At 28.5% G+C, this 70,732-nt stretch overlaps 11 protein-coding genes across 12 annotated transcripts; 4 read left to right on the forward strand and 7 right to left on the reverse strand.

The window, feature by feature from the left end:
* Positions 1 to 218: 218 nt before the first annotated feature.
* OCT59_013444 (uncharacterized protein) lies at positions 219 to 919 on the forward strand (the record flags this gene model as incomplete). The annotated part of the gene is made up of 6 exons (XM_066141519.1): positions 219 to 225; positions 297 to 338; positions 411 to 452; positions 524 to 565; positions 668 to 687; positions 773 to 919. 6 exons carry the CDS (start codon positions 219 to 221, stop codon positions 917 to 919), a joined length of 300 nt encoding a protein of 99 aa, XP_066001653.1.
* A 14,277-nt stretch (positions 920 to 15,196) lies between these two features.
* OCT59_013445 (uncharacterized protein) lies at positions 15,197 to 15,640 on the reverse strand (the record flags this gene model as incomplete). Its single annotated transcript, XM_025326693.2, has 1 exon — positions 15,197 to 15,640. One exon carries the CDS (start codon positions 15,638 to 15,640, stop codon positions 15,197 to 15,199), a length of 444 nt encoding a protein of 147 aa, XP_025174824.2.
* Positions 15,641 to 28,197: 12,557 nt separating this feature from the next.
* Positions 28,198 to 28,881, reverse strand: OCT59_013446 (uncharacterized protein; the record flags this gene model as incomplete). The annotated part of the gene is made up of 1 exon (XM_066141520.1): positions 28,198 to 28,881. The coding sequence occupies one exon, from the start codon at positions 28,879 to 28,881 to the stop codon at positions 28,198 to 28,200; it is 684 nt and encodes a 227-aa protein (XP_066001654.1).
* A 13,577-nt stretch (positions 28,882 to 42,458) lies between these two features.
* On the forward strand, positions 42,459 to 44,148 carry OCT59_013447 (uncharacterized protein). Its single transcript, XM_025323221.2, has one exon. The coding sequence runs from the start codon at positions 42,725 to 42,727 to the stop codon at positions 43,322 to 43,324; it is 600 nt and encodes a 199-aa protein (XP_025164058.1). The 5' UTR covers positions 42,459 to 42,724; the 3' UTR covers positions 43,325 to 44,148.
* An 8,000-nt stretch (positions 44,149 to 52,148) lies between these two features.
* On the reverse strand, positions 52,149 to 53,741 carry OCT59_013448 (uncharacterized protein; the record flags this gene model as incomplete). The annotated part of the gene is made up of 1 exon (XM_025326694.1): positions 52,149 to 53,741. One exon carries the CDS (start codon positions 53,739 to 53,741, stop codon positions 52,149 to 52,151), a length of 1,593 nt encoding a protein of 530 aa, XP_025174826.1.
* Positions 53,742 to 56,382: 2,641 nt separating this feature from the next.
* Positions 56,383 to 57,997, forward strand: OCT59_013449 (uncharacterized protein). The gene is made up of 7 exons (XM_025318982.2): positions 56,383 to 56,492; positions 56,573 to 56,668; positions 56,749 to 56,978; positions 57,065 to 57,197; positions 57,267 to 57,554; positions 57,633 to 57,797; positions 57,871 to 57,997. Exons 1-7 carry the CDS (start codon positions 56,424 to 56,426, stop codon positions 57,883 to 57,885), a joined length of 996 nt encoding a protein of 331 aa, XP_025174827.1. The 5' UTR covers positions 56,383 to 56,423; the 3' UTR covers positions 57,886 to 57,997.
* Positions 57,998 to 60,707: 2,710 nt separating this feature from the next.
* Positions 60,708 to 61,203, reverse strand: OCT59_013450 (uncharacterized protein; the record flags this gene model as incomplete). Its single annotated transcript, XM_066141522.1, has 4 exons — positions 60,708 to 60,724; positions 60,815 to 60,955; positions 61,019 to 61,035; positions 61,136 to 61,203. The coding sequence occupies 4 exons, from the start codon at positions 61,201 to 61,203 to the stop codon at positions 60,708 to 60,710; spliced, it is 243 nt and encodes an 80-aa protein (XP_066001655.1).
* A 367-nt stretch (positions 61,204 to 61,570) lies between these two features.
* OCT59_013451 (uncharacterized protein) lies at positions 61,571 to 64,099 on the reverse strand (the record flags this gene model as incomplete). The annotated part of the gene is made up of 7 exons (XM_066141523.1): positions 61,571 to 61,822; positions 61,907 to 62,121; positions 62,490 to 63,084; positions 63,144 to 63,337; positions 63,453 to 63,469; positions 63,536 to 63,885; positions 64,042 to 64,099. 7 exons carry the CDS (start codon positions 64,097 to 64,099, stop codon positions 61,674 to 61,676), a joined length of 1,578 nt encoding a protein of 525 aa, XP_066001656.1. The 3' UTR covers positions 61,571 to 61,673.
* A 260-nt stretch (positions 64,100 to 64,359) lies between these two features.
* Positions 64,360 to 64,961, reverse strand: OCT59_013452 (uncharacterized protein; the record flags this gene model as incomplete). Its single annotated transcript, XM_066141524.1, has 5 exons — positions 64,360 to 64,396; positions 64,544 to 64,578; positions 64,647 to 64,670; positions 64,779 to 64,821; positions 64,891 to 64,961. 5 exons carry the CDS (start codon positions 64,959 to 64,961, stop codon positions 64,360 to 64,362), a joined length of 210 nt encoding a protein of 69 aa, XP_066001657.1.
* Positions 64,962 to 65,007: 46 nt separating this feature from the next.
* Positions 65,008 to 67,978, reverse strand: OCT59_013453 (uncharacterized protein; the record flags this gene model as incomplete). 2 transcript variants are annotated; one of them, XM_066141525.1, is made up of 5 exons in its annotated part: positions 65,008 to 65,041; positions 65,133 to 65,196; positions 65,330 to 65,356; positions 65,603 to 67,450; positions 67,604 to 67,940. In XM_066141525.1, the coding sequence occupies 5 exons, from the start codon at positions 67,938 to 67,940 to the stop codon at positions 65,008 to 65,010; spliced, it is 2,310 nt and encodes a 769-aa protein (XP_066001658.1). The 2 variants fall into 2 exon arrangements, with proteins under 2 accessions (XP_066001658.1, XP_025174830.1); XM_025318983.2 differs by lacking the exons at positions 65,008 to 65,041; positions 65,133 to 65,196; positions 65,330 to 65,356 and having other exon boundaries at positions 65,546 to 67,450; positions 67,604 to 67,978.
* An 891-nt stretch (positions 67,979 to 68,869) lies between these two features.
* On the forward strand, positions 68,870 to 69,270 carry OCT59_013454 (uncharacterized protein; the record flags this gene model as incomplete). The annotated part of the gene is made up of 3 exons (XM_066141526.1): positions 68,870 to 68,909; positions 68,989 to 69,032; positions 69,103 to 69,270. 3 exons carry the CDS (start codon positions 68,870 to 68,872, stop codon positions 69,268 to 69,270), a joined length of 252 nt encoding a protein of 83 aa, XP_066001659.1.
* Between the last annotated feature and the right edge of the window lie 1,462 nt (positions 69,271 to 70,732).

Genomic DNA, 70,732 nt, shown 5'->3' on the forward strand with positions numbered 1-70,732 from the left:
CTTCTTGAACTTCTTCGATTGGATTTTTTGACGTTGGATGGCTGGCTTCGGTGGTTTCTTTTTTGTAGAACAGTACCTTGCTGTAGATTAGCGTCTTGAAATGAATTGTTAAGTTTTGAAGCAAATCTTTGCTTCAGAACTTTTTTAAAATTTATTTATTTTTTTTTTGATTTTTTTTTGCAGGTACTGGTAGATTGAGTTCCCGGATCTTAGACGATATGATTTGTAAGTTTCGAAAGTAAAGTTTACTTTCGAACTTTTTAATTTATTAATTTTTTTTTCTTTTTTTTTTGCAGGTACCGGTAGATTGAGCTTCCGGATCTTAGACGATATGATTGGTAAGTTTCGAAAGTTTAGTTTACTTTCAAAATTTTTTAATTTATTAATTTCTTTTTCTTTTTTTTTTGCAGGTACCGGTAAATTGAGCTTCCGGATCTCAGACGATATGATTGGTAAGTTTCGAAAGTTTAGTTTACTTTTGAAACTTATTAATTTATTAATTTCTTTTTCTTTTTTTTTGCAGGTACCGGTAGATTGAGCTTCCGGATCTTAGACGATATGATTGGTAAGTTTCAAAAGTTTAGTTTACTTTCAAAACTTTTTTCTTTAAATTTTTTCTGTTTTGTTTTGAAGAAACTAACCATTTCTTCTTTTGTCTATTTTGTAGGAATCATCTTCGAGTTTTGGGTCGGCTTCTCAAATAAGTTTTGAAGTTTCTCTTCGAAACTTTTTTTATTAAATTAATTTTTTTTATTTTATCTTTTTATTGTAGGTTGTAGACGACATTATAAGGACCATCCATAATGGGATTGGTGAAACATTCAGATCACGTGCCGGTAATGGCGACTCCAGTATGGACAGAGAAGGCACAGGAGCATGTGATGACAAGTACAAACATGAAATTGTCGTATTGTTATGACATAAAGAAGTCAAAGATAACCTGTCACGTGGCTGAATGTTTGTTAGTGTAGGATTGAATCTGCTAGCTCTTGTGGAACCAATTAATGGAGAATCAAAAATATGTTGTGCGTATTGTCATTGACGTTTGTGAATAAGCATAAATCACGAATGCTATTGGATGAATTTGAGGAGATTTTCAAATAAAATGTTTATTTTTAATAGAAACATTTAGCTAATATTTTTGGGTTAATTAGATTAGTATAGATTTAGTAGACTTTAGTATAGATTATTATAATGTAATTTAATAAATAATTTGTTATTCAATAACATTTAGCATTGTCATATTAACATAATTTATATAAATTTGATATGATGTTTATTATCTTTAAAATAATGTACATCGTTAATGGACATTAAAATTAGGTGATGCACATCAAATGTTGTGACATCAATTGTACATTGCAGGGTCCGATGTTCAGCGCTTCTTTATGATGTACATCAAATGACCGATGTACATTTGATGAACATTTTTCCTGTGACTTCCTGATGATCTTTTATATGATATTTTTATTATACTTTTATAAACATTTATAGCTACTAAGACTATATAAATTTTTATTTTACTTTATATTTTATTAAAATATACTTACTTTTTAATAATATATGTTGAAAATTTCATATATATGAGAAATGGGTTTTTTATTAGTGAAATGGATTTTTTTACATCTCTTTTACATTTAATGATTTAAGTTTCGCAAATGTAAATTTTTGTTCAACTTATTATTTAGTCAAGTGATTATCAATCAGATGATTTTTTGGTATTACAAAACAATTTTGAGTAATGAAAATTGTGAAAATCAATTCAATAACTCTTTTTAATGCAGAGTAGACAAATCAGCCCATATATATAGGGTTAATCACCCTATCTTAGTAGTTGGTTACTAAGACCCTAATTAAACCTGAGTATGGTGAGGTCGCAGGTTTGATTCCCATAATCACGGAAATAAAAAGAATTTTACTGCGAACGCTACTACCAATAGTGTGAAGATACAGGGATTAGGTAGTTGGACTGCACCATGGTAAATTAGTGTGTACGGTCAGGCTGCACATTTCAACAAAGGGTCATGGTGTCCTTCTAACGTTCCCTATGAGGTCATTGGGATGTTCAGAGTCCTGTCCGTAAGGTCGCTGCTTGTATACCTTGGTGGTAATTTCCTATCCAGGTGGTCACTCAAATGATACTTGGAGTCAATGTACTAGATGGTTATTATAGATGGTAAAATCCTGGGTGCAATGACTTTGTGGTAGTTTACCTTCTAATAGGTTTAGGCCAACTAGAATATTCCTGAACAGACAGGTGTACTAGGTGAGGTATGGGGTTCAACTCCCCACTAGACGGGTACCAGGTGGCAGCTTGGATGGTAAGGCATCACTGGAAATAATCCCAAATAAGCGAGTCTATACTATCTCATGTTCTCTCTGTCTCAGTGGTCACTACTATACCTTTAGGGGATTTACAACTGTACCTTGGGGCTAAGGAATCGTGGGGCTGTAGTGGCCTTGAATGAGCCTTAATTCAGTTCTGAAGTGTGAATGTTGGTACGGAAGGGTTTCTAGATGATTGCCATTACACCTGCACTGAAAGTTCTCCATTACTAAGACTGCCAGGGTGGCATATAAATTCAAGCTTGTCTTACCTCTAGGGGGTTATGACTAGCCAGTTAGTATTCCGTTGATGGATAAGGACTATTCTGAGGTCAAACTAAAATGGCAGTTGTAGTGATATTTGGTCAGGTTGCACATACCAGTTAGTTGGTATAGCATGGCGGACATGCTTATATCACCTTGCCGATCATTTGCCGATCACATAATTCCAATTTTAAAATTTATTGCAAAAGCTACAAATATTTTCAAAATAATGTGGCAAAAAATTATGGAAATATAAGCTAAGCATTGAATTATTATATAATTTTAATTATATAATTATTGGCATAATTTTTTAATATTTTTATAACACATTATTTATATGTGATCATTCATAATTTTTGCCGATCATCAGACAAAATTTGATGTGCGGAGATGAATATGCATGGGCGAAATTCAAAACTTTGCACAAATATTCTTTATATTATGTAGAATCTATAAAAAAATAATGCAGTGATCTGATTCATAATGCAGGTGTTTTATTAGTAACATATTTAGTGAATAATTTCGTAAAATGAATGAATATATACCAAATAATAATAAAAGCTAAAAAGTTTCTAATGAAATTTAATATACAATAAATTAGAACTAAATTTAAGTTATTTGTGAAATTTGAGCATATATTATTATGTAAATTTTTTTAGCAACGGTATTATATTATGTGATAATTGAATAAATGATCAGCAAATGATCGACAAATGATCAGTGATAAAATAGGGATGTCCGCTATGCTAGTTGGTATACGTTAGTCAACTAATTGTATTTATGGACTACCATGCTATAAATAGGTTCTTAAATGTGAACCTTTACCTTAAGTCAAATAATAAGACAAATCAGCCCATATGGGTTCTATAAATTTTAAGCAGTTTGTTCGTGATTTTTGGTGTATACATAATTCTTTATGTGAAAATATTTTTGAGCAAAGATTTCAAGCTTTATTGAAAAATTATCTTACTGTTAATGAATATTTGAATAATCCAATTTACTCAACATATCATTCTTAGGCATGTGCATTCATAAGTTGAAAATTTACAGCTGATATGCAATCAATACAATGAGTTGAATTAATTAATGCAATTATTCATAAAGCTATTTCTTCTAGTTCTACTATGGCTGATGTAGTTGAAGCCTTTGATTCTAGAATGCAGAAAAAAGAAATGAATAAAGACTTTTTAGCATAAAAATATAAATTAACAATATATCATCAATCATTTGTTATTGATAGTTTCTTTATTAGTATTATAATAGAACCATACAGAAATATTTTTCATCACGAATTGTCAATGAAATACAAAAACAAATGTGTGAATCAGTACTATATAGATGTGAAAAACAATCCATTGAAGATTTGAAGATATTTTTGAATTCATTGAAAACCAATTGGTAAGTATAAACAGGAATTAGGGTTAGTTTAGGATTAGAGTTAGGATTAGTTAGAATTAGTTAGGGTTAGGATTAGAGTTAAGATTGTTAATTAGATTTAGAATTGAAAATATTAATTTCAATTGTTTTATTTTTAGGATTAAACTGCTTATGAACGATAATGATCAAGGTGAAGATACTGTAAATGTTGGTCATTCTGAATGTTATTTGAAAGAAGTTGAAAATGTTGAAGATTATTATGACTATCGGCAGACATATTTGAAGTCATTATTAAATTCAGTGTCAAAAGAATTAATAAAAGAAGTATGGAAAATTGTTTCTTATATATTTTTAACTTTATATCAACATATTGTCATTCTTAATGATGAAACTCATTTGTGCACATGCTTATTATTAGTATTTCATGGAATTGTGTGTCGTCATTACTTCAAATTGATGATTGAAAATTCAGCTGCTTTATTTCATTTAATGTTAATACCAATGAAATGGCTTCAAGATGATTATTGGAACTGTATAGATTCTATTTCCAATGAACCATTTATTGGAGTGTCTTCAAAAACTTCAAACCAATTAGATTATTATCAACCAGCTGATTTTATTCTTAAACATCATGACAACATTCAGGAAATTTAGGTTCGACATTATATGCAAAAAAAAATTGAATATGGTCAGCTTATAGGACATTTTAAGTAAGCTTTAAATTATTCATTAGATGATAATGATCAAAATAATCTGGATGATATTCTTTTAGCATATATTTCTAAAAAGGAAGCAAAATTGAATGCCAAAGCACAATCTGAATTAGAAGGAAGAAATATTCTTAATGAAAATATAAATTTAAGTAATGAAATGAAATTATCTGATGGACAAGTTTATGATATAAATAATATTAAAGATCCAATAAAACGTCAAGGTAAAGGTAGACCCGCTGGTAAAAGATTTAAAGCTTATGATGAGGGAAAAAACAAAGCAAATAGTAGTAAGAATCAAAAAGAAAATGTATATGAAATAGATATTGAAAACATGAATGATAATAGTAATAACAGTCACTGGACATTTCCAGCGCAGCGCCAATCACTAATTAAAAATTTTGTACTACATAAATTAGCCTATCTTCATTTAGTTCAAACGGGACAAAGATTTAACAAAATATAACTTTTTTTATAATACATTAAAAGTATCATATATGAACTTTCAAATGACATTAATTTTATCAAAATACTTCACTTCCTTAAATATTTCACTATATAAGGTTTTTCTATGACTTGTTGACCTTTAAACTGAGATCCTTCTGCCAATATTAGTTCTTTCAAAAAGATTTTTATGTGACGAACCAACTATTAGTATAGTTTTATTGTTGTAAAATTTGGTTGAAAGTTTATATGTGCGTTATTGATAAATAGCCGAGAAGGTAAATTTCTTATTATACAGTAAGCGTCAGAATCAAAAAATGTTTAGTTTACAGATACTTCTAAACTTCACATTCAACTTTTTTATATAATTTTATTAAAAAAATATCAATAATTTAAATAAATTTCTAATTACATGTTTCAGAATAATATTCACTAATTAACAACTTTTTTCTATTATCCATTTCCACATCAGATTTATACAATTCACCCTCACTATAGTAAATCCTATGGGCTGGAGATTAAAATTCATTATAGTGAAAAATTCACTATACTGAGGGTCAATTTATTATATATAAAAAAAATCTGTACCTGAACTTTTCTTCATTATAGCGTTATTCACTATATAAAAATTCACTATGGAAAGGGTGAACTATATGACAGCCATCAATTAAAATAATATTAATTTCATTTAAAAATGAGATCTTAAATAGAAGTAGTATAATTTTGAAGGCTAAATTGGCTTTTATAGTTTGAAAAATATTCTATATGTTTGTAATTTTGTAGTATTTTAACGAAAAAATAGCTAACTTTAAGTAGAGATTCTTCTAACTTGTTATTAATAAACAACTCTTAGAAAATTATATCGACATGTCAGTTAAAACTTAGAGAGTAAGAAAAAAAATTTTTTACACATATTTATTGAATAAAAATTAAAGTTCACATGTGACGAAAAAACCAGAATTTTGAATATTTACTAATAAATCATAGTAAAAAAAGTGATCAACAATCTGCATATTTAATTAGTAAATCCATTTGACATCCCTGTTTCTGGAAATGTCCAGTGACTGATAATATAAGTAGGCGTAGATGTGGTTTATGTCATAAAACTAGACATTATACTCCTAAATATCCTAATAAAAAAAGTAGTTAAAGGGTAAAAAAAATGTATAAATCTTTAATATCTTTTTCATTTTATTTGGTTATAATATATAGTAATATAATATGTAATAAAATATAATAAATGCAATGTAAATAATAATATAACAACATATCACGTGATATACACTAGTCAAAAACCAATATATCAGGTAGCAGATATGTATCAGTTATGTACCTGATATGTGTAGTATTAATGCAGAAAATGGGGTACCTGATATGTGTAAAATATATGTAAATATATATATCGTCTACATATTGGTACCTGATATGTATATGATATGTAAATGATATGTAGACGATATATATATTTACATATATCTTACATATATCGGGTACCCAATTTTCTGCATTAATACTACACAATACACATATCGGGTATATATCTAATACATATCTGCTACCCGATATATTGGTTTTTGATCAGCTTATTTTTATATCTTTCTTTTTATTTTTGTAAATTGTAAAAGTTCGAATAATTTTAATAAAGATAAAGGCTACTATGCCACGTTTGCCTAGTTTTTGATCAGCAGTGATAATAAGTGTGATAAATAATTTTTTTCGCACATGCGATAAATAAATTTTTTCTTTTATAATTTTACATTATAATTTTTGTAATAATCAATAAAAGTTATTTTAATTTACTTAAAAAATTTTTAAAAATATTTTTTTTGATAAATTTTACAGTAAATTTTAAAAATAAAAATTCTGCATTACAAAAAATATGAATAAATTCATAAATATCTATTTAATTATAATAAAATTTTATATATAAATAAATTCAAATCTACTAAACAACTTTACTGAAGAAGATTTTTATGCTTTGAAATCACAGAATAGATATACAAAAATATTTATAAAAAATATTTATAGTTGTGATATTACAAAAAAATAATAATAGCTTTATCCATGCATTATTTCAAAAATTTTTGTTTTTTTTAGTTTTTTTTTTATATACATATTTTATAAAAAAATTATATATATATATATATGTTATAAAATAAGTTGCTTAACAGTGTAAAAAATTTATGGGTTAGATAAAAGTTTGCTTAGCAGACATAAAAAATATTTGCTTATTGATCTTAATAAATTTTGAATTTTTTATCTTGATTTATATATATTATTCAGAATTTTTTTACCATACAAATTATAATTGATTAGTTTAATTAACTAATCCTTTATCTTAATTAGTATATTGGTTGATTTTTATTTCACTATTAGACAAAAATATGATAATTTATATAATTGATCAGCAAAATTTGCTTAATGTTAAGGATTAAAAGTTTTGTTTAAATGTATAGATAAAAATATTATGATTATATTTGGTAATGTATATGTAAATAAAATAATATAGTTAATATAATATTATATTTAGTATAATATTTATGTAATATATTATATTTAAACAAATTTTATTATTATATATATTAAAATAATTATATTAAGAGAAAAAAACAATTATTGTATAATGCTTAATAATTATTATTTTGTAATAGTTTATTATATTATTATTATAATTTAAAAAACTGTCAATATTTGTATTAATATGTATAATAACATATATTTAATAGTTACTCAGCATGAAGTATCAAGTAACTGTTATATTTGCAATAAGCATTATAATTGATAGAATTTATTAAGTAAAGCTTAGCAAATTTCACTGATCATTCCAGTAAAAAGTTAATATTGATTTTTTGTATAAAAAAAATGTAAGTTACAAATTTAATAAATTTAATATGATTATGAGTATCCATTTGTACAGTATTTATAAACAATTTGTAGTAAACTTATAATGTTATATATAGAATTCAAAGTAAATTCATCATAAACTTGCAATGTTTTTATGTAATAAAAATAAATTTGTATATTATTTTTACATATTTGATTCATTATTCATATACAAATTACTGTGTATATATTAAATACATTCTATTAAAATTTGTAAAAAATTTATAAGGATTGATGTCTTTATTTAATAATCTAAATTAGTAAAAAAAATTAAAAATAATATAAGGTAGAATGGAATATAAAAAAAATTAAGTTAAAAAAAATGATAAATTATACAATATATGGATTTAAAGTAGCAGAATAAGATATGGTCTTATTACAATAAATTTTCTGCTTAAGAAATTTTTAATCATAAAATAAGCTATTAGGCCTCTTTCAAAATTGGATGATATTATGTATTTTATTATACTTGTCAAAAACTTATTATTGATCTATAGAATATCTTTAGTTTGCTGAGAATTTTTGGTTTGTCTTTAGCCACTTGGTTTAGAATTATAGTTTTTATAAATGTAAAAGTCAACTTCAAATTGTTTTTATATATTACTGTGAATATATCTCCCATTTTTTAAATTATGGCACCCTTCGATATTTTTAAGTCAAGAAATGGTATTTGTATATTTCATTTGTATTTAAAAAAAAAATAAAAAGTGAAATATTAATAAAATGTTTTGTTAAAAAAAATTATTTCATCAAAATTTTACTAAAAGAATTAAATTTAAAAAAAAAATATAGTTCTGATTTTCATCTAGACCTGTTTAAAAAAAAAAAGATAGAATTTGAAATATCAATATACATTTTATCATAATAAATAAATTAAGATGAAAAAAAAACTTACTATAATAGCATCTAAAGAGATTTGAAGAAATATCTATAAAAAAAAAAACTATTAATATTTGTTTGTTAATATTAAAGAAAAAATTTGAAAATTTATAAAATATCATGTTTAGATGACCAAAAAGCTGCCTAAAAAAGAAAAAGAAATAAGTAACTATCATTTTTAAAAGAAAATAATACGTTCACTAAAGTTTTTATCTAAAAAGCTGAAGAACTATTTAAAAGAAGAAAAATTAAAGTATTAGGAAATATTTCGTTAAATAAATATTTCATCAAAAAATAATTCAAAAAAAACTCTATTCTACCGAATTATTATGTATCTAAAGACTCAATCATTCAAAAAAAGATAAATCAAAATATTAATATACATTTTGTTGAAATATATAGCAGCATAGACACTGCATAGACACTTCTAATTTTTTTAGAGAAATACTTAGATGAAGAAAGTAAATGAACTGTTAGAAAATATTTATTAAAACAAAAACAATTAGAAAAAAAAATTTAAATAACTTACTAAAATTTTATATCTAAAAAGACCGAAAGAACTATTTAAGAAAAAAAAATTGAAATGTTAGAAAAAATTTCATTAAAATAAATAAGGAAAAAAAAAATTTTCATGTTTCAAAATAATCAAAGAATAAAGTTGTCTAAAAAAAATTAAAAAAATAAATTATTAGAAATTGTTTGTAAAATAAAAATAATTAAATAAGAAAAAAATAACAAACTTACCAAAATTTTATATTCAAGAAGATTGTAAAAAGCATTTAAAAAAAAAAAGAAAAAATTGTTAAAATAGATAATTAAAATTTAAAAAAAAAATTTCTAACCATATTTCCATATATTCAAATATTCAAAGTCTAAAAAAAAGTAAGAAAAACAACTATTAGAAATTGTTCATTAAAATTAAACAATTAAAAAAAAGATGAACTTATTGGAAATTTGCATCTAAAAAGAAAAATATTTAAAGTTTCTTCAACAAAAAGTGCAAGAAAAGTGGGAGAAGAGAAAAAAAAAGAAGAAAATGTAAAAGTAAAGAAAAAAGGGAGAAAAAGAAAAGGAAAGAATAAGGAATAAATGAAGGAATATACAAAGAGAAGTGAAAAGGTGAACAAATTAAAGGAAAAGGAAAGAATGTAAAAAAAAAGCAAAAAAAAGTTTTTTTAAAAAAAAGTTTAAAAGTTGATTGAAGTCATTAAATTGCAAATTATATTATATATTGACATATACGTGATACATATTTTTATAACATAAAAATTTTATAACTGAAAATTATTGTAAAAGTAGTCTGAAGATTAAGGTTGCTTGTCTAAACCTTTTCAAAATCCTACGATTAGTTTCGTTAAAATTTTACTATAGATTTATTATAGTTTTGGCAGAGTTTTGGCAGTTTCGGCATTTATAATAAGTTTCAGCAGTTTCGCCATTCTCTAAAGTTTTGCCAGTTTTTTAATATAACTTTAATATAGTTTCAGCAGAATTTCGCTTTTCGGCGAAACGCCATCTTGCCTAAACCCCTAGGTTTCGGCAAGCAACCTTACTGAAGATCAATATAATTATTTTTCAACTATACTAGGGAACGGGAACCGTTGTAAGTCCGGAGCGAAAAACTAAAATTTGTGATTTCATTGGGTGATCACGTGGCGGACAGAGAAATTCACGTGATCGATTTTTTTTTCATAGTGCGTAGACATATATTGTCCTTCGCTTCGCTCTGGACAACAAAAGTTAACAAAAAGTAAAATAATAGTAAAAGCGAAAAATAATTAATTACAGTTTTATACTACAAATTAGTACAAATTTATAAGTTTCATATGAATTTAAAAAATTAAAAAAATTGTACAAATTTTATTTAAATAAATATAATAAATAATAATTACAAATTTAAAATATAAAAATTGTATAATTTCTGTTTATTAAATGTAATAAATCTTATAATAATTGTACATTTAAATTTTACAAAAAAATAAAATTTGATTCAACTATATGAATACTGAATGAAAATAAGATAATAATTACAAAAACTAAACAAAAATTGTACAATTTCCATATGATGACTTTTTATTGGACATATTCTTATTGCAAATACATGTAAGGCATGACAGTGCTACAGTTATAAGGTCACATTATGCTAAGTAACTGTTTTATCAGGCTTATGTAATAAGTATTTTTTATATAACTTAGTAACTGGTTGTATTAACATAAATTACCAATTAATAAATACCTGATAAATATATATTAATATTATAATTAAATAGATAATAGGTAAAATAAAATAAAACTAAATAATTAATATATCTGGCTATCAGAAAATTACTTTCTTAGTTTTGCAATCTAATGGTATCTTATTTATACTTAAAGGTGATAAATTACTAGAATTAGAATAGCCATTTCTCTGGTATAATTTTATAGATGCTTGGTGAACACTTTGCAGTAATAAATCTTTAATTTTAATTATAATTTTAATTTTTTTAATTTTTTATTAGTGATTAAATTTGTAACGAACAAAACAAATATACAAAATTTTATAATAATAGCTGCAAATACCTGATTCTAAACTAACGAATACTAACCAACTAGTTTCTATATAAGTTTTAACCTGAATTTGAGATCTACTATAGTAACATACACTTAAGATGTTCTATCAACCTTGCTCTAAAAACCTGATTCCTAGGATAAAATTAATTTTTTATTTCATCACCTTAATATAAGGATGGTCATCAGTCCTACCAGTCCTACTCAGTCCTGGACCGGTCAGTCCCAGAACTTGTAGGACCAGATCTAGGAATGGGAAAATAATGGTTAATTATAAATTTATTTAATTAACTGGTTAATTAACAGTCAATTAACAGTTAATTAACCTATAGTTAAGGCCGGACCAATTAAAATATTTGTTTAACATAACATATGAAGTCATGAGAATGAGGGGGGGGAGAGGATATTAATAACAATAAGTTGAGTTGAACAATCACGTGATATTTCCATATCTAATAGTAAAAAACACGATGTACCATATATTATGAAATATAAATTTATTAAAATGATAAACTTTGATACAAATTTAACTTCTGGAATGAAGAAAATTAACTATTAGTATTTCTCTTTCTTTTTTGACCTTTTGTATTAGTTTTAATTTCAATTCGTGCAAAAAAATCCTTTCCTTTACTTTGGCATATACTACACAAGGGAAATACAAACTTGTACTTTGATGTCATATATGTTGGAAATTCTAATAGTTCTTGATCACATCCACACCAATAACATACAAGTGGATTATTTTTACGTGATGAATAATAAGATAACTCAATTGGTGACTCACATGAAATTTTTTCACGTACAAATAAAACATTGTAAAGTTCATGACTTTCAGGCACTAAAGAAGATCCACAGCTATAATCCCAATCATCAACAATACATTTAAATATAGACTGCTGTGTGTTGGTCAATGCTTTTTCACTATAGAGACATCGAAATTTTCCACATTAAAAGCATTGGATAATATTGTGAACTTTTGTATTTACAAAGATAGTAGATGGTGCCCGTTCAGAATTTAACATAGCCGCTATTAGTGTGGGATGATATTGTTCTGTTGTTTCTGTACCATATATACTCTTAAAATCAATATAACGATCATTGTCTACTATTAAGTATTAAGTGTATGTAAATAAAGAATATAAAACTTTTGTGATACTAAAAGGTTATAAATAAAATAAAATCTTACATTGTGCAAGTACTGGATCTGGAAGAAAGCTAATGCCGTTAAAAATATCTTGTGGAAGGCGAATTGTATCACATACATTGCAATCCGCATTTTCGCATTTCTTGATCTATGAAAAATTAATAGGCAATGATCATCATTTGGTACAATCAATGTGATAATTGTGACGTAAAATTCTTAACCATTAATAATACCTGAAAACTGTAATGACGAATTTGACAATGTGTTCGCATAAATTCCTGAAGATTAGTTTTTTTTGAAAGAATATCCATAGTTGTATCAGAAATCTTCAACGTTTTATCAATAGAAAGAATTATCTGCAAAAAATATATATAATTAATATCATTATTATTTTATTAACATACAAATTTACCTCAAATAATTCTTTGATAGTTTTTTCATCAGCGGGATTTTTGGTTTCAAAAGGTATATCATGCAAACCAGTCGTTCAGTTCGTGCACATAATAATTGTTGAACATTGCAAATGCAATTTTCCAGTTCAGTTTTAAGGTCTTGGTTTTTTTTTGCGGCCTCTCGAATTTGTTCTAATGTATCAGCCTTTTCAAAAATTTTCTCTAAATATGAACTCATCTCATCTCGCATAATTGCAACACCCTGAAGACCCAAATTAATTATTGACATAATTCGTTCAGCTGGATTTGCCCAACTGTGGTAAGGTGCAGTTTGCAATGCAATAAGAATATCAAAGTTACCACGAAGGAATAGACAAAGAAGGGATATTTGTACTGAACCAAAAGTTGTTCGATAGTCTGGACCACCATCTGTGTAAAGACAAAGAATGGGAGGTATGTTCGGTTCATAATAACTTTGTATTGCATTGTAAAATTCAGTTGAATGTCTAATAGCGGTACTAGGTTGAAAAAGTGTATCCTTATATGAAACAAATACTTTACCATTATAAAAGGAATGTTCAATTGATTCAGGAATATCAATAAAAAAAGTTACAGAAGGGGTAAGAGATAGTTTGGTAAAATCATGATCACTCGCTACAAGAACTGTATTTGTACTAACTATATTTTTCTTATTACGTACACCAGTTGATGTAGGTACACCTTCTCCGATCAGTATTTTATGTTTATCATCTGCAGCAATAAAACAAACATGACTGCGATAAAGAATAGCAAATTCACGTAGATACTGAAATAAACAAGCACAATAATGTGCATCTGGATGATCTTTGCGTAATTGTCTAGCTTGGACTTGATATTTAATATTAAATCGGCCAGTATAATGTATTGCCGCTGCTGTAGTTGGATTGGTTGGCCAAAATTGAAGACAGATCCATTCTTCACATGGAAGTGCGATATTTGTAGGTAATGGTGAATTATATTTGGCTTCCAATCATTTTACTATAGTTCCACACAGATCACGAATTGAAATAGCTAATGGCATATATAAAGTTAGTTCGTGTCATCAATCATCAACTGCTGGCATATTCTATATTGATAATTCAAATAAAAAATTAAATTGAATGAAACAATTTGATAATAATAATATGTTAATCAAAAATTACCTCATTAAAATAGGCTTCCATTTCATTCCAAAAGATGTCAAATTCCTTGCCTTTGAAACCACTATTAACTTGTAAATCAATAATTATTGACGGATCTTCAAGCATAAGCATCAATCGTAATCGATCTTCAATCTCTTTGCAAATAGGATTCGATGTTGTGGAAGCATCACCAGTTAAATCATAATACAATGTTCGAAGCATAACTGGAGTGACCTTTTTAATAAGAGAGTACTTTTTAAAGCAAATAATTTATTAATTTATTATATGTATGATTAAATAAAATATTCATAAAGTCATTATTCTATACCTATTTAATACATTTTTTCTCATTTGGTGAGTAAAATACTTTGGCAAGCTTTCTTGAATTATTGATATTACTCGTGCATTTTCTGTTTCTAATCTTTGATCTGCTAATAATGGAGCTTTCCATATATAATTAAGAGTACCTAGATAATTGCCCTGGTGATACCGGTAAATAGTGACAGGAAAGTCAAGTTGCAAATTTTGAATATAACAATATCTTTGCATTGGATTAGATGGAATATATTCCTCAAGATTAAAAAATTCGTAATTGTTTTTGTTAGATAAAAAATATGATAATTCTTGATATTTAGTATCGATTTCTGAGCATCTTTCAACGGTATATACTTGCAGATCTTGACTAACATTTCGTACTGCCATATTACTAGTATGACGAACATTTACTTTATTATTAACTCTTTGTAAATACTTCGCATATTGGTTGATCATATTTGCTAATTCAAATACTTCTAAAATAAAATCAGTCCATTTTGCTTCACTCGCCCATGGTTAACCAATTGAGAGCTCCAATGATTCTGCTAATTGCTTAAGTTTTTCTCTTTTAAGACTCTCTTTTTTATGATGTGAAGTATAATAAAATTTATTATAATTGCTGTCACATTGATATTGACTTAATTCTTTGAAAATATTTGGAAGATATAGTGAACAAGCAGCAAGTGTGTTATGATGCGGATCAATATACCAAAGAAGATCTACAAGTTGCTTGATAAATATTTTCGCAATTTTCTCCTAATCTACTCTCCAACCATTTTTTTGGTTTTCTTTTAATAATGCTATGACATCATTGTATAAAACATCTCGTTGAGTATCTTCTCTTTTAATTGATGGAAAGTATGGCTTATGGGAATGCTCCATCATAATGTCAAATGCATTTCTTTCAAATTGTTGATTTTGTTGTACTATATTATTTTCTTCAGTATGTACAATAAAACGTATATACTTTAATTCTAGCTCTGACATTAAAGATATATCATCATACAATCCTTCTCTTAGATTATTCCACTTGCCATCCCCTTTACCAACGTAAACCCTTACATTACATACACCAAATACGCCTTCAGTAATTGCTTCATATATTTCACTAAATGTACATATTTCTTCAACAATTTTAATAACTTGTTGACTGATTATATTTTTTTGCCCTTCGTCAACGCTAACAAAAAAATGGACCATGTTTGAAAAAATTTAATAATGTATCAAAATTATCTCTTAAAAATATTACAATATTTATAATATTTATTCAATTTGACACGCAGCATTTGTCCATAATCAAACATATTTAAACTTAATTTTATTTTGACACACAGTATTTTTCTATGGTTGAGCATATATCAATAAAGTTTTGATAGTAATTCGCAAAAGGGGAGAAAGAAACATGAAATTTTCCATGTTTTATATAAATTAATGTAACACTAAAACTTAAATATATTCTTTTGTGTAATTGATTAAATCATTCGTTAATATAGACAATATATAGTGTTGTTATTCAAGAACCGTTTTTGGAAAATGAGAGAAGGGGGGGTTATGTTAAACAAACATTTTAATTGGTCCGGCCTAACTAATATATTAATTTTTTATAAATAATAAAATAAAATCAAGTTCAAGTATAGTACTATTATCACTATCACTATGATTATAATTACTTTCAATTAGTATTTTCATTATCTTCAAAAGTTTTGGAGCAATAATTACAAGTTACAGAAGGATGTTTTTTATTATTACTTTCTGTTTCAGTAATTTTCCAATGCTTCCAAACTTTTCCTTTCTTTTTTTCCATAATTGCAAGAATTTTTTTTAAAAATTATGTAAAAAAAAATGTAATAAAGAAAAAGAAAAAAAAGATTATCAAGTTATACAAGATATAAATTATAAAATACAATAATTATCAAATTATAATTAAAATCACATGATTTAAATTCTGCATTTTTATTGGTTGATTTAAAGTAACAGTTAATTAACCATTTTAAACTAATTATAAGTAGCATAATTAACGGTTAATTAACTATGGTTAATTAACTATGGTTAATTAACGCCCATCCCAGTAGTATATAAATGCCAGTTCTGGCTCACTTTCCTCGGAGTCCAATCCTGGTTACCTTTTTCTTGCTATCCCCTTGTTGCTCTCCCACCGGCTGGGGTCCAACTCGACAACCTTTTTTTTGCTATCCCCGTTGCTCTCCCACCGGCTGTGGGTCCAATCCTGGTCATCTTTTTACATTTTTCACCTACTTATATCACCTTTTTTATATTTTTACCTACTTATATCCTACTTATCTCATAATCTAATTCACTTATATCCTACTTATTTCATAATCTAAATCGTTTATTAATATTTTCACCTACTTACCCCCAACCGAACAAGAAATAGGATTTCAAAGCCAACGGAGCCAAAAAAGGTAAGGAAATATTAACCCATCCAGGAAACCAGCCATGGAGTCAATAGAGCGGAATAGCAAGGCAAGCAATTACCCTTATACCGAGAAAAAATGTAATTGAATAAAAGGTAGGTACCAAGTAACTATACAGATAAACAGTACATAACATAGCATATACCGCGGAAAAGTTGGCATCAATCTTCGGCTGCACAGTCTCCGATCTTATGGCTATCAATAGGGAGATCCTAAAAAGTCACCAAACCCCGTACGCAGTATCAGTAATCTCTGAACTTGTGGGCTATATCCTGGAATACATTCCAAGTAGAAATTTCGGGACACATCTTCTAGAAGTCAGCCCAATCTGGAGAGCTGAAGCTGAATGAGTACTCTGAAAGCGGCATAAAAAAGCCGAGGAGGCATACGACAGGGCAGTAGAAAAGAAGGAAAAAGCAAATAATGCTCTTGGCCAATCATTGGAGGAGGAGGGTATCCTCCGTGAACTTGAATGGGAGGCATATCAAAAGGCTTGTAAAGAGAGAACAAATGCCGCAGTAGAGCATTTTATAGTAAAAGAAGCTATTCACCGTTGTAGCTTACAACTATAAGTTACTTAAAGATAGAGAATACATCGGGACGAGGATGTGCTCAGTGACTCGGATGACAATCCCGATGACTCAGATGGTGAGGAACAGTTTAGGAAGGCAATTGAAAATAATGCATGTCCATCCCAACTTTTTTTACCTTCATAGGGTAGGAGACAATTAATTTTATTTTCAGAAAAAATCTAATTGAATAAAAGAGGAGTATAAAAAGTTTACAAGATGTCAACACATCAAGCAAGAAGTGCTCAACACAGACAAGTCACCCGATCAGTTCTAGCTGAACTCAAGCAGGTACCTGTCAAGTCCATCCCATATCCCCGCTCAAATGCAAAATTGCAGGAATATAAGGATGAGATCCGCCAAATCCATGAAGCACAAGCGGCGGTAACCAATGAAGAGATAACCCGCATGATGCAAATTGACCCAGACCCACATTATGAGGTAGTCTTTGAACGTCATGATCAGGTACGTATAGGAAAGGAGTTAACAGACTCAAACTTTACGGCTGATATTGCTATAGGAACACCTGGAGAGCATGACTAGTATGCTTCATTTCTTACAGCACACAGTCAAACAATCCAGAATATTCTTCGGGATGAAAGAAATCGATTGGGATCAATAAAAGTAAGAATTGGAATATTTGCCACAATAAGACGTTTAGATTCTTACCTTGAGGGATTATTCGGAGATGGTAACTTTAGTGAAGATGATGGAGTAGAGTATATCTACAGATATAACATACCATTTAAAACTCGCAATATGCCAATCCTACCATCAACAGATATTAATGGTACATTTAACTTTGCATTAGCAAGAATCATGCAGAAAGTAGAAGACTATGTAAATTACGGATCAGGTTGGGAATTCTATCGTGTAGAAAAAATATTTATAGAAATCTCGCAATTCCAACCACCCACAGGAGCAGGACATATACCACTCCCAAAAGATCTTGCTACGAAAAAGGGAGTAGTAAATCCAGCTAATGATGATGACAAATGCTTCCAGTGGGCAATCCTAGCAGCATTACATCCAGTAGAAAAGAATGCAGAAAGAATTTCCAAGTATAAGGAGTATGTAAATGAGTTAAACTTTGAAGGTATCGAATTTCCAGTACAAGTTGATGAGGTAATTCTAAGAAGATTTGAGCGACAGAACCCAACTATTGCCCTCTGCATCTGTGAATGGCGTGACCACCGCCTATATCCAATATATGTTACCGATAGGGATGATGCAGAGGGCCGTAAAATAATAGATTTAGTACTTATCAGTAACAGGGAAAAGCAGCACTATTGCTGGATTAAGAATATGAGCCGTTTAGTAAATAAACGTACAAAAAATGGACATGCAATATTTGTCTGCCGATGGTGTATCTCCCACTTCACACATCAACAAGAAATCCATGACAAACATGTAGTAATATGTCGAGGATTAAAGAAAACCCACAAGCAGACCGAATGCCATCAGTAAAGAAAGGAAATGATATATATGAATTCAAGAACTGGAAACGCCGCATGCAAGTTCCATATTACTTTGTTGCAGACTTTGAAGCCCTAGTAATGGATATACCACCCACAGATGAAGACAAAGATAAGAAAACCAAGAAAGTACAAGAGCAAATCCCCTGCTCATACTCATATATTAAGGTAAGATATGATGGTGTAAGTGAATCACAGAAGATATTTACAGGAGAAAATGCAGCACAAAAATTTGTAATCGAAATGCTAAATGAGGCTGAAGCAATTCGCAATGAATTCAGAAACCCAATGGAAATGATGCCATTAACAACCCAAGAGCAAGTAAGTTATGATAATGCAATAAACTGCTGGATATGTCGCAACCCCTTAGATGGAAATAAAGTAAGAGATCACTGCCATATTACAGGAAGGTATCGAGGTGCAGCACATAGAGGATGTAATCTTGACTTATCCATAAAACCTCGTGAAATGCATATCCCAGTAATCTTTCACAATTTATCAGGATATGATGGACACATAATTATGCAAGGAATTGGTGCAATGGAATGTGAGGATGATATTGATCCTATCCCTTATAACATGGAAAAGTATATGGCATTCAAGTTAGGTTCCCTCCGATTTATAGACAGCCTACAATTCATGAAATCAAGTCTCGACAAATTAGCATCCAACCTAGGTGCAGAAAAATGTAGAGCACAAGAATGTAGTAATCCACAACACTTATGGCGAATTGATGCAGGTAGATGCTTTGCACATCCTGAAAACTTTAAGATAACACGAAGTCAAATACCACCTGAATTACTCGAGATTTATCTTAAGAAAAGTGTCTACCCGTATGAATATATGGATGACTGGAAAAAGTTTGAGAAAACTAGTTTACCACCTAAATGAGCATTCTATAGCAAACTTAATGAAACCCACATTAGTGATAAAGAATACGAATATGTACAGTATGTATGGGAAAAAGCAGGATGTAAAACAATGCAAGATTATCATGACATTTATCTCAAAACTGACGTCCTTCTACTAGCCGATATATTTCAGAATTTCTGAGAAATGGCCTTGAAAAAATATGGGTTAGATCCTCTCTGGTACTATTCAACACCAGGCTTCGCATAGGATGCACTATTCTTCATGACAGGGCAAAGATTGGATCTTATAACTGATCAGGACATGTACATGATAGTAGAACAAGGATTACGTGGTGGAATCTCTATGGTAAGTAAACGATATGCTCGTGCAAATAATCCAGGTATGGGAGAAGGTAAATGGACCGCAGATAAGCCCAAGTCATCTATCCTATACTTAGATGCAAATAACCTATATGGATGGGCCATGTTGCAATACTTACCTATAGGTAACTTCCACTGGGTAAAAGAGGAAAACGAGTTATCTAACATTCAAAGGTAAATAGAAAGTAATAAAATACCAGATGATTCTTCTGAGGGATATATCCTTAAAGTCAAACTAGAGTACCCTCAAGCCCTCCATTCACAACACACAGATTACCCCTTGCACCAGAACAAATGAAGGTTAAGAAGGAATGGCTTAGTAAAAAGCAGCAGGAAATAATAGCACACTCAGGACAACGATATACACCCACGGATAAGCTCATCCCTAACCTATTTGATAAGAATGAATATGTAGTTCATTATAGAAATCTCCAGTATTATGTTAGCCAGAGCTTAGTAATCAAGAAGGTCTATGAAGCCATAAAATTCGAGCAGGCTCCATGGATGAAACCATATATAGAATTTAACCCTGCCGAACGTGCTAAGGCTAAGAATGATTTTGAGAAGGACTTCTATAAACTTATGAATAATAGTGTATTTGGTAAAACTATGGAAAATCTCAGGAAACGTGTACATGTCTCAGTAGTACAACCCCAAACCCATCCCAAGAAATATAAAAAGCTTACCTCAGATCTTGCATTCAAGGGTCGTAAAATATTCTCAGAAAATCTTGTTGCAATCCACTGACGAAAAGTGGAGGTAATGCTTAACCGTCCAACATATGTGGGTATGAGTGTGCTTGACCTCTCGAAGCTCTGTATGTATCAATTCTACTATGATACTCTTAAAGTACGATATGGTGAAAAAATCCAGTTATGTTATACAGACACAGACTCACTTCTTGTACAAATCCAAACTGAGGATATCAATGCAGACCTTATAGATATGGCAGACCAATTTGACTTCAGTGATTATCCTAAAGATCATCCTGTACGAAAAGCATTAGGTGATAAGACTGACATAAATATGAAAATCCCAGGAAATTTAAGGATGAATGTAATGGAGCAGTTATAGCAGAATTTATTGGCCTCCGTCCCAAAATGTACTCCATTCTCAAGGTAGGGGATGAGACCACCAATCCAAAACATGGTATCCGTAAAGCTAAAGGTGTCCCCTCAAAGGTAGTTAAAAAAGAGTTCCACCATGAGCGGTATAATAAGGCACTCTTTGATCCTAAACATAATGATACAGTCACCTTTAGAGCAATCCGATCTGATAGACATGCTATAAATGTTATAGAAATGTCGAAGGTGGGGTTATCCCCTATGGATGATAAAAAATGGATTGCACAAGATAATATCACAATGTATGCACATGGAGATTATAGGATACCACAACTTGAAAATTAATATAATATATGAGTAGGAGGCAGCATAGTATCAGATGGCACAACTAATAATTCTTCTTGAGTAAATATTTTTTTAGGTCCATCAGATAACCTATATATAACCGGCTGCCCATCAACAACTGTGGAAGATTCAATTGTATAAACTTTAGTAGACCATATTGGATCAGTTGCACGTCTCCTACCTTGGTAATCTGAGTTATCAAGTAAGTATCTCACAAGAGAACCAGCTGGTAAACGTATTTCTTCTGCACCTACAGGTCTATCCTTCTGAATTTTTGAAGGTAGTGCATACACTTGATCTTTCTGGATTGCCTCAACTGGAGACATACCTAGCAGACGAGTATTAGAATTATTTAGCTCATTCACAATATCAGAAAGGTTCTTAACCCAGGCAGTATTTACACCTTCTGTAAGGAGTTCCTTTGCATCCTGTATTTTAAATAGCCTCTCTGCTAAAGTTCGATTATACCGTTCAATAATAGCCTGACTCTTATGAGTAGTATCCACCCGAATACGCACACCTTTTTCATCCATTAATCAGATAACTTCATCCTTAAATTCTGATCCCCCATCTACTTGTAAAACTCTTGGCCAAATAAGCGGGCAGTCTGCTTTACCATAAATCTTTTTAAATGCCTTAGCAACACGTGCAGAGCTGCGATCTTCTAGAGGTACTGAAGCTTTATATCGGCTAGCAACATCTACAATATTCAGACAGTATTTATACAGCTTTCTATCTACAGTATCATAGGGCATATATAAGATATCTGCTTGATGATACATATTTGGTCGAGTAATCTTATTAAAAGAAACCTGTGGAATATACTTGGGTATAGGTGAGTGTATTTGCCATATAGCCTGTTTATGCAACCACTCTGTAATATCAGATATGTTAAAATCATGGCCTTCAGCTTGCACTTTAGCCCAAAGTTTTTCAGGAGTACGATAATATCCACATGGATGGTAATAGATTTGTTGAAGGATATAATTTTGTTCGATTTGTTTATTAAATGTAGGGTCTATAAAAATCTGTGGAACTGGCAATGGAAGATACATCGTTAAAAACACAGATTACAAAGCTTGCACATACATTGCAATCACAAGAGCAATATATAAAATACCTGTATGGTGTAATCGAGGGTCATGAATCTGAGATAGAAGAACTTAGGCAAAAAAATGCTGAGTTGCGTGCAAAGCTTAAGAAAGCATTAGAAACGGCATCACTAAAGGAGGAAGGGCTTCAAGCATTAGAACGTCAGCTGATTGAAGTTTATACTCTAAATATTCAACTCAAAGATCGAATAAAAGAACTTGCTAATAGACAACGGAAAAACATGGCAGCAATTCTTCCTGACCCTATTACAGAAATCTTAAATAATCGGACAACTATAGCAAATAGTGTAGCTGGTATTCGTATTCACCTTGATCGTACAACTATAGCAGCACACCCTCATATAAATCATTTATTTAACACTGCAAATGATAGTCTTGATGCCATTATCCGATATGCTAATGAGTTGCGAAATATTATAGAAGATCAAGATAATATGGAGGATAGACTTGAAGGTTTGTTAGATGATGCACATAACCGTAAAGAATATCTTAGACTGAAGCTTAATAATACATGTGCTACTATACTGAGAACAAGACGTACCTATGAGGATGCATATGCAAATGAAGTGCGTCATCGCCAACATTGGGAAGTCCTTGCAGCCAAAATACCAGATCCAATTGGCTAACATCCAGGCTCAATATGCTAACAGTCAAATCCAACTAGCTAATGTCCAGAGAGAACGTGATGAGAGTAGAAGAAATGCTCATAGATTATTACAGCGCTATAATACTGAAACAGAACGAAGTAGAAGGCGGGCTAATGGTATCATTCAGCAAGCTCGAGCATGGAGAGGGCAATTTTTAAACTGTCGCAATCATGGTCAAAATTTGCAAAATCAGGTCAATAATTTGAATCAACAGATTCTAGCATTACAAAATAACCCTCCGGTAATACAACAACTGATAATGGCAGGATATGCACCTAAAAAATTTAGAGGAGTATCGGGTGAAGATCCAGAACTTTGGCTTCAAGAATTCAGGCAATGGTGTGAGTCTGCTGGACTTGATCCTGCTGCTAATGCTAGAACTCGTGTTAGGATTCATGGGGTCTTTGAGACTTTACTTGAAGATGATGCTAGAGATTGGTATGAAACACATATCAAAGGAAAAAATTGGGAATGTGTAAATCTTCTGAATAATCTTGGTGTAGCTAACCTTGGTGCTGTTAATGGTATGAATAATGGTGCTATAGTAGGTGTAGCTGCAAATCAATTTCGTGGAGGGGCTGGTGCATTACATGGACAAGCAGCTGCAGTTAATACTATTACTGGTGCTAATTTTATACCTGATCATGCTGTATGAGATGAAGATTGGTCAATAGCCGAGGGTCGTCCTACTGATTTAGCTGTTAATAATCCTAATGCTAATAATGGGGGTACAATTGTAGCTCCTGGGATACGTATTGGACAATTAATATATCGTTTTAAGCATTACTTCTCTACTATAACATCTGAAAAGTCTAAGCTTGCATTTAATGCTATTGTTCAGGGTAGTGATGCTGTAAGTCGATTCTATTCTAAATTACGAAGAATGGTTAGGCTTGCATATCCAATACTTCCAGAGATAAATCAGAATGAATTAGTATGGCAACAGTTTTTAAATGGTCTTTCCAGTGAAAATAAGTTGGAGGCACGACGTATTGGTTTGGAAAATTCGGTTGCATCTATCCTGAATAAATTGGAAGAAATTGAGAGATACAGTACCTACTCCTATAGTTGCATATCAGGGTCCAACTTTAGTTTAGCGGATATTGAGAATCTTATAAATTCTAAAATTCCTGTGACTATGGCTAGATCATCTGCAGTACCAGTACCATCTTCTAGCCCCTTTTCAAGTCCTCAAAATGATACATCATTTCAGAGATTACTCGCTTTAGCATATAAATTAGGCCTTCCAAGAGATGTCGATATAAGTAAAGTAACCCTTAGTGATCTTGAAATATTCATTGATACAGAACTTAATAAAAATTTACCACCTGATCATATTTACCGTGGCAACCAGGTATTTGGTATAAGTTCAGGTACACGCAAACCAAAGAAATCGAAGAAATGCTCAAGTTGTGGAAAATCTGGTCATACTAAGAGTTCCTGTCCGAAATCTAAGAAGGGGAAGAGGAAAACAAATTATGCACATGACTCTTCTGATCCCTCTGACTTGTCTAACTCTTCTGACTCCTTTGACTCCTCTGACAGTGATTCAGACTCTGGACATGCCTGCTATGGAATAAAAAAAAAGCCTACAGAAAGGAAACGTGTAGATAAAAAGACTACTGATAAGAAAAAATCACAACTTGAAAGGCAACGCATTATCTTTGAGGTTTTTATACAACTCTTAAAGCTTCTGGTTCAATCCTTCGTTAATGCTGTACCAAAAGAGACTGTTATATCTGCTTACAATGCTCTGAATGCTGAATTCATTAATTATAAAGAACCAGTACTCAGTCAGCTTAAAGGTGAACCTTCGATAAAGACACGTGAAAAAGTTTGGGATAATGTTAAGGACCTTTTCACATCTATCCTTCATCCTATGATTTCGGTTGTAACTAATAGTATGGCTGCAAATTTAATCCGTAAAAATGATGATGTTATATGTAATAATGACTTATGGTCTTCTATAGCAGGTATTGGAATTGTTAACCGCAAGTCTGCTAGTGATGTAGTCACTATTAAGACCAAAGTAGTCGCACCTGAGAGTGAAAAAGTCTTTAGTTATTCCTACGACAATTTTCGATACTGGTTCTGATAGTTCTCTGATATCTAACAATATTGTAAAGCGCCTAAATCTTGATGTTGATAGAAGTAATGCTCCTGACCTTAGTGGTGTTGCAACAAAATCTGATACTATTGGGACAGTATATGGTCTTGGTATTCTTGTATATGATGGGGAGAACTCTAAAAAAATCGAAGATGACTTCATGGTTGTTAAAAGTGATAAGGACTTTTTATTGCTAGGTGTACCTTGGATTGATCGTGCTAATGTCATTCTAGATTTCCAAAATCGGCAACTGACCATCCCTCTATCATCACGTAAAAAAATTACCATTCCAATTTCTCTACATAAACGGAAAACTAACGTGACTTCCTTGCAGATGGATACTATCGACTTAAAAAAAATTCACACTCTCGAGGAAGATTAACCTGTCATCTATGTGGAGCAAATTTTGATTTTCCCTCTAAATTAAAGCGTCATCTTGCTAGAAAAAGTCCATGTATTTCCCAAATTTCTGCGGCAGTGGCGGGCAGTGATGGGTAGTAACAGGTAGTGCCCAAATTTTTTCGGCAGTGACAGATAGTAACAGGACAGTGCCCAAATTTTTTTGGCAGTGACGGGCAGTAATAGGGCAGTGCCCAAATTTTTTGGCAGTGATTAGCCTTTACAAATATTACATTTGCCATGTTACTCTGATTTCTAGGTCTTTACGGGTTTCTATGAGTTTTTCAATGGCATTTCTATTTTTAAAATATCGACTATATCTGATATCTATCATTCGAAGGTTTGGTAATATATGCAGAATTTCACTTAGCAAATCTCTAACGTCACCTTTTCCACCATAGTATTGATAATCTATTATGCTAAGTTCCTGGATATTGGGGCAAGCTTGTAGCATTTTTACAATACAGATAGGCCATAATAATACTCCATCCATATTAAGCTTTCTGATATATTTTCCACATACTGTCCCTGGTTTTGTGAGATGTTTGTACATTTGGAACTCCTTAATATTATAGCGGTTATAAAGGTCTGTTTCACCCCATAGGAGAGAGTTTGCTACTACAGCCCATTTTTGACACACTAATGCATAATTGCAAAGATAATGCCAACGGTAGTAAGTACCTTCATATAAAGTTTTGAATATCTTTTCTAAAAGTTCGAAAGGTAAGCTATTGTTTGTCATGGTATCTCATATGAGATATTGATGAAGAAGTTTTATTTAATTAGATTTTTTTCTTAGGATAAAATAATTTGAACATTTCTTTTCTATCAATAGAAAAAACCAGACATGCTTACTTTTAGTGAACTTACTCCATCTCTTACTGTTACTGAATTTAAGATCAATGTTGAAGGGCTTGATTACACCGTGCTTGGTCATAAGCTTGAACCTACTAAGGATGTTATTGCCATTAATAGCAACTTTATTCATAAAGCTTTTGAGGGTTATGAACAGTACTTGTCTAAACCAAAAGGTGAGAGGCGATGCAGACGAAGTACACCTGACAATCCATTAAATAGACGGCGACGTACAGGGGATGGTAGTACTTTTAATGCATGCATTGAGTTTGTTATTATCTTAGCTGATACTTTACATACTATTCGTTATTTTCCTAAATCTGGTAGTATCTAGGGGATAGGTAAATATACGAGGGGCCAACTCAAGGTTACACAAGCCATGGTCATAAGACCAGAACTGAAGCCTATAGTAATTTTATAAGTAACTATATTAAAATTCAAAAATACCCCATGTTTAAAGCGAGAAATGGGCCGATAATCAATATGATCTATGAAAAAAAAATTAGCCCCCGAAAATGACAAAATCCAAAACTACACAAATATATAATTTTTGTCAAGGTTTCGCTTCTATATATTTCAAAAAACTTGATCGGCTATTTTAAATACCTCAATAATATATAAAAGTTTATTAAATACTTGAAAATAATGCACAACGAAAGAAGAAAACACTATTTTTAAATGTTTTAAGCGAAAAAAAAAATTATTTTTTTATTGAAATCTCAAAAAAAAAAAGTTTGTAATTTCTAACTTCCTATTGTCATGTAATAAAACATATAAAAATATGAAAGAAATTAACCAGTGGTCCAATTTGGATGAAAAAACTTCGTCTATATAAAGCTAATATGAACAAACTTAACTTCTGAGATCAGCTACTTTCTTATGTGTGCGTGTCGAAAAAAATAAAAAAAAGCGAAATTTTAATATGAAATTTCATTTGTGTAACCAATTTATGAAGGCTTCAGTTCAATCGGTAATTGATCAGCCTGTGTAACCTTGAGTTGGCCCCCCCCGTATATTTACCTATCCCCTAGGTAGTATACAAGTTTTCGGGTCTTTTGATCCTGTTGCTATCTTCTTACGTTACCTTTCTGAATGTTCCCTACCTGAATTTTCTTCTGTAGAACTTGTGGGTGAAAATAAGGCTCTCCTGCGCAATTATAAATTTGTGATTAATATTGGGGGTGATAAGTTTATTAATCTTTCTACCCTTAGCATATGCTTTAGAATCTATAGATGGTATTCGTGAGATTCTTCCCTTTCCGATAAAGTATATTAAGAATGATGCAGGTGATATTCATTCTAAAATTGCTATAATCTTTACTTCAAAGATTCGGGTACATATCTGGCCTAAATCTGGTAAGGTTAATACTGTATATTTGGCACTAAGACTGAATTGGATGCTGATATGGTTTATAAGTTCTTACAGACGTTGTTTTCTAATCCATATGATTTTGGAGATTTTATTTGTGATGCACCTATTCCAGATTGTGAGAGGTAAAAAATGGTTTCACTGAAAACTAGAAACCCTCTATTTGTAAAATCCAGCAATCGCATTCCTGACTTCTTGTTGGCATAAGACATTCGTCACATAGAGTTATAGCCAACTCATTTTTTAGCCTATCCAGTTGACTCTCAGTAGTCGGTGCAAGATTTTGGTAGTATTCATTGAATTCATTCTGCTCTTCTTCATTTATGTCTTCATCTATATCTTCATCTGTGTCTTCATCCATATCTTCATCTCCTTTAATATGATAGATGCTGAATTCATTTCTATATTCATCATTAGGATTTGTGAATATTCTTTGTATATTGTAATCTATAATGTTGAATGTTGTAGGTTTCTTTTTTGATAATATTTCTACTAAGTCTAATAATGCATATGCTAATTCTTTATCCTCTGAGAAGTTCTTAATGATATCTGAAAATCTTTCATATATTGCCATCTCATCTGGTAGAATAGAATATCTTATTCGTGATAAAAGTGATGGATGTATCCATATATCATCACCTTCTAACATCTCATCAAATATTTCTACTAGCTCTTCTAATCCAGATACTAACATACTTTCTTTGCTAAATTCGGAATCTAAAGCTTTTAAATATGCTATATCTAAATACCACATTATTTCCTTTACCCATTCTTCTATGTTGAGTTCAAACTGGCCTAGTATACGTCTTAGTGATGGTCTGTATTGTGACATCTTGTAAACCTTTTATATATGAATCTTTTATTCAATTACATTTTTTCTCGGTATAAGGGTAATTGCTTGCCTTGCTATTCCGCTCTATTGACTCCATGGCTGGTTTCCTGGATGGGTTAATATTTCTTTACCTTTTTTGGCTCCATTGGCTTTGAAATCCTATTTCTTGTTCGGTTGGGGGTAAGTAGGTGAAAATATTAATAAACGATTTAGATTATGAAATAAGTAGGATATAAGTGAATTAGATTATGAGATAAGTAGGATATAAGTAGGTAAAAATATAAAAAAGGTGATATAAGTAGGTGAAAAATGTAAAAAGGTGACCCGGATTGGACCCACAGCCGGTGGGAGAGCAACGGGGATAGCAAAAAAAAGGTTGTCAGGATTGGACCCACAGCCGATGGGAGAGCAACAAGGGGATAGCAAGAAAAAGGTAACCAGGATTGGACTCCGAGGAAAGTGAGCCAGAACTGGCATTTATATACTACTTATCCCTAACTAGACTGCGGGTTTGCATTTTTTTGTGGCGCAGTAGGACCAGTCCTGAAGACCAACTAGTCCTCATATCAGTCTTCATATAATAAATGATTTTTATATTGAATAAATCTATTAATCTGATGAAAGTCTTTATAAAATAATATAAAGACTGACCAATTCTAAATCAATAAACAATGACAATCACTTCTCCTCACTTGTAGAGTTGCCTGTCAAAACGCCAACTCCAAAAAAGCGTTTAAGTAGAATATCTCGTCATCTAGTAATCTTAAAATAATGAAACTACTACCATTCGAATCATCTTAATGAGACGCGTCAAATGGTGGCTAAATCATATTTCCAGGATCGATAGATAGCTGGCAATTATTGAATTTGTTATCAAATAGTTTTGCTGATGTAATTTTTTTTCTATCGATTATAAAATAATGATTTTGATACCATTTGACGCGTCTCATTAAGACGATTCGAATGGTGGTAGTTTCATATTTTTATAATCACTGGATGGTGAGATATTATGATTATTATCACCAATACAATAATAGTAAGTGCATGATGCATGTGATGATCATTTGCAAAAAAAAATTTGTATATTTAAAAACATCACGATTAGTGTTCATATTTATAAAACAAGGCTATTTCTAATAAAGTTAAGGAAAAAAATTTTTTTATTTGTAAAAAAAAAGAAAAAAGACTGATTGGTCTTAAAAAGACTGCAGTCCTTAAAAAACCTGATGTCTTATTATATGTGATACAGGACAAAAGACCGTGGTCCTACACTAAGATGGACCAGTCTGTCTTTTTATAGTGTAGGACTGTAGGACCGCAGTCTTTTAGGACCGATGACCATCTTTACCTTAATACCCCTGAACTTCGTTCAACTACTAACCCCCTTAAAAATAAAATAACAGAGAGCAGAGAGTGTAGTTAACTAAAATAAGGTTGCTTGCCGAAACCTAGGGGTTTAGGCAAGATGGCGTTTTGCCGAAAAGCGAAATTCTGCTGAAACTATATTAAAGTTATATTAAAAAACTGGCAAAACTTTAGAGAATGGCGAAACTGCTGAAACTTATTATAAATGCCGAAACTGCTGAAACTCTGCCAAAACTATAATAAATCTATAGTAAAATTTTGACGAAACTAATCGTAGGATTTTGAAAAGGTTTAAACAAGCAACCTTAAACTAAAACTATAAAACCCTGCATATTCGTTTTAAAATAAATATTTGATTGTATTTGCAGTAATAAATCTTTAAATTCTGCTAACTAGGTAGATTGATTTTGTGACTTCCATTCCTGCTGAAGTGATTATAGGAATCTGGCAACCTGACCTGACCTTTATAAGCATTTTTAGATGTCCTACAGTAACAGTCTTTTAATTCTGCTGGCTAAATGGATTAACCCATTCCTGCTAAGGTAATTATAGGAGGGAGTGCACACTTATAAGTACACTAACTGCCTCAAAATTTTATTTAAAGATTTTGAGTTTGGGAATTATTTTGAATAGAAGAAGTCATGTGATATGACATAAATCACATAATGAAGAATTAAGATCAACTAAAAATGTAAGAATTCTTCTATACATAAAAGGAAAAGAAACCAAGTAAGAAAATTGAGTTTATTTGAAGTAATGTTGTTGGGACATGTGGTAAACTTCACATAAAGAAGGGTAGTTCCTAATTTTTTTAATGTACAGTACAGTTAGAGATGTTATGTAGTTTGATCTGAACCAGTTTAACCTGAGTTTGAGCTTAACTAATATGGTTAATCTAAAACTGGTTAGTTTACTAGTTTGAACCAAGTCTATCAATCTGTTCTTTATACTAGTTTAAAACCAAGTTTATCAACCGGTTCTTCAGTCAAATCAGAATAAACTCGTCAAGACTTTTTTAATCTCATTTCTCAGTTTATAAATTTCGCAACATTTATTTCTCTGTAAATCCTTATAATAAACTTTCACAACATAATTTTTCTTAACTTATATTCAAGTTTATAATGGCACAATATGCAGAAAATCCTACTACTTTTTCATCCGATTTTCCAGAAATTACTTTAATTTCATATCCTAATGCCAACAATGACTCACAAATTAGCTTTTCAAATACAAATGAAACAATGGCTAATACTTCTATAGTTATTAATGAACAGCAGATAAAAAAGAGTCGTATATGTCATCCAGTTTGGCAATATCTATCACGGAATGTGGACAATACTTCTATTATTTGTAATTTATGTCAACAAAAATATAGTAGTAAAACGGGAATTAGTACAATTAAAGAACATTTTATGACAAATCACAAAGATGAATGGACAATGATTGAACAGCAACAGACTAATAAATCAGTTGAACCATATGGTAAAAAAGACATGAAAAGAATAATTCATTTTAATTCCTTACTTTTCCGATGGATTATATGTGATCAACAATCATTTTCAGTTGTTGAAAATGATGATTTTATTGCATTCATAACAACATTAGATCCACGATATAAATTGCCAAGTAGGCAAACTGTCTCAATTAAGATTCAGGAGATTTATGAGAGTCAATGTAAGATTCTTAAAACATATTTTAGTAAACTCAGTAGTAAAGTAGCAATAACTACTGATGTATGGACAGCATGCACAAATCAAGCCTATATGTCTGTAACTTTACATTGGATTGATGATGAATGGAAGATGTATTGTATTTTGCTTGATCTAGTTCCTCTTCATGAAAGACATACAGGTGTAACATTGGCAAATACTATGTATACTATTATCAATGATTTTGGTCTTGGTGAAAAAATTATAGCAATAACTACAGACAATGCTTCTAATATGAACGTATTTGGACAAAATTTTACGCAATTGCTTTCTGATAATCATGGAAATGTATTATCTCGACGTGTAAGATGTGCTGCACATATTTTAAATCTAGTAGTAAGAGACGGTCTTGATGCAGTTGGAAAATCAATTATAAAAGCTCGGAAATTTGCAATTGCTATTCGTTCATCTCAAGTTTTATTTGAAGAATTAAAGAAGATATTTGAATTGAAGCAACGTCCCTTTCTAGTACCTGAAATTGATGTTAGTACACGTTGGAATTCAACATATATTATGATAGAGAAGTTGCGTAAAATCCGTGAACTTACAGATATATTAGTTGCATCAAATCCATTATTGAAAGATATATCTCCAAATGATGAGGACTGGAAGGAACTAGATGTTAGTATTTATTTTTTAGTAAACTTACTGTTAAAAAAGGCTAATTATTTTCTTTAGTCACTTGTTACATTACTTGAACCAGTTTATCAAGCAACAAATCTTCTTTCAGCATCAAATCATCCTACATTTGAAGATCTTTGTACAGTGTTTCTTGTTATAGTAAATGTAATAAACGAAGCACAAGAAACACAAGAAACACAAGACTAAGGTTGCTTGTCTAAACCTCTTCAAAATCCTACGATTAGTTTCGTCAAAATTTTACTATAGATTTATTATAGTTTTGGCAGAGTTTTGGCAGTTTCGGCAGTTTCGGCATTTATAATAAGTTTCAGCAGTTTCGCCTTTCTCCAAAGTTTCACCAGTTTTTTAATATAACTTTAATATAGTTTCGGCAGAATTTCGCTTTTCGGTGAAACGCCATCTTGCCTAAACCCCTAGGTTTCGGCAAGCAACCTTACACAAGACCAACTAAATATAATGCGGGAAGTTGCAAAAAAAATGTGTCTGAAACTGGATAAATATTGGGATGAACTTAAAAATACTTTCCATGAAGCTGTAATACTTGATCCAAATAATAAACTAGTATCTTTTGAATCAGTTACAGACAAAAATCATGCATGTGAAACAATTCGTACAACTTACAAAAATTTTTATTTGTCTAGAGATGATGAAAATAGGCCGGTACAGCCCTCTAAGACAGAGTCATCACGTGACTATTTTCGCCGTCATCTCAAGCGAACATATGGAGTATTTACAGAAGATGACAATCCTCTTGAAGAATATCTCAGTTCACCTATTGAAAATGTTGATATTCTCGCATATTGGAAGGCCAAATCAAAAGATCAACAATGGATTCCACTTGTCAAAATGGCACGTGATTATCTTGTAATTCAAGCAACAAGTGTTCCAAGTGAACAAATGTTTAGTGTAGCAAAGTTTACAATTAATCCAACAAGAAATTGGCTGAATCCAGATAAAGTTCGTGCATCCCTCTGTCTTAAAACTTGGTTTGCAGCAGGATTAATTGAGGAAGATTTTATGAAGGATAATGATTTAAATAATGAATAGACATTATTTATTAAACATATATTTTATTGAAATAATTATTATTTATAAATTTAATGATAAAAACTCTCTGCAAATATTATTTGACTTAAATTCGTGAATTTTTATATTTTATTATACATTCCATACTATAATCAAATTTAAAAACTATAAAATAATAAATAATATTATTAAACTCGTTCCAAATTGGGTTCCACATAAAAGTTTCATTAAATAGTTAGTTTTCAAACTGGTTTTCAAACCAGGTCTTAACTTCTGGTTAGACCAAGTTTGAGCGCTGAAACTACTAGTTTGGAACCAAAACCGAACTAGTTTAACCATTTAACATCCCTAAGTACAGTGAGGGTGTGCGATATTAACGTATGAACTGGCTGGAATAACGTTAACGCTATCATGTGTAAGTGCATAACTCGCCAGTTCGTGCGTTAATAATAACGTACACTTCTTACACATTATGCTTTGGGGTCTGCACCCACTGTACGTTAAGGACGCCCAATTTTTTAATGATATATGTGTATATGTGATCTATAGAATAGAATCGACTACCCCAGCATAACCTCACGAAATGGCTGGCATTATGCAATTTGACTGAAATTAAGTGTGGCGCACATGTGACAGATAGCGCGTGACGAATAGGATTTTGTTATTCTAATTCCCATAAATATTTATAAAAAATGGGCTGTGATGAAAAAATGCACGTGATTTTCGTACAGCTGAGAAATCGCGCTGCGCCTATTCAATATCTCAATAATCAATAGATGTTTTTACGGAAAGAAGATTATTAAAAAGGTAAAATCAATTGAAGATCAATTGAATAATAATGAGTGAGAATAAAATAGGATAAATAACCTGTATGCGAGTTGATAACATTGATAAATCGCATCGCAATTTACCGTTATTTTTATGTAATAAAATGTAGTACCACAAATAGATAATTTTTTTTTAATTTACAGAGAAAGGAAATCTCAAAGGAACGCGTGCGAAGTATTTATAAAATTTATGGATATAATTATAAATTATGGACTCTAAATGCTCATCTTATGTACGATGAATAGATTTATCTCAAATATAATTATAGATTAATTATGATAAACCACGTTTTTTTTTGTTTAACCCGAATTATATGTACTTTGAGGGGGAATGTACGGAAAAAACCATCACTTTGTTTTGCCGGGCGCAGTGAAATTAGTTTAAATACTTTACGCTAATAATTTTATAAATGACGTAAATTCTGCGGCAAGTAGTAGCGTAGTAGTAGCTATAACAGATAACTAACTCTTTTTCCTTTGAAGGAAAACAAGAAGTTTTTCCGTTGGTTTAAAAAAATTGGGAATATGGCGTTATTACTAACAACAATAAACAACAATAATTAAATATGTTTCCAACAATTATTATCTTAAATAGAAATTATTATCATTATTATTTATCATTATTATTTTATTTAAAGTAAAAAAAAGGAAATATATTTATTTTTAACTTGTTTTTATTTATTGTCACATTTTATTTTATTTATCACTTTACAATTCATAAATTAGGAATCTGGATTAAAAAATTTTTTTTTTTTTCGGTAAGTAAAATGATATTCAAAAATTATAAAATTAAGTCAATCAAATACGGAGTTTCCAAAATTTATTCAACTCCTATAAATAGCTTAGCTAATTGTTATCAAATATTTGGCGTATTTTATCTGTTTGGTTACTTCATGCAGGCGTATTTCATTTGCTGATGTTATCAATGTACAGATTAACACATTACTGCGCAACAAAGACCTGTTACACTAACATGATACACGCGTACAAAGAAAATTGGAATATGTTTAATATGCTTTAAAAATTTCAGGTTTAAGAACCTGTTTTTTTATCTTCAATTTTATGCATGTAATAATTGTAATTTCCGACAAGAAAAAATCTTGCGCATTTATCTACATCACACGAAATAATGACACGTAAATATTTTTGATTGGTAGTTTCTATAAGTTTGGGCAGCTTTTACTTTTTGGTCGGAAATTTTTTCCGAAATATTTTAAACGAAATATGAATTTTATCTAAATTAAATCTATAAACTTGCCATTACAGTAAAGCATTTCCCGATATTTTTATAATATTTAATTTATTTCGCATATTTCGAGATATTTCGCGTTATCAATTCATAATTTTTTTTTTTCATCACCTTGAAAATCCATATTTAAAAAATAAACAAATAAGTTGATAACCTTCTTTAGGATATTTTTTTTTCAATAAAGTAATTTAATACTAAACTGAGGAAAAAAAAGCCGGAAAAAGCCGATTTATATAGTAAAGAATTAAAAATGTATGCATAATTGCATATTCTTACATATTCGTATGTTCCGTTCGTATTCCGATTCATTATTGACTGACTGATTGAAATAGGCGTCTTTGGTACAACGATGTAAATAATTAGAAAAACAATTTCATATGAATTGCTACAATTTATTGTACAGCTTATAATGGTGGAGCACGAGCCATCTTTATCTTATCTAAAAAATTTTTTTACATCCCGAGAAAATAATCGGTTTAATCATGTGTTCACTCGTTAATATGGTATCGAATAGTGATTAGTGATTGGATGATAAAGCATCTTTTTTAAAGGAGAGAAAATTTTTCATTTACGCAGTAAAAACGGAGAAAAGAAACATGATAGGAAATTAATTTAATCTTATGTACAGTATGTATGTTGTTTATCTATTTATTATTATTTACAGTATTACGATTATTAAAGATTAATTAAATTATCAATATTCTCGAAATGTAATTTATAAACAAGAAAAAATAAATAATTTTTTAAAAATATTCAAAATAAATTTTAATATCCCATTTTAATAAAGAATATATCACTAAAGATCAAAGAACGCATAAAGTATATATATATATATACTGTATATATAATATATATATATATATATATTGTACAGTATATAATTTCTACGCAGTAGAAATGCCATGACGATCATTTTATTCAAAGTTTCACGAACCTGTATAATACGCGCTTAATTGAAATACTATTAAAAGGTTATATTAAAAGATATGAATTTTAATTTTTAAGGTTGTAATACAAATTTTGATAAAGTTTAATTAGTTTAATTCTAAAAATTGATCCAAGAAATTCCATGTTGAAAATTCTCGAAACTCGATATAAATTTTTTTTTCGATTGAATAACTTGAATTATCAAGATTTACGTATTATGACTATTATGTCGTTTTTTAAAGGGGTCATACTTTATAAAACTAGATTGCGACGAAAAAAAAAAATACTTTTTGGGGGGGGGCATCATACGACCTAAACAAAAATTAATAATAATTTTTTTTTTCAAGTATTTTCTTGAATAATAATTTTTTTTGTGCCGTCGATCTTGTTTAATCGTCACTCAAATGAACATCCAATAATTGGTTTGATTATATAATCCCAAAATTTCTTGTTAAGATTTATGAAATATATGTCACACAATAGTTCACCATTATTTTAGGTTTAGTTTAAGAATTTCTTCTTAGATTCTATTTTATATATAATATTCGGTGATTAGTTTCACCAATAAAATTTATCTTTCCTTGTGAAGATTAATAATAAATAGGTTATGAAATATGAACTTGTTATTTTTCTTGAAAATCGTGAAACAGGATTTTTTTAAAGAATATATATATTTGACAGTTGTAATAAGATATTTATTTGTACACAAATTTATATGCATATGTTTTGTTTTTTAAAATCTAAATGAACAAGTGTTTCTGTTTCTCATAATAGAATGAGTTTACTTTTGATTTATAACTTTTTGTTTAAAAGTTATAAGAAGACGATATCCAAATTATTCAATGGATATTTTTTTTTCAATGGATATTTTTTTTATTGAAAGCATACAGTGTTATAAACTGTTGTGACACGTTGCATCACTTAATGTGACATAAAAGAAAAAGGTGAGTAAATCGAGATGTCACTTCAAATCATAATTAGGAATTTCTCAACAATCAATCAAATTGCATAAAAACTACCAAGTTGTTATGTGCTACTCTGCTGTTATCAATCGGATTATGTGAAATCTTTTTTTGAAAAAAAAAAAGAATTATGATTCCTGATATCTCTGAACTTTAATTCTCAATTTAATAAATCATTTAATATCTCAAATTTACTGCGACAAAATCATTACCGGGATTGGTTAAATCGGGCAAGTTCCAGGGGTAAAGTTCAGGGATCCGAGCTGGGTCATTTCCTATTATTTTTGTTTTGAAAGAAATTTGGAAATTACCCATGAAAAAACTTTTATATAAAAAAAGATTAGTCTAATAAAGTTACAATGATGATATATCCGTGCAATAAAAAATAAACAAATAAATAATTATGTTCTCCGCATTAAACGTGAAAAGAATTAGGACTCCTTAGACCTCCGCAGTATGAATCAAGTGAATCACAATGTGATAAATCTTTTTAAACGAAATTTGGTTAAAACATGGAGCGACTTTTTTGGAGAAGACTAAAAAGATCCCGAAAACAGCCGAATTCCTGAAAATAAATGATTGTGAATTTTTAAGTTTAAAATGGATCTTTTTTACTAAAAAAAAAAACGATTAAAAACTTTGAATTAAATGGCTTAAATGATAATTTTTGAATGAAATGGCTTAGATCAAAGGGCTGAGTTTAATTAAGATCTTTTAATCTTAATTTTGTCTAGTTTTTTTAGTTTTATTTTTTTCTCTTAAAAATAAGGGTGATACATTTATATATATTGATCGATGTTTGATTGACTTACAAATTTAATTTAACAGTTTAAAGATCGAATGATCCTCATTATTGAAATCTTACCCCTTCTTCCCTATATTTTTTTTAAAAAAAAACCATTAATAATATGTGATAGATAGTATATATACATAAATAAAAAATGTATGTAGTATTATATATGCTTTAAAAAAATATTAAAGCCAAAAATACTAATATGTAATAAATCGATGATCCCAAATAAAGATCAAGATATTCAACTTGACTTACCCCACATGTAATATTTCATATGTTTATTAAAAAACTAACTAAGAGGTCAAAATAAAAATATTTGTGATTTTTGTGTTATACTTTTTTTTTATCAATGATGTAATTTACTTACCGATCAGGGTATAATTTAATTGGCGTAAAAAATTTGTTAACCGTGTTTATTGAAATAAATGAATTTTCATAAATGCTGTGAATTTGACGTCACAGACAAAAAAAAATCAATAAAAAATAAATGAATTTGATTATCTCCACGATGTTTGATGATTCTTTACCTTTTCTCGTCTTATTTTTCCCAAAGAGAAGGGTACAAACCGGTACTGGTACGACGATATCTTTTTCATACAGATTACTCTAAACATTAAACCATCATTATGCTTTATTATTTTTTAGACACCAAATAAATTATTTCACTATGATGTATCCTATCTTTTTAGCGTGAAGAAAATAAAATTGGGAAGAAGAAAAAAAAAATACATTTTATTTGGGTTTATTTGGGTTTATTTGGGTTTTTATTTGGATTTATCTGCGGTTTGAAATTGAGCAAATTGAACACAACATGTAAAATGCAAAATAACCTTAGTTGAAGATTGACGAGATTTTCTTTTTGTTTTTTTGTTATTTTTATTAAAAGTTAATTTTTTTAGCATATAACAAATTTCATTCGTTCATTTTTTCACATAACACATTTTTTTATGTTTTTTTTTTTTGTTTTAAAAATTCCAAGAATCTTAAAATAGAAGTACATAGTGTATGTAGGTATTAATATTTCAACGCGAATAATAATGTCTGTTATGTCTGTATAATATCTACAATATCTGTAAATATTTGTAAATATCTAATATTTTTCTTTTTTAGCCGATTTTTGTGATTATTATCTAGTTTATACTCAATGTTCTAAGTGATAATTGGTGATTTCTCATCACAAGGAAAATATTCGGTTACAGACAAAGTAAATAAAGAAAATAAATAAATAATTTATTAATTAATTTATTCAAAAAATAATCATCAATAATCTTCAAAAACGAAATGAATTATGATGAAATGATTTTCAATGAAATTTCCACATTTTTTATTTCTTTGAATATTGATCGTTTAAAAAAGGACAATTAAAATTCCTTGACCTTTCACAGATCTATACTCGAATCGAACATATTTCGCCTTAAAGAATAAAATTTTTTTTCGTACAACTTTCGTATTACATTTGCTTGTTTAAATATGTTTAATGAGAAAAAAAAAATATTCGAATAAAATAATAATAATGAAATAATAATAATAATAATAATAAAAATAAATAAGATAAAATAAATAAAAATAAATATATAATAAAAATAAAAACAAAATATATAATAAAAATAAAAATAAAATATATAATAAAAATAAAAAATATATAATAAAATAAAATAAAATAAAATAAAAAAGTAAAAAAAATAAAAAAAAATAAAAAAAAAATAATAAATAAATTTCACTTTTTTTCAACAATCAAAAAAAGACCAAATTTTTTTTTCATTAAGATAACCTTTTTCTTTTTAATGCAGGAACACAAAACTTATTGTAAATCATATCTTCTATTAAGAAATGTGTGCCTCCTAATATGCAATGTTAATGAGATGCATAAAAATAATATGTTAATAGATAATACAGTAATAGCTTTTATTGTTAAAATTGCGTGCTTCAATTATAAAAAATATTTTTGTGCGTGTGATGTTGCGTTTCTTTTGTGTAATCACTAAATTTTTGTTTTATGTTCCATATTTTTTAAATTGTCAACAGGTGTTTATTATATGATGGTTTAAAGGCTGAAATTGTTTATTAGCCAAATTATTTTTATTATTTTACGGAATTTTTTTTTATTACACGAAAATGGTTAATGTAAATTTCATTCTAACCAGTAGGAAAAAATTTAAATTAAAATTTATGACGCAAAATAATTCATATTTCGCTTGGATTCTTCATTCTTCATTTTCCCCAAATTTCTTATCTTGTGTTGATGCATGCATTGTCACAAGAGAGGATGAAATATTTTTCACAAGTTAATTAAAAAAAGTTAAATATTAAAATTAAAAAATCTTTTAAAAATTTTTTAAAAATATTATATTATATATTAATATTTTAATATTTTATAATAATTATAATAATATTATTATTAATTTAATTTTTAAATTATTTAATTAAATTAAAATTAAATTAAATCTTTTATGATAATCAATTCGTTCTTTTTCACCTTTCATCTTTCACCTTTCAAGATTTTCCTCTTTCATAATAATTTGTTGTATGACAATTGTCTTATAATTTTTTATTTTGTTCTTTTCTCACCCCCCTTAATATAAATTACATTTGGACAACTTTAATTTTAAAAGATAAAGGAAATAAAGAAATGTTCCAGATTACATACACAAAAAAAAAAAAAAAATATTTTTTTTCGCTTAGCTAAACAAAGCCACCATGGTATAACATAAACGAATAATGGATCAGAAAAAAAAAATTTCGCGAATAAGGTCATATGATCACCACGCACAACCCTATATTTGTACAAACATACCTTAAAAGAACAAATGAATATTCAATCAAGATTGTTTAAGCAAATCTGAGATGATATCATTTTGCTTTTTTTTTACCCAATACAAATAATAAGGTTTAATATTAAAGTATTTTGGTGCAGGGGGGGAATAAAAAAAATTTTTTTTTTCTATTCTCTTTTCAAACGATAAAAAAAAAATATAAACAATAATGGTTTCTCTATATATTTTAAAACATTGAAGATTTACGTCTCACATAAACTAACGCAATATTAGTAACCCACTAATCTAAATACATTGATCTCTATAGTTGGTAAATGGTCTTATATTATATATTACAATGCTGTTTATGACATAATTTTAGTTATTGTTAATTCCATACCTAGAAATTCCGAATATTTTATAATTTAGGATTAACGCCGGGTGTAATGATTATTGACTCTAAATAAAATTATTATTATTCATATTGTTCTCAAAAAATTGTTTCTATCTTCTTTCTCATCAAAAAATGGAATCAATTCATAATTAAAAGCCCACTTTCGCCCTTCTTAAAATAATAGGGGGCTATTTCAAACATAAAACCAGGAGTTCTTTCCTTTAATCGTAGACAATAATACTATTTCCAATCTAAAAATGTTATTTTAATACAACTCCTACTTTTAGTTCTTTATTATGTGTATTATATGTGTATTATATGTGTATTATGTTTAGTGTTATGTGTTTGGGGTTTATCGGTTTATTCGGTTTATTCTATTCGGTTTATGGTTTATAGTTATTGTGATATATGATGATTCAAGTGATATACAATTTTACAAATTTTATACCAATTTTACCTTACGTGATATGTGATATATTTGAAATAAAGTGACTCATTTTTACATATTTTATCATTATTTATCACTTAACGCTAACTTATTATTCGTATTAAAAACTCATTTAATATCCAAAATTGTATGATTTTAATTACGTCGATTTTCTTTTTCTCCTTTCAAAAAATCCTTTATTAAACGCAGAACTCCTTACTTATTGATAATATACTTTTTACTTTACAATTGGATTTTCTTTGACCGAAATCATATAGTTTATATATATATATATATATATTGTAATAATATATATACAGTCATTATATATTTGATCATCATTTATTTATATTATGCGGTAAATATATTTGATAACGCCACACTAATAAATTTTTTTTTATATTATATATATTAATATATTAATTGAAAAAAAAAAAAAAAAATTTTTTTTTTACTGTAAATTTATTTATATTGTATGGTAGTAGGAAGGAAATAATAATAAATAGACAAAGTTTTTCTTTTCTTCGCTTGGCATAAAAAAAAAAATTTTTTTTTCTTTGATAAAAAAAAAAAACTCTTATAAATATATTATACATAATTCTCATAATTCTTTTCTTCGTCGTTTATATACGCGAAAGCAAGTAAAAAAACTTTCTTCAGAGAAGAAAAAAAAAAAAGTTTTTTTTTTTTTAATATTATTATTTTTATTTTTATTATTCTTCTTTTTTAAAAAAGCAATAATCGCTTTTTTTTAATCATTAACTTGGAAATGACATCAAATACAAAGAATATTAAGACTTCTACTTGTCTTACACCAAAACTTATATTAAAACCCACATCAAGTAAACCAATTATAACAACTACGACAATGTTTTCTCCATCTTCACCGATAGCAACAGGTGTTTTCGTCTTACCAATAAAACAAAAAAGTAATCGAAAAGGAAGTCGTCATTCACCTAAACATTTACGAAAACCTCCATCATTTGATACATACTTACATTCTTCGGCCACCACACCTACACCTACTCACCGTGGTTATATGACGAGAACTCCTTCTTTATCCTCTTCATACTCTTCTACATCCTCTTTAGTGGACGCAGATGAAGAAATGTTGTACGGTTATGGTTCACCGAAATCTTCTGCTTCAACATCATCAGTGCATCGACATCGAAGGATTTCATCCGCTTATAAAGTTAGGTTTGCAGATATTGGGGATGATGGTAGTAGTATTGTTAGTTCTTCAAGTAGTATTGATGAATGGGATGACATGGATATTGACGAAGAAGAAGAAGATTATATTTTTATTTCTAGACAATCTCCGCCAGCTAATCATTACTTTAACTATCATGACAAAGGTGGTTCGACTTAAATAATAATAATCTCGATTTTTTAACTTTTTGAGTACAGTACATCATCTTTTTACGAAAAATTCGAATTGAACAAAAAAAAAAAAGAACAATTTTTTATCATTTCATTTGTACTTTCTTCATCCGTCTTGATTTTTTCACACAAAAAAAAAGAAAATAAAAAAAAAATAAAAAAAAAGTAAAAAAAAAAGGTTCCGAGCTTAGAGATTAAAATACGAACTTCCAAAAAAAAAAAAATTTTTTGTACATAACATCGACTTAGTATTTTTCTCTCTTCTTACCGTCGGATATATATATATGTATATATATATATCAACATAATTTAGTATAATGATTTTATTTTCACGAACAATTATTTCAATTTAAATCATTTAACAACAAATCAATCATACAAATTCACATAAATTTATCATTAACATCAAAAAATATCCAACTCTAATCGTTTTTTTTTTTCAACATTTTTGTAAGTAGTAATTTAACTTCGTTTATAAAAAACTTTTTTATCATTATTATCGTCAATTTATTTTTTTTCTTCAACAAAAAATCAAAAAAAAAAAGAAAAAATAACATTTAGTACCTTTATTACGTTTACATTAATTTTTAAGGTGTTGTAGGAGTAATAATTTTAGTTAAAAATTTAGTGTAAGATGAAAAAAAAAAGAAAAAGAAATCAAAAAAAAAAAAATTTAAAAATTTAAAAAATTAAAAGTTCCTTTTTCTTTTGTAAATCTTTATTTTATGTAAATGTTTTCTTGTAGTCTAAGTTTGTTCTGAATTTTTTTGTAATATATTTTTTTTTATTTACATAGTAAAATAAAAAATTTTCAAAAAAAAAAAACAAAAAAAAAATTTGCAAGTGTTTTTAAAGTGTTTAGTGATTTATACTACTACTACAGTTTACTTCGTGTTTAAGTGTCATGTCATTTCTATCGTGTTTCAATGACGTCATTGGAGCTTTAATTTTTAATTTTCAAGTTAAAACACGTTCCTAAGTTGTTTCAGTGTAACCTTTTATGAAAGACCTTTTATTTTTTTCTTTTATTGTATTCGTCAAATAAAAATCAGAAGATATTTAAGATATACATTTATCCATTTATTATTTATTATTATTAAGAAAAAAAAAAATACCATTTATTTATTTATATATATTTTTGATATACATCGAAAGAAATTCCTTTTTGGTATAGAAGACAATTCATTGGTAAGTAAGAACTTATTTCCGTCCGTCCTCCCCCATACCCCAAATAAAAACAATAATTTATACTTTAAATACTTTAAATGATTTTTAATCCGCTGATTCACTATAATTGGATGATAAATTATTACGTAAAAAAAGTCCTCGGCCGCAGTTTAAAATTAACTTATAATCGAAACCCCGAGATAGAGAAAAGTTTTGAAGAAAATTCTATCTCGGTTATTATGTATTAATCATTCTTAGAAAAAGTACTACAAAGAATGATAAAAATGGTACAGTAAGCATGAAGCATAAAGCATATCTGTACATCAATAAATGCGTTATATGCAGATTTCAATACTTCATAAATCATAATACTTTATTATTTATTTATTTACTTTATTTAAAATCTCTTTTTATTTAAAACCTTAACATTTTTACGCATTGACAATTATTTTATTTGTTCAACCTTTTTTTTTTTTTCTTTTTAAAAAAGTTTTTTTTTTTCGCCACGCATGTTACTTTATTTTATTTTTATATTGTTTATAAACGGATTGTCTTATTTTATTTATTTTTTTAAGGAGTTAAAAAAGAGAACCATTAAAAAAACATTTTTTTTTTTTGATAAGGAATTTTTTAAAATCCCTTGTTAACTTTTTGTATTATTTATTAAATGTTGATTCTGTAAATAGAATTTATTTCATTTATTTCTCAAAAAAAAAATAAAATAAAATAAAAAAATAATTTTATTAAAAAACGTGATTTTTTTTTCTCTTTTAAAATAAAAAAAACTTTACTTTATTATTATTACAAGGGATCGACCTTTATTCCGCGTATTTACGGTAATTTAATTTTACCCCACAGTATTTATAATATACAAACAAAAAAAAAATAAAATAAAAAAGGTTTGGAAAAACACAGAAAAAAAAATAAAAAACCATATGACTTCACAAATCAAGTTTAATTTGTTGATTGTTACATAAATTACATAAATTACATAATTTTAATCGGTTAAATACCTGTTTTCCGACGTATATTTTTTCGGATAAGCCCGGATTGGTATAGAAGGAAATTAGGTTATACCCCCAATTTATTATTTATTTGGCTTTTTTTTTAAAAAAAAGTAAAGAAAGAAAAAAAAAAAATCTTGATAGAAAAAAGAAAATGTTTAAAATGTATAAATTAATAAATTATTTGTTTATTGTGACGAGATTATGCTTGATAATTTTTTACAACAAAAAAAAAAAACTTGATAAAAAAAAAAAAATTGGTTTAAGATCACTTTACGTGAAGTTAGTCGAGTTAGTTGCTTATTATCGGATGATATAAATTAAAAAAAGTCTTATGTAATATAAATAATATAACGTTATTAACGTCAAATATATAAAATTAATGTTGACAAATTTAAATTGTCAACTAAAAAAAAAATCGCCGCGTTTATTATTTTTCACGTGTTTGAAAAAAAAAATTTATAAAAAAAAAAATTTTTTTATATTTATTTTATGTTTATTCCGCAGTAAACTTTACATTTCACGTGAAAAATATTATAGAAAAAGAGAATAGGATATTTGGAAGTTTGGAACCCTTTAGAAAAACTTGATATTGTGAATAAAAAAGGTTTGAACCTTAAATAATAAAAGCCTTCTTGACTTTTTTAAAATAAAAGAATTACTCTTTATATATTTCCAATGAGACTATAAAAACTCTTTTCAATAAAATTAAAATAAGTAATTCTAGAAATTTCTTCAAAATTAACGAGAATTTCTCTTATCTTGCGTTATCTGTCATAACTTTTACACTTTGATTCAATTTTTTTTGGTTAGTTGTGAGAAAAAAATATTATTATTATTATTATTATTATTATTATTATTTTGAAACAAAAAAAAAAAAAAAATATTTTAAACTTGTTTGTAAACAAGTTTTGATTATAAGATTAGAATGATTTAAATTTACAAGTGCAGCCTTTTTTTTTCCTATTTCTATTAAAAAAAAAAAAAAATTTTTTTTTTTTTTTTTTCTTCCAAACAAACGTAAAGTTGTGCACACGGACTCTATCTATCTAACGAAAAAAAAGAAGAAAAAGAAAATTTTTTTTTTTTTTTGTCACTATCTTAGGTTACGCGTTTATCATGTAATGTGTCATTTATTTTATATATATACAAACATGTTGTTGATCTAAGCCTAATTTAACCCTAGAATAATCAAAACAGGTTTTTAAAGTTTTTTTTTTAATTTATCTAAAATTATTAAAAGTAAAAAGGCAACCATTTATAATTTTATTATAATATCGTTGTTGTACAATATATAAAAATACTTGAAATTCGGTCATTTACGGTCTATTTACGGATCATTTACGGATCATTTACGGTATATTTAGATAATAATAAGTATTACTTACTTTTATAATAAATATTACTTACTTTAAGGAGAATAAACCAAATATGAATTTTTTAACAAGAATTTGTTTTTTTTTTTTTTCGTCGCGAAACTCATTTACAATATCCTTGCGCCCAACTTTTTTGAGATCATTTTCAACATTTTCAAGTAAAAATTCCTGTACCTTTATAATAAAATTCTTTGCAAGGAAATAAGGGGAAATAATTTAACTTTTCAGGTACGTTCATAGAACTTTTGGTCAACCAGTTTTTATATATTTATATATTTTATAAAAGATTGTTCTCTCTTTTATTACTTCATATTTTTGCAAAGGAAATTTGATAATAATAATAAAAAAAAAAAATAATAATAAATATTCAGGGGTACATCAAAATATCAACTGATCCTCGTGATAATATTCAATTTACCTTTCTCTTTTTTTTTGACTAAGCCGAGTTGACCAATTGAATAATTCCGGAATTATCTTTCCTAATTTGTAATTTTCATTCCGTAATATTTTTGTTGGCTGGATTATATAATAGTTGTTGCTTATGGCGAAGGTAATTGGCCATGTGTTGTTTGTGTAGCAAGCGGGGAATTTTTTTTTTTTGATTAAGTAATTTATATACAAAAAAATTTTGATTTTCTTTGAAATATTAGACTATTAATCAGTTGTACTATTATATTTTTGATCAACTTAATAAAATTAATGAGGATTTACATAACGTTAAATATTTTTTGTTGAAAATATATATGATTTATGAAATATTATGAAAAATCATGAAAAATCATGAATATTATGAAAATTTTAATATGAAAAATTATGAAAAATTGCGTAAAAACATGAAATAAATATTATTCTAACCATTATCATTAAAATCAAATTCTTACGTCAATTTTTTAATAATCAGTAATTTGCCAAGAATAGCCAAATTTCTTGTTTTTATTAGATGAATAATATCTAAAAATAGATAAGAAAAATATCTTACGTTATTTAAACATATTAATGTTATATAAATTACCTTATTTGTTATTACATTGGTTTTTAATGGAAATTTATTCCCCTTCAATATTTCTTTCCTCAAAGAAATATTATTTCGTACCACATGACTTTGTGATGTTCATCTCAATAGTCATTATTACAAAAAATTTTTTTAATAAAAGTGATGAATAAAACTGTTATCACTTTTGTGATTATCCTATAAAAGTCACTTTCTACTTTATAATTAATTATAAATACGTACAAACTATTTTAGGTTAGGTTAACGTCAAACATGATAGGGTCAAAGGGTAATTTCATATGAAAATAAGAAGAAATTTTTATCATTTTAGATTTTGATTGAAAAAAGATAAGGTTTTAGAATTTAGGCAAAGATTTGGCAAAGATTTTTTTTTTTTTAATAAAAAATATAATAAAAAATATTTGAAATACTTTTATCTCGGAAAATGATTAAAAAATCACCGTTTATTATCTTCTTTTATCTTTCAGATCTGAAACATTTCCTAGATTTTCATAAAACGTGTTTCAACTGTTTCATGATGATTGAGATTTTCGAGCATGGTTTCTCTTCTATAAGCGATCAGTCATAGATATTTACTAATTTATCATTTATGTTATTAATCGGTTATTAGGCTAAAAATAAAATAAATAAATAAAATAATTTGAGGCTAGTTGTACACGTTTTTTTTATGCCACTACTGCGAAAGTGGCTGTGTCATTGTGGCTATCTCGGGTTATCCAATTATTATAATTATTATAAATTTGTCATTTAATGATAACTTTTTTTTGATGATTTCTTAAACACTTTTCGGTTCTAAAGGTAATTTGATTTATTATGTAGCCAATTATAATACTATTACCGGAATCCAGAGATAAACTGATAGAAAAAAATATCAACTTTTATGTGGTTGCCAGCCACAATGCAAACTGCAAATTGCTGATGCAGCTGCGCCTACTACATTTTATCCATAACTTTTTTGTCATTACTTTGCTCGAAATTGTTTAAAAAGAGATCAATCACTCGCGTCATTGTTTACATCTATCTAAACTAGCAAAAGTTAATTACAAAAATTTTTCATTGTGTAATAATAATTTTTATTTCAATTGGTAAAAATTATATTTTTTTTTTGATATGCGTGAATTTTTACGCCCAAAATTTTTAAGTTAAATTTTTGATTCTTTTATGTGGTGTAACGTTCACTAACTTTTTAGTATCTTTTTCTTTCAAAAAAAATAATTTTATTCCGAATTTGTAATAACATTATTATTATTATTATTTCGCTCTGTTAAAATCTAAACATTGTTACAAAAAAAAAAAAAAAAAAAAAAAAGTCTCCTGTTGTTTTCATTATACAATTTATGGTAATGACATAAATATTTTTTATGAAAAAAAAAAAATTTCCCGCAGCGACTCAAAAAAATTTCATTGACGTATTTGACGTATAAATAGTCGTACACTTTTCTTTTATATGCAATGCGCAAATGTTAGTTCGGAAAAATCGTCCGAAAAATTTTTGATTCTACATCCTTTATCAAGGAAACTGAATAGTGTAACTAATATAAAGAATTTCGAGGGTTCTTTTTTTTCTTAAAATTCCTTAATTTTTTTGGCGTTGGTGTCGAATATTCATGCGGTTTTTTAGTCGTTCATGTGTTTTTAGTCGCTCATGTGTATAGTAGGCTTAAAGAATTTTCATATAAAAAAAAACAAATCCCTAACCCCTAACCCCTATTGGTTCGGACAAAATTAAACAATTACTGCTAATTCCGCGGAGTGTTTTACTAAAGTACCGCAATGATTAACAAATGTTTAAGGAATTATTTGGGATACTTAAATTAGTAATAGTGAAAATTGGCGTATCTTTCATTGAACTTTAAAGGGTATATATGCGTTTTTTTTTTTGTTTAGTCATATGAATTATCAGAAGACCAATAATGTATCACAGGATTATGAATGAATGAAAAAAAAAAGAAAAAGGTTTTTTTTCCACTTTAACGTGACAATAATGAAATAATAAAAGTGATAATCTTGAAATAACGAAAAAGTTTTTTTTTTTTTTTTTTCTTGCTCCATTATTTATTCTTTTGTTTATGTATGCATATATTAAATATTTCTTTCAAAAAAAATAAGTTATGGGTTAAACCGTTTTTTTTTTAATTATAAACAAGATTAATCAGATTATCAAATGGTTTATTTCAAAAAGGGACCTTTTTAAGGAATAATAAACATTATATTATTGTATAGTTTTTTATTTACTATAATTAACTAACAATAATTATTATTTATAAATTAAAAAAGAAATGCTAGATTAAGCATTTTTTAATAAAAAAAATTAATTTTATTATTATTATTATTATTATTATTATTTGTTTAGTGTACAATTTTATACGAATCTGGTTTAAAAAAGAACTAAAAGAAAAACTGTTTTTTGGCGTGGAAAAAACTGAGAAACTGAAAAAAAAAACGGATTTATTATATATGCGTGATTTTTTTTTAGTATTAAAAGATAATTGTTTAGATCGAAAAAGGTAAAATAATTAAAAGTTACGATTGAAGTTCAACAATGTATGTTTAATACCATAAAGGAATAGACTCGGTTTATCAATGACATATAAATGACGCGCTAAGATCAAAATATTGGTTTGTAAACACGGTAAATTTTTTTTTTGGCGGCATCTTTATTTTTATTTTTGAATCTATCCAAAAAAAAAAAATCCTTTTTATAACAGGTTTAAAGTCAAGATTTCTTTTTTAAATCCCATATAATCCTGTTTAATATCAATATCTAAATCTAGGAAATTTTATTCCCCACACAATAAAAAAATTTTTTATAGATCAAGATTTTTTTTTGTACTCATAATATTTATAGATAAACTAGTTCTTATTTAGAATTCTTTGTTTATGATTTCGTACTTAAATGTTTTGCATCAAATTGCAGAAATGAAAAAAAGTAATCTATCTATTTTCTTTGTTAGATCAAATAAAAACCTGTTGTAAATAAATATAGTAAAAAAAAAAAAAGTATTTTTAAAATTATAAAAATATATATATAAAATTATATATATAATATGTAAAAAAAAAATATATGATTATTGTATTATATATATGTATGTATATATATATATATACATATATCATTGATATTCCTCATAAAAATTTATCACGTTTCGTCACGAAAAAACCTAAAAGTTACTGCGCCAAGATCCGTGAGTTCACGTGTTTTTTTATTTAAATAATGAAATATTAAAAACATTTTAAAACAAAAAAAATTTTTCTTTCATTTTTTTCAATTCTTTTTTTTTTTATGAATTCTTTACGAAGCAATAAAAAATATTTTTTTTTTTTTTTTTTAAAGTTAGAACGAAAAAGTTTATTACTAAATATATATTATTATTTATATACACAAAATGGTTTTATTTAGTAATTCCAAAAAAGGATTTGAGGCGATAAGAGATAACGATCAGGTGACAAAGAATATATATATATTCAGTAATACATTCAGTAACACAGTATTCTTTGTATGTATATCTTTTTGAGAATTCATCTAATTCATCTAATTCATCTATCGTTAAAAAAAATTCCATTCTCCCACGTATGTAACTTTATCATCAGCATACTATACATGCAAGATATGATAGAATGATTGATTAGATATGATACACAGGAAACGATACATACATGATACGATACATACACTATATAGGAATACGACACGTATACATATACTCGATACATATACGATGGTACGACGATAATGCCATGGTCAAATATTAGCTATGCTTAATATGAAAATAGAGTACCATACTAACCATACTTACCATCATACCATTCTACTATCTAGAACAGGATACTTTCACAATACGCACACAAGATACTATACATACAAGTCACAACACGCACATAGGATACTGTCACAATACGCACACAAGATACTATACATACAAGTCACAACACGCACATAGGATACTGTCACAATACGCACACAGGAATGACAGGATACGATACATACAAGTCACAATAGGATACGAACACATACAAGTCACAATACATACAATATACAAAATAACACAAATAACACATCCTGTATATACAAGTCACATTACATACAATACATAATACATACAGGATACACTACATTAATCCACTAACTCACTAGCCCACTAACATTAGCCACTAACCATTAATTCTTTAATTCGCTAATTCATTAATTCACTAATTCGCTAATTCATTAATTCACAAATTCACTAATTTATCAACCTATTAGGTTACCAACCATTACACTAGCCACGTCATTTCAACTAGTTTAAGTTTATCAAAATCATACTCATCCTCTTGGATTCTAAAATCTTTCAAAATCCTACCATGTAATTCTGAAAATATTTGTACCATAATTTCTAAATCTTTAATATCTCCATCACAAGAAATTTTTAATACCTTCAAAAATGTGACACACTTCTCTAAAACAGTTTCAAATATATCTAACGATATTCTCCAATTTGATAAATTTAATTCTAAAAGATTTGAAGAACAAAGTTGAGTGAATTCATTCATGAATGGATCAGCTAAAAATTTAGGTTTTCCATCATATCCTACATGAATTTTTTGTAAATTCTTACATTGACTCATTATTTTTAATAATATTAACATATTATTCCTATTTCTAATATTTACAAAAATGTTTACCAGATTATAACAATTCTCTGAAACTGATAGTAAAATTCCTGGTATTCCTGAAGGATCTTGATTTAATTGAAATTCTTTTAAATTCTTTCCATTATTTTTTATAAATAATTTCATGTTTTCTAAAGCATCAATTGTAAATTCACAACAAGTAAATTCTATTACTTCAAGTTCAGGATATAAAATATTTGATAAAATATTAATAGGAAAATTAAAATCAATCAACATAAAAGATAATTTCTTCAATCTTTTACATTTCTTTAAATATTTTAATTCATCATTTGTAATTATATCTCCATGAATTTTAATAATTTCCAAAGAATCTTCAATCATTCCTTGTAAACCTTTTATAGTATCCCTTCCAAAATTTGATACAGTTGAATAAGTTAAAGATTTAAGACATTTTTGAACTTGTAATAATTCTTTTATATTCCTTGATTTTAAATCATCATTCCAAGTTAAATAAATAGAACTCTCCCAAGGATAAATTTTTAAATGAATTATTTCATGTGAACATTCTTTAATTTTATCAATTATGGATGCTTTATGAAAATTTCCATCACATATTAATTCTTTTAATCCAATCAAACTTCTATTATTATCTTCCTTTATACCATTAAAAAGTATACCAAAATAATCATTAGGAATGAAAAAAGTCTTATTGATATCTATGAATAAATTTTCTATTCCTTTGCTTCTTTTAATAATTATATAAAAGATTGATTCAAAAAATGCCAACATTTCTTGTACTTCTATTGAATAATTTATAGAATAATTATAAATAAAATAATCATTATTATTAATAAAATGATTTTTTTCTAAATTTGGTCGAAATAATTTATTATTATTCAACCAAATTTTAATTAAATTCAATAATTTATTAAAATCTATTTGTTTAATAAAATATGAATAATCAAATAAAATTTTTGTAGGTATTCCAATACGATTATCTTTTATTTTAAAAATATTTTTTTGTTTCTCATCAAGATAAAATAAAATTATTGAGATTATTTTATAAAAATTTTTAAAAGGATATTTTACGTTGTTAAAAGATTTCTCCCATAAATATGAAATTCCAACTTGACACCAATCTTTATTGATTAATATTATAGAATGTAATGTATTTATATCATCTTCTTCAACGTAATTAAGAATTTCTGTTATAATTTCAATTAAAAGTTTAGGCATTTTTTTTTTTTTGAAAAAGAAAACCAACCGTTGTGTGGTTAAAAAGTATGTCGATCAATTGATTTGCTTACTGACAATAGAGTAGTATATTTAAACTCCAAAAGACGTCATATAGATATCTACATGATGATATTAACTTTAGTTGGTTTAAATCTTTTTACATGGAAAATACATGAAATAATCATAAAATAAGTATAAGTGTATAACCATCTTCAGAATAATGTTATTTTCCCACCATTATTGATGATTATACTATTTATAATTATGTCATTATATTTTTTTCGATTATTATTACAAACTTTGCCAAAATCATCAATCAACAAACAAATAATCTATCTCACGTGATAATGGCACATTTTTTTAATTTGAATTATTAAAACTTCCACAGTCTAATGACTTGCACGACAGAACTTTTACATTGAATCTCGCGTGACATTAAAATTATGAGTTTAAAATTGATATTCTACAAAAATCTTATATTATTGGGTAGAGTAATAATATATGATTGGTTCCAAATTTTTGTAAATTTTATTTTTATTATTTTTATATAAAATTGTATAAAAGTACGGTAAGTTTCATGAAAAGACCCTCTTAATGTTAGCAATTTGTGCTTGATTCCGGTCAAACTTACTACGTACACTTATCCACGGGTCTTCTAAAATTACATTGGCAAAAAACGAATTCGTGAATAAACATTTCTCAAATTTATTCCTGATTTCATAAAAGACCTGCACGCTATTACGTGGGGTACGGGAGCGTCCAATTTTAAAAAGTGGGAAAGATCCATCAACATTTACTCGACACAAGAAGAAGAATTATCGCAATTTTTTTAAATCTTCCTCTACTCAAACCATTCATCGTGAGAAACAACGGCTTCATCATCAGAGTTCTTCACAAATATTATATTAATAGTGATCCCCATTTGGTCACCTTTTCTCATATACGGTGGACAGACGTGGACTTCATCAAATTTTTTGCATTCGGGTACTTGGTTTTCTCATTAAATTTAATTCAATAGATATTATAGATATTTTAGGTTTGTTTCCTTTCAATTCTTTTTTTTCTTTTTTTTTCATGTTTTAGTCATTTATTTGTGGGTCCTGGTATTACATAGTGTGCTTTATCGTTACGACGTTACGTGTAGTGCGATTAAGCTTGTCCTTTCTTCCCCAGAGAAATGACGCCGTCAGGTGGCTTAAATAATTGGTTTCGGAATATACGAATCGAAACCTCACCCGAAACTCTAAACAAATTCCGAAACTCGAATTTCGGTTATCTCGAAACTAATCTCGATATTCTTAAACTCACTGATTGACTGACCACGTGGCAATTTAAATATTTAATATAGTAACGATAAATGTTTGAGAAATCTTTAAAATGTCGGATAGTTTACCATCAAATTCAAGTCTGAAAATAGTACTGGTGGGGAATCTAAAAAAGCCTATTTGACAAAGGGTACTATGTCGTAAAGTTAGTGTCAAGTCCACCTATTGATGATGGTTCCATCTCAAGGATTTGGAAATTTTAAATGTGCTTGATTTGGATTCAATGTTTAAGGATAAATCAAATAATATAACGGATACAATGATTTTATTCAAGAGGAAGAGTTCAAAATTTTAATTCATAATATAATTTTACATAATAAAGTTTAAATTTAATTGTACAAGATTGTTATGATTTTAGTTAATTTTTAATTAAGTAAACTAATAGGTTTCGGTTATATTTCGGTATATAAAAGTTTCGGCAGTTTCGGGTTGGATTCGGGATTCGGGTTTCAGGAGGTTTCGGTTTCGTGCCCCATTGTTTCGTCTCATTCACTCACTCACTGGCTTTTTTACAGTATCGCATATGTCCTACTTTATGAAATTATATTTAAATTCCTACTGATAATGTACGGTATTTCTCTGAGAGATAAAAATAAAAATAAAAAAAAATTAATTGTGCAAATTAAATCATTGTGCAAAGGTCCAGTGTAGTTTGCTAAAATTAAATCAGCTGCGCATTTTGCATAATATTTAAAAGTTTCTTAAACTGTTACGACGTAACCAACTTTTGCCTTTATTTAACCATTATTAAAAATTCGAAATGTATAAATATACAATATATGTAACACTATATATGTATAAGCGTATATTCATGGAATACTGCGCAACCGGATAATCGCTATTCTGATTTAAGTTTCCTCGGTGTTATGTAGGACCGAGAAAAACTTATGACATAGGTTACGACTATTCTTATCTATACGCTTTTACTAATAGATATAGGCCTCAAATTTTAAAGCTGATTCATAAAATTTCTCAAAATTTACCCGATAACCCCTATTAGAAGTTTATTATGATGCACAAATTTTAATTTTTGCTTTATCTTATACCATAAGAAGCTTACAACTTTTTGATGCTTATAAATTTTGAACAAAAAGTATTAATAAGCTACTGCGTATATAAATATTATCCAAAAAAAGGACTCTTATTTACTTTTCCCCTTTCTTGCTTAAATATTTGCCAAATTTTAATTAAAAAATGATCAATTACGAATGCATTAATACATAAACTAATAAATATTAATTGCTCAGGCAAACACGTTAAATTATGATGATTGAAAAAAATATATAAATTTGCCTTGTTGACCTTTGGGTTTTTTCATTGAAATTTTATTTAATCGAATTTCATTAAAGAAAATAAAATGGCTCTTCCAACTCGTGAATTAGGTAAAACTGGAGTCCAGGTTCCAGTAATTGGCCTAGGATGTATGGTATGCAATAATCATATATTTATTTTATTTATTTCTTTTCTTTTCTTTTTTTTTCTTTTTGTTAAATTTATTTAATACAGGGAATGAGTGATTTTTTTGGATCGTCTGATGAAAAAGAAAACATCAATGTATTGAACAAATCGATTGATCTAGGAAGTTACTTTTGGGATACTGCGGTATATACATCAGACTCGTTTTTATAACATACAATGTTTTCTCAATTCATTTAGTTAATTACTTATAATCATGATTTTAGGATATGTACGGATGTGGTGCCAATGAAGAACTTGTCTCCAAAGTTCTTAAAGAACGTCGTAATGAAGTGTTTATTTGTACAAAATTTGGAATTATTCGAGGTCCTAATGGAGAATTTGAGGGTATAAGAGGAGATCGTGAATATATTCATCAAGCTTGTGAAAAATCTTTGAAAAGACTTGGAGTAGATTATATAGATCTTTATTACCAGATTCGTGTAGATATTAATACGTAAGTAAAATATGAAATCATCTATTTTGCTCATAAAATAATAACGAAATAATTATAAATTACATTTTTTTTTTTTTGAAAAAAAGTCCTATTGAAGAAACTGTTTCTGCTATGGCAGAACTTGTTAAAGAAGGTAAAGTGAAACATCTTGGGCTCTCGGAATGCTCCGCGGAAACGCTTCGACGCGCTTGTAAAGTTCATCCTATTGCAGCTCTACAGGTATATATCTATATACTTGTATATAATTTTTACAGAATTAATTCATTTATTGTTTCTCTTTATTAAAAGATTGAATATAGTCCATGGACACTTGATATTGAACAAAATGGAATTATTGACGCATGTCGTGAATTAGGTGTCACAATTGTAGCTTATAGTCCACTTGGACGTGGGTTCTTAACAGGAAAATATAAATCAATTGATGATTTTGAACCAGGTGATCATAGAAAAGTTAGTCCACGTTTCATGGGTGATAATTTTGCAAAGAATTGGAAGATTGTAGAGAAAATTAATGAATTTGCTGCGAAGAAAGGTATCGCTCCAAGTCAACTTTGTTTGGCTTGGGTTTTAGCTCAGGTATTTAATAAATAATTTTTTTTTTTTAAGATAAATTTATTTAATTAAATATTCATCGGATTTACTTTTAATTTTAAGGGAGATAATATTATTACAATTCCTGGTACAAAGAAAATTAAATATTTAGAGGAAAATATTAAAGCAGTTAATGTTCATCTTTCTCCTGAGGAATTATCCGAAATTCGTAGCATTATTAATTCTATTGAAATTATTGGTCTAAGATACCCAGAAGAACATTGCGCTGTAAGTATAAGAACATTATTTGTATTTTTATATTTAAACTCGAATAATATTTAATTTAAAATTATATTTTTAGTCATTGAATCTATAAGATGCATTGGAAGAATTACGAAAATAAATGAATTCAAATAATATTTTTAGTATATCTACAAGTTGTATTTTCTGTTTAATTTATTGAAATAAATTTTTTTTTTTTTAACCAAAGAATTTTTAATCGTAGTATTTGCATAATTATGTATTTTTATCACGTGAGTGGTTTTAGCTATAAATACCCCGAAATTTTTTGCTGATTATTGAAAAAGATAATTTTTTCGTATATAATCCGGCCATTATTATTTACTAAAAAAATCAAAATTAAAAAAAAAAAATGACAATTGAATATTTTAGATATTACCTAGTTGTTTGAAACATCATAATTTAGGTCTTTATATAACGGTAAGGTATTATGGAGTGAGAGATTTTAAAAAAATCATTTAATCGTCGGATTTTTTTTGTTTTATAATTTTGAACATTTTTTTACTTTTTTACTGTAAATATAAAATTATAATGAATTATACATATACAGGTCCATGTGATTTTGATGATTCTGCAGCACCTCTAGCTGGTAATCTTTTATTCCCACAAATGTTGGAATAAAACCGAAAAATCGATAAAGACCAAAAAACGTATTTATAATTTGATAATTTTTCATTCTTTGTTTTAGTAAAAATACTTTCAATTTTCCTAAAGAAAATGTTCTTTTTTTATTAGTTACAATATATGGAATGGTAAATAAAACATACTTTAACCCGATTACAGGGTGAAATTTTCTTTCCAACTTATCTTTTTAGCGTTTCTTTTATCTTATTTTTATGGGGGACTGGATATCGATGATGGAAAGAGATTACAGAATGGAATGGAATAAGATATTTTAATGGGGGGAGATGTAACTGGTTATGGAATTAATTATTTAAATTTTATACCAAAAATGGTGTCCATTTAAGAATCGCTTTTAATAATATTATGATTCTGAGATCTTCAAATGAAAGAATTTTGGTTAATTTTGGCACTAAACCATTTTTATTTGGTATCGATAATTATTCAAAGGTATGTTTATTTAGGCAATTTTAAAGAACATTTAAAATTATTTGAGAAGAAAAAAGAAAAAATTTAGCGATAATGGCAAAGAAATAGTATATAATTTATTTCCCGCTAATAGTATCGGGAGTGGAAATTCTGATGATTTTTATTTATTAAAAATAATAAATATTTTTTTAAATGATCTTCCTAAAATTTCTTGAGAACAATCATTTCTACCACCAATGAAATTTCGTCACCTTATCGTGCGGTTGAAGATGGTAAATTTATTCCAAATATAATTGAATCTCTCAAAATTTTGAAGGAAGTGTTCACATTATGTATGATTGGGCTCAAAATGTGCTTATTCTCAAGATCCGAGTCTAAATATACTATCTTAAATCAAATTCCCTCCTTAATTTCTCTTTGATTTCAAATAAAGAGAGGAGGATTGGTGTGCATTGGAACCTTTTGAGTATAACGATTGGTTTTAACACGGACTTCATAACCTTAGATTCACTGATGAATTATGAAAGATTTTATTCAAATAGAAAAATTAAGAGAAATTAAATTAACATTTATACTATCAAATAACTTCTTAAAACTTCATACTCATTTATTTCTCCATACAGTGGCTATATATATATATATACTTTTCTTGATTTAAATTATTTTAAATATTATGGGAAACATACCAATCACAAAGGAAGAATACTAGTGGCAAATTTCATCTCTTGATGTTAAAATGCAAAATGTTAAAATATTATTCTATATTTAATAAATTTCAAAATCGTTATGAATAGAGTTGCTAATAGTAACACTTTTTTAATGATTGATATGGACAAATTCATAGCATTGCTTTTCTTGTAGCAAACCTTCCAGTTCTCCATAAATGCTATTTACTTCGTTCTCACACAAATCAATTATTTGTACACCTATATTGATTATTCCATCCCACCCTTTCCATTGTTGTATTGACCTGCTTTGCTGCTTAGATATATACTTGCGTATCATTCGGAAAGCTCCAGATTACATCAATCCGGAAGCCCATGGCACAAGACACAAATCTAAAGATTTAATTAGATTAGTTGATTTTTCTTGTGTCACTTCAATTTTTTGTGTTTAAAGGTATGAAATACTCTAGTTTGAGTATATGTCAGGTAGTTGTGCAAATAATTGTGGTAAATTACCCACGTTTTGAATTTAGGCACACGTGGATCAGTATACCATAACACAACACTTGAGTTAGCCGTTCAATAAATTCAACATCAACATGTACTTGAAAAAGTATAATAAGCTCATTATAAAGCATACCCAACAGTTTGCGTAGTAACATTCAATGGATTCGTTTGTAAAACATGTGTTAAGAATTGGTGATGGATAAGATGGAGTTATTTCGGTAATTTAAGATTTATTATAACTTCCAATTCATCGTCAAATCATTCTCCATTTCTTGCATCTACCCAACCATATATTCAATATCTCTTTGCATTAGGTGTAATTTTTTTATATACGTCTCTAAAGGTAATACAGTCACTAACATTTGGCACCTTTTGATTAAAATTTTAGTACCTTCCTTCACATTTATAATCAAACGAAAATGATGTTTTGAATAAAGTTTATTATACTTTACGCGTTCTCGTTAGGATACAAATTAAACCATCCAAATTTCCAAAAGAAAAATTTCGCCTTTCGAAAAATTTCAGACGTACAGGCAAGTCGTGTCGTCAGAATTTAACACTGTTAAATTAGTACGTGATACGGTGATAAACAAATCTTTAGATGAAGATTCGATGAGATCAATGATAATAGTCTGTACGACGATCGATTTCTTATATATATTCCAAGAAAAAATTCTTAACTAAAACTAATTTCTTCAAAGTATTTTATAACATTAGTGTCTTTTTATAATGTACAAATGTACACGCGCCTCTTTTAGTTGTATGGAGACCACCAGGCCTTACCTGGTAGTTCAACACTGTAAGTGGACAGATTGGATGCTGGATTGTTAATGCTACAGGGTTTATATGCAAACCTTCCGTGTTCAATACACGTGTAAGAAAAGAGAGAGTCTACTTTTGGCGGCGGGCTGCCTGAACTTTCAACTGGCTAGGGTCAATATGTCAGAGATTGTCATGTGCTCGACCGCATGGTTGTGACAGATTAACTTTTAGTCAGATGTGGGCTACAAATGAATTGTGATGAACAGATGAGTGAAAATTTCAAACTGGTCGCAAAACTTTATAAACCATACACCGAAATTAGCGAGTTTTTCTTTAAACCACCTTGAAGTGGTGGAGTAGCATTTGGAGATTTCACAAAATTTATATACAAGAAGGACCGAAGGAACCATGAGCCATGTAATCTATAATTCCCATGTTTTCCATCACAAATAGGGCATGGTGAGCTCCACGGCTGAGAAGATACGAAATTATAATTATCAATCCCCCTGAAACTATTTCAGTATGTGAAATGCTTTAACACAGATCTGATAATTAATTCCGGATCGGGTTTGGCTTCAAAAGTAATAGGCTTGAAATCAGAGGCTGCTAGCATAGCAGGCTTTCTTAATTGTCACGTAAATGTTGGTCATTTTGTCGATCATTTGTCATTTCGTCATTTTTTTATTAAAAACATGTCAATAGCTATAATGATGATTGTAAAAACTATAGACATTAATAAATTTAATATTAAAAAATAAATTTTAAATTATATTTTATGGTGAAGTTAAACATAAATAAAATAAATTTTAATGTAAACTTAATTATAAAATCAACCAATAAATTAACCTTAATTTATATTATTGACATAATTTAAATTAGTTTAATGCCTCCTGTTTATATCTTCATCAGCAAAAACAACTACATTATCATCATTATCCTCTAAACTTGCCTGGTCCTCCAAAACTTCGCCATTATCCTTATCATCATCAAATTTCATATTCAACATATTCTGAAATATCTTGCAATTATCTTTAATACCATTATATAACAATATGGGCACCTCTGATTCACTTGGTTAAAACATTCTGTATGGTAACCATGATAGAACATTACCTGACGCCTCTTCTGATGACAAAGTGCATTTACTCCAATCACATAGTTTGTCTGATTTAGGAGAGACAAGTTGAATTCCATCCACAATTTTGCCAAGTGTTGGTAAATTGTATTGCCAATTCTTTTTAATTTTCTTTTTTGTTGTACATCCACGATTTTTCCAAACATTTTGGAATAAATCTAAAAGCCTTTTTCCAGAAACTCTAACTGCTTTTCTGTGTAAACAATGTTATGATTTTTGAAAAAACTTTGGTAAAGGAGTTATTATCACGCATCTGGTCAATTATTTTTGCTTGATTAATAATTTGTTGAGCAGTATTAAAATTATTTGTTTGATGTCTAATACAACTGTGAAAGTTTTCTACATAATAATCATTAAAGATATGAAGAGAACTTTGAGAATTTCTGCCATTGGGTGATTTATATTTGCCAATAAAAAACGTCACTAAGAAATGCCAATGGCAACTTATTATAATTTTTGCGGCAGTATCGATAAAAAATTGTCCATATACGAAGCATTGCTTCTTCATAAACTTCCCAACATCTACTTCAAAAAATTATTGGGTAAAAATCCAAAACTAACGGAATTACATCATCTAGAAGATTAATGAACATACATGCTTCAGAGTATTTGCAATTAAAAAAAAAGATTTTTGACAGATTCTTTGACCAAAGACCAACCCTTAAATGCAGATATGGTTTTGGCTTTTTAGCAAGAATTTTGCGTGAGTTAAAAATTGCGTGATACATATTTTCAAAAAAACAATAGTCAACAAGAAATACAGTCTCCCAACTATTCAGAGATACATGTAAAGGACCTATAAAAGGTACTATATTAAGAATTTGTGGTGGCACATCAGATCGTTCCCCATTAATCATACGATGTACAACAGCGACGAACATTTTTCTGTCCAGGATAATCCATAGGGCAACCAAAATATTTCCTTCTAAATATGCATGTAGCTCTGGAATGTTGGCAATTAATTGTATTACTGAAATATAATCTTTTGTTGAATGTAAGCTGCCTTCTAATAGGTCAATTAGCTTTGTATTTTGCATACTTCGATCATTTTTTCGTTCAGCAATCCGTATATCATAGCTATGTACAAGTAAACGTTCAGTTCGTTCTTCATAAGTTTCAGGTAATCCAAACAAATTTGTAAAAGATTTTTTCGTTCCTGATAAGTAATACTTAAATCCTTCATATATTTTAAATTAAGTTGGGAAATTATATTACTGAAATCAACTCCTTTCGGATTTTGAATTAATTGATTGGTAACATTATTAAATGGAATAGCAGATACTTGGGAAGATGATTTCATAAGTATTGCTATAAAGTGTAAAGCACTGCTTGTGGTGGTAGTATCTGGTCGTCGTAAAGTATGAATATTGTGATAGTCATCAATGTTAAGAACAATTAAAATTATTTTTCTATTAAATAAAAAAAATACAAAAAAATAAAAAATGGAGTTAAAATTTAAACAATCGGCAATATTAAAAATAATAAAACAATTTTTATTAAGATGTAGAAATACAAAAAAAATACGTTGTCAATAATAATATCTTTGACAGTTTGCTTATGTAAATTAGCTAGCTGAATCTTTTTTTTTGAATAGTTTTTTTTCTCACTGTAAGTCCAGCATTTGACAAAGTATCAATTGCTGATACGGAAGTTCCTGATGCATTCAGCAAAAATCCTACATCCTCTTTTACGTCACTTATGAATTTATTATTGAATCCAGCAAAAGATAACACATTATATCGAGTTTTTTTTTTATTTTGTTGATTTGTTATAGGATTTTTCTTTTGGGGATTTGTACCAGCATAAAATTCATCAAAAAATCCTTGCAATTTTGGTTCTTCTTTTTCTAACATTTTTTTAAATTCTTCAGGATCATAGATTGGCTTTTCGTTATCTTTGTGTTGTTTTTTAAATAAAACGTTAGACATTAAACGAATTTTTTCGCTAGAAATTGAGGCTATAAGAAATTTTTTATTAAAAATTGAAATAAAAAAATTAGAATATAAAAAATTTTCATTACTTAACAAGTTCTCTCACTAGAAATTGAAACTAAAAGTTTTTTTATTAAAAGTGAAATGAAATGATTAGAAATATGAAAAGAATTCATACATACTTAATTTAATTCGCTTAAGTTCTTCACGAGCTTCATGATATAAATTTTCTACAATCATTATACTCTTTAGCTGAATACAGAAGATCATTATGAAGGGCATATGGATGATTAGAAGTGATTGTTGGCACCCTTTGCATCGGTGGTTGATAATTTAAAGATAGTTGGTTTTCTTTATCATGATCCATTGCAGTAAGACATGGGTTGCAAATACGTGTATCCAAAGGAAGATTCAAGATAGGTTGGAGTCGTTTTGGAATTTTTACAAGAATATTCTTTCGTGGTCATCCTATTTCATTATCCTTTGTATACTCTTTATGTTTAGGATGAGCACATTGTTGTTTCTTCATAGCTCTTGCTAGTCGATGATTTTCATTCACTATTAGTTTATTATAATGATATTGGCATAATTCTTCTCCAACCAAATCCATGCCAAGATTTGTTTCAGGAATCTTGACATCGTCCGTTACAAGTGAAGTGCCATTGATAAGGTCATCACACATACCATTTGTAATGAACATTTATTAAATTTAGACATTCCTATATATTACAAAACATTTAGTTATTAAATATAATATATGAAATATACAAAATTTGACGCACTATACCTTCCAAATTATTTGTTCGATAGCCTAATTATTTTTTATTAAAAGTTCTTTGTTAAATTAAATAAAATAAAAAGTATTATCGGTATTTACGCTCTATTAGAAGTATTAAAGTATTTATAACTTCTGAATTACTCTTTCGACGACTGAATTATTTTGTAAACCGTTTAAAAAGGACCTGAAAAAAAAATTTTTTTTTATTTTCTTTTGTGCTATTATCGCCGTTTTCAAAATGAAATTTGAATACCCATTAAGAATACCCGTCAGGTGATCAAAACAGCAAAATTGACCAACAAAATATTGAAAATATCGTATCATAATAAAACCATATAACCCATCAATATCCATTAAATTTTGATAGAACTTAAATTCTAAATATTCCAACATTTGTAGGATAGCTATATATAATTTCTCAAAACCATTTTAATTAATTTCAAATTATTAAATTATGTTAATAATTGTAATAATCAAAAATTTAAAATTACTTACAATATCTTGTTAATAGTATTAGTGTAATTGATTACAACTGTTATAACTAAAGAGAAAATGATATCTAAAAATAAAATAAGAACCTTACGGTTTAAAAGAAATACAAGAAATCACGAATAATCTCAATAATCGCAAATAATCTTGAACTTTGAGCGAAGGAAACTCAAAACAACACATAATAATTTGACTAAACATACCTACTAATGTAAGTATTGCAGGGAAATCTTGGGTAATTGCAAGAAAAGAACATAACACATATAACGAGTTTAAAATATTCGGCAAAAAATTCGGGGGGTTTTTTTATCAGATGATCGACATTGCGTACAAACGGCAATAAATTTTTTGTGGCACAATTAAATAAAATAGTGCGATTATCACATATTTCAGTATATTTTACGATATATTAGAAATCTAGCCAATAAAAATACATGTCCGTATATTACGAGTCTATTCATCAAGTAAATTCTTACATTTGTTTTTATTCTTTGGATGGCAACCCTCTCCACATGGTAATTTATTGCGCTGACATCCACATTGATTAGTGTTACACGAGCCTTTGCAATAACATTTTTGCTCAGTTATAGATGATGCACTTGACATTTCAACAGGCAACCTAAAGTTCAAGTCAATTCCCAGAACATATTGCTTGAGACATTGTTTAATCCAAGGTCCCGTATTCAGAGCGTCCTTTTCGTCAGTAGTAGAATATCTCTGCTTTTTATATATATCGTATAACTTTGTTGGTACAACGAAGTAAAAACCTATATTCTTTTCTGTTTCTAATTTACTTCGAACTCTTTTCAACTCATTAATTTTAATATTATGGTCCTTTGTAGTAGTCATTTGTAAGAGACAATTGGGAGCAATAATTGCATCTACTGATGGAAAAGATTTATCAAGTGGTATAGAGTAAGCTCCGTCTTGGATCTCATCAATTTGAGTAAATAAAATTAAATTATATTTTGGAAAAGTAATGACGTCTTCATCATTTGTATCTAAAGAACGACGTTTGAAAGACCCTCCATTTCGTAAGACTCGATGAGCAATCTGTTCAAAAAGACAACCAACGACTGGGTCACTTTTACCCCCTTTCATGACTGCATCCACGTCTACATGACATTTATCTATTATGCTTTTCTCTAATTCAAGAATCACCTGTTGGCCTACATAATCAGATGCAAATTTTACAATCGTATCCGTATAGTATTCCTCCTTAATAGGTTGATCGAGTGATGGATCAGTAGAAGGTTGATCAAAAAATTGCTCAGGAGGTTGATCGAGTGATAGATGTTGATTAAATATTTCGGTAAAAGATTGACTAGGATGATCGAGTAATAGACCAGTAGGAGGTTGACCGGATGATGATGATTCAATTAATGAACTATGAGGAGGTTGAATAGATGATGATGATTCGATTAATGGACCAGTAAGGGATGATGATGATTTGACTAATGGATTAGTAAGAGGATTAACATTATCATCACTGTTCGTCCAGATATGGATTAGTTTGTGACTAATGTCTTCTACGTCTCCTCCAATATATCTAAATATGCTCTCATCGCACGTCTTTATCGCTAGATTAAGCTGACTTTGAGTACCTTTCACAAGGGCACCCTCCAAAATATATCTAGGGATCCCTCCCCACTTAGTATATAACTCTCGAACTTTTTTTTCTTTAAGATTTGCGAAAATATCAGCTCTACATGTATTGATTTCATCCCAGGACCACGGCGGCATGTACCGTACGACTGGAATGCGTTTATCAAAAGTTTTATAGTGACTTCTATTTAGTGAACAAATTAGAATCGTTATGGCTTCAGAATCGTCTGGTGGGTTTCCATCTACAATGTACCAGACTTCCGGTTTTGACAAGTATATTCTAATTTCAACAGAATCATGGGATCTGTCAAGATATTTAACTTCTTCCACTGTTTGACCTAATAAAATAACAAATCTTTCCATAGTATGGACGTCGTATATAACCGTTTTACCTTTTTTCACAAGATCATAAATTAGATAGTAACCGAAAAAGGTTTTCCCAATGCCGGGATTACCAGTAAGACGGTAATCTCTTTTTCCATTCTTAATATTATCAATAATTATTCCAAGCAGATCATTGTAGCATTTGCGAACAAATAGCTTTGAAGGTCGACTTCGCTTTCCAAAAAATTTGATATCTTCAGACACCGTAAAAAACGGCATCTCTTTATCATATTTTGTAGTTTTTAAAGCCTGCCAAAAATTCCTCAAAGATTTTACATCTTCAGCGACTTCAGCGTCTGTATCCCCTTCAATTTTTGCGCGCTTTTTAGGAGGTTCTAATGGAAATAAATGTATGGACACAAGTTAATATTCAAATGAAAGAAAGAAAGCATGGAATGATACAATGAAGATAAAACGAAACATCAGCTAATAAAAAAAATCAATTCAGGTATGGCAGAGAAGACGAAAAAAATTAAGCTATATCTCACCGGTAGCAACGGTAGGAATTTGAACGAGAATATGTAAGCTTGTGGGGTCTGGTTGCGTACTAAAATAATCACTAACTATTTCTAAGATGTTCATTCCCTGAGCAATACTGAGATCTTCAAGTTTAAGCATCGCTATGACATTCTCGTCTCTGGTTTTTCCAAGTTTGATATCAACTTTGAACAATTTAAGAAACATTGTCGCTACGCCACTTTGAAGTTCATCATTGATAACTCTCTTAAGACTACTAATATTCTTACTAGTGTTAATTTGAACTGAAAAAATATCATCATAAGGATCTTCTCCGCAAACCAAGCAGTTTAGTGCTACAGAAGTCATGGCATTTCGGTTATATACTTGTAAAAAAATCGTAGTACGAATGGGCTGATTGATCGCAAACGGTCCATATAAAAATTAATTGTCGCACAGATTGATGACTAATCAGTTGATCAGTAAGTAATACAGACATCGTGACCGCAAACGGCAAAAGTATACCATAACATATCAAGATTCTCCTGCATATCTATCAAGAATGATATTTTTGCATCGCGACCCTACAACCCTAGCCATGGCAAAAAAAGCGAGAAGATTCTTCACGGTACTTTATTAATGAGCGATGAAAAAAATAGTGTTGTACAGCGCATCCAATGTACTGTATGTTTATGTTTATGGAGTTCTTCTTAACCAATCTGACAAATGATCTTATTAGAAAATGGAATATCTAGATACTCTGATTGAAACAATAAAGACCCATACTATTATTGGAAAATGATATATATACATTATACAATATTCCTATATTAGAAAAGGAAAAGAAAAACTAGCCTGACTCGACAGAGCACAATGGGGGATGATGTTGAGAATCGGAAAACTGCTGGGTACATAAATGGTAATGTAATTTAATGTTTTTATGTCATTTCGTTATATATACCATATATTTCTGCAGGACTTGAGTAAAGAGATCGACAATTCCCACTGAAAAAAAATTGTCCGATCTATTAAATGGAATTGTTCAGTTATCACTATTCTTAACAGATGATAATACAGGGATACATATTCCCTATCTCTTTGTAGATTGATCTAAAGATGAATCATAATCGAAATGAATTCCTCATTGCCTTAATTGTGACGCAGAGGTAAATACGATAAATACACCAAACTTTCTTATTGCAACGGATAAACAATATTCACATTTTTTTTATTCTTTAGATTAATAATTTAGAACACAGACTTTGTCCGTGCTACGACAAATATTGTAATGTCTGAAGATGATTATGATGAGACGAATAAAGAAAATATCACAAGGAAGTTGATAAGGTTGCCTTTCGCGTAGCTTACGACGCTATTCCAGATACTTCAAAGTTGTGGTTGAGTACGGGCAAAATAGTGGAGGATGTTCTTTTTGAATTTGCTAAAGACGTGGACTATGCAGTAAGTTTCTCGAAAATTATATTTTTTAATTCTTTTTATCTTATCATTAATGATATTGACATATTATTAGTCATGCCATTCCTGCATTGTGAACCATGACGATGAGAATGTCAAATTATTGTTCACCGATGTGGAGTGGAAAGAATTAACTGAAGATCGAATTGGAGTTCCACCTGGTGCAAATTACGGGAAAAACGTTAGAAGAGTTATGTATGATCGTGATGACGACGTATCATAAAGACAGAGAAACGTATGATGTCTGTAAACATTATAATAAAGAATGGATTCAAGCGGCTATGCGAGCACACTTTTTTGGATCATGCATTGATTTATGACAAAAATTAATGACGTGTCCGCCCGGCACGTGACTAAGTACAACAATAAGGCTATAACTTCCTAATGATGAAAAATTTTTTTGTAAATCCAGCTGACAGTTACCCGGAAGACTCTCTGGCTGCTAGACCTTCTAATACTAATCTTTAACCCTGTAATGAGTCTCTAAACAACTTAAAATAGTGGGAACCACTCCATCTCTTTCAGTATTTACAGGTGGCGGCCTAGTGCCGAAAGAAAAATACGGATCATTGTACTCGTCATCCATATCATTACGATACCTATTTTTATTACAAGGGGTCTAGTTTTTTATACCAGATAGTTCCCTTTGTTTATTAAACATATAGCTATAATTGTATTAGACATAGATGACCACTCTTTAGAATAAAATAAATAAATAAATAAATAAAATTTTTTTGTAAAATTGTTAACAAAAAAATCCAGTTCAAAATCTTGCAAGATTAAAAAATTATAATAATCAAACCATTGTTAAAACTTCATATCAAAAAATCCATTTTTTTAAAATAATAAATTAATTTACTTAATATAATTTAACATATAACAACATGTACATTTTATTTTATTTATTGAAGAAATTTTGTTCTATATTCATAATCAATATCATATATTTTTCGCGTTAATTGATAGTGGTTTAAATTGAATTAAAATTTCCCAGTTAAATTTTAATTATTTTGAATTTTTTATTTTCGTACACTATAACCTGTGGCAGTTAAATGAAATTTTGTAAAACTCGTGGCTTATCACCATAATGTATTATATTTGTACAAATATACTTTTACGTGGCTTATAGATGCTACTGTATGAAAATCGTGGCTTATTTATTAACGTATTACATAAATAATTAATTTGGCTAGCTATTGTGTTGGGTTTCGTAAACAGCGTCCTTGCCGTGATTGTTTCATCATTCAATTACATTTATCCGTTTTTAGTTAAATTTACCCTAATAATTCGCTTTCCCGCTCCGGACTCCCAACGGTTACCGTTCCCTAGTTTACATACAATACTGTGACCAAATGATTGGGATAACCATGAGCCTTTATTACGGCTTTTATCTGGTGTTCCATACTCTTGACAAGTTTGAACTCTTGCCCAAATACGACATTCAAGTTCATCCCGCAAGTGTTCTATCGGGTTAAGGTCTAGACCCACGAAAGCTGAGTTATTCCACTTTCTTCTATAAAAGCTCATATTCTCAAACTTGTATGGATTGGTGCATTGTCTTGCTGGAAAAAAATATTCTCCATTTTCCTCTTCAAATTCTTATAAAATGGTATTAAATGGTTGCCAAGAATCTTTTCTATGTATCTTTCACTATCAGCCTGGTCATTAATTCTTATTAAGGGACT

The sequence above is a fragment of the Rhizophagus irregularis genome, chromosome 21 (genome assembly GCF_026210795.1).
Source record: "Rhizophagus irregularis chromosome 21, complete sequence".
NCBI lineage: Eukaryota > Fungi > Glomeromycota > Glomeromycetes > Glomerales > Glomeraceae > Rhizophagus > Rhizophagus irregularis.

Coding starts and splice junctions, on each gene's coding strand:
- OCT59_013447 (XM_025323221.2), top strand. CDS start 42,725: ATGACATCAAATACAAAGAATATTAAGACTTCTACTTGTCTTACACCA.
- OCT59_013449 (XM_025318982.2), top strand. CDS start 56,424: ATGGCTCTTCCAACTCGTGAATTAGGTAAAACTGGAGTCCAGGTTCCA. Junction 56,669..56,748: donor GTTACTTTTGGGATACTGCG/GTATATACATCA, acceptor TCATGATTTTAG/GATATGTACGGATGTGGTGC. Junction 57,555..57,632: donor TGGCTTGGGTTTTAGCTCAG/GTATTTAATAAA, acceptor TTTAATTTTAAG/GGAGATAATATTATTACAAT.